This window comes from Eurosta solidaginis, chromosome X, assembly GCF_040869045.1.
Source record: "Eurosta solidaginis isolate ZX-2024a chromosome X, ASM4086904v1, whole genome shotgun sequence".
NCBI classification, from domain to species: domain Eukaryota; kingdom Metazoa; phylum Arthropoda; class Insecta; order Diptera; family Tephritidae; genus Eurosta; species Eurosta solidaginis.
Window position 1 is genome coordinate 28,581,804 of NC_090324.1, and position 72,089 is coordinate 28,653,892.

At 39.8% G+C, this 72,089-nt stretch overlaps 2 pseudogenes; one reads left to right on the plus strand and one right to left on the minus strand.

Annotated features, from left to right (window-relative positions):
* Positions 1–6,391: 6,391 nt before the first annotated feature.
* Positions 6,392–37,032, plus strand: LOC137234819 (transmembrane protein 192-like; annotated as a pseudogene).
* Positions 37,033–46,665: 9,633 nt separating this feature from the next.
* LOC137234820 (transmembrane protein 192-like) lies at positions 46,666–47,549 on the minus strand (annotated as a pseudogene).
* Positions 47,550–72,089: the final 24,540 nt, after the last annotated feature.

Genomic DNA, 72,089 nt, shown 5'->3' on the forward strand with positions numbered 1-72,089 from the left:
TAATAAACGGACCTTGATAAATATTTTCGTGTTTATGATGTGGTTCTTTTTGTAAAAGTACTTTATCTCCGATTTTTACAATTAAAGGTCGTGCCGTTTTATCGTACAGGTTTTTACTTTGTAATTTATTTTTATTAATTAGATTTTGTGCCATTTTGTGCGTTTTCAGCATCCTAAACTTGACTTCTTTGGCATAGTTTTCGACATTATAAATTGGGTCAATTTTTTCTTTTGTTAATTCATTAGACAAAGTTGCCTTTTTCCTAAACACTAACTCGAAACGAGAAAATTGATTGTCGAAAACTGTGCTACTCGTAGTGTTGTGTAGGAAAGTAAAATATTTTAAATAAACATCCCAATCAGAAAAATTAACTTTAAAATATGCATGTAAGTATTCATTAAAAATTCTATGGTTACGTTCAATCGTGCCAACAGTTTCGTGATGGTATGCAGTTGAAAAATTATGTTCAATATTTAGAAGTTTAGTTAATTCTTCAAATAATTCATTTTTAAATTCAGTACCTAAATCTGATTTAATGGCATTCATTGTGCCGTATGTTAAAATGAATCCTTCAAAAATTGCTGAAGCGATTGTTTTTGCCGATTTGTCTGGCACAGCGACTGTTACCAGGTATTTAGTTATGTCGCAAATCATGGTAAGTGCGAACTTGTTACCATATTTGGACTCAGGTAGGGGTCCTATTGTGTCAATTACTAGTATATCAAATGGTTTACAAGGAGTTGGTGTTAAAACAAGTTTTTCTTTTGTTTTAGGTTTCACATTGTTTGAAAGACAATCATTACAATTTTTGATATATTTCGATATATCACGAATCATGTTCTTCCAATAAAATTTTGTTCGCAGTTTTGCGCAAAGTCTTTTCATTCCGCAATGTACACCAGAAATGGGATCATTATGGTAAGTTTTCATAAGCTTTAATTTTGTATCTTCATCTGTTACTGTCTCCACTGGATCTGTTAGTAAAATTTCTAATGATTTTAAAATTTTATTTCCAATATTTTTGAAATTTGTAATAGTATAATGTTCGAACAAAATATCGATTTTAGGCCATTCAATCTGCTTAATTTTGTGTTTGCCGGCTTCTGATTCAAGCCTCGAAAGTAATTTCTCTAAAGTCATTATTTCGTTTTATCGCACGTAATAGCAGATCTTATCCGTGGAACTTTTTTCCAAAACTTAAATGAAAATTTGTCGTAGACATGTGAAGTAAGTTGTTTTTCGTCGTTTTTGTCTGTTTTAATATGAAGATTATTGTCGTTTTGCTGTTTTGTCATTGATCTTGTCTGAACTGCTAAAATTTGTTTGTTCGATTCCTTGATCTCATCGATTGTAACACGCGATAGTGCATCAGCACCAACATTTGATTTACCCTTTATGTAAACTATAGTAAAGTTATATTCTGCAAATTCTAATCTTATTCTTGAAAGTTTTGTAGATGGGTCTTTAATATTGAATAAGTATACTAGAGGTCTATGATCTGACTTTACAATAAAATGGGTGCCATAAACGTATGGTCGAAATTGCTCGATTGCAAAGTAAATAGCTAAAAGCTCTAATTCTATAATGGGTTTTTTCTGTTCGGCTTTATTAAATGCTTTAGAAGTGAAACAAATTGGTAAATCACTACCTAGCTGTTCTTGACTTAAATAGCGCCACATTCAGTTGTGGAAGCATCAACTGTAATAATGAATTGTTTAGTAAAATCTGGATATTGAAGTAATTTTGGTGAAAGTAACGCTGCTTTCAAAGATAAAAATGCTCTTTCGCACTCAACATCCCATACAAATTCAACTCTTTTTCTGCTTAATCGATTTAGAGGCGCTGCCAGAGACGCAAAATTAGGCATAAACCGTCTGTAATAGTTTGCAAACGTGACGAATCGTCGTACCGCGTCTTTGTCAGTCGATTTTGTATACTTTTTAATTGCGTTTATTTTAGAGTCGTCTGGCAACAAACCTTTGGCTGAACATTTGTGACCTAAAAATGTAACTTCTGGTCGTAAAAAGTTGCATTTATTTGGGCTAAGTTTGAGATTGAAAGACCTACAAGTATTGAAAACTTTTGAAAGATTTTTAATGTGGTGTGCTTCACTACAACCTATGACGATAACATCGTCGCTTCCCAAGGCAGTCGGTTCTATGTACCGGAGCGACTCGGGATTTTTCCCGACCAAGGACTGTCATTTCAGTGTGACCCCATTTAATTTGTTTCGTCCCTCCCACAAATTGTCATCCTCCCAGCAGCTCCTTGCAGCAGGACTGCTACATATTCTCTTACTCCGGGAAGGTATCGAACCCAATCAGGGTCAGGACGGTCATACTCTGTTCAGTGTGTCTCGTGCAAGGGATGGTTGCATCAGACAGGTTGTCCTGGGCTTGATCCCAAAACCCGACGTCGACGTAACTTTTATAAATCTTTTGTGGCTCCTTTCTGCTCACGCCCAAGGGCGTTCCGTAGTCTACGCCTAAGCGCCCCTCCACTACCTTCCAGCAGCCTCGCTGCTCAGCAAGCCACAACAAGTACCCGCTGCTGCTCGCGCCCCACGGCGCCAACAACTCAAACAGCTGATACCACTCATAACTACTACCTTCGTAGTAGAGCTGGTAGCAATGCTGAGCATCAGCCCCTGCCCCCGTCTTCTTCTCCCCCCCCCCCCCCCCCCCCCCCTCTTTTCTGGCAGCAATCGTGCAGGTCAGGGAAACAGACTCTTAGTCCCTACCTCCGTTTGCACCGTCTGCCAGCACAGAATATATAGGTTTGCGACATCCGCTCAATGCAGCTCCTGCCTTGGGTGGTGCCACTTTCCTAGATGTTCTGGTCTCCGCGACGGCAACCCCTCGACGGGTTTCATCGCGCCATGTTGCCAGGTCACAAACCCAAATCATCCGGATACCCCAATGCTTGCCCAAGGGCGCCCAGTCCCAAGGCCACAACAGCAATTGCGTCCTGACCTTCCACAACCTAGGCGTAGTCACCCGTCACTTACCCCGAGAGTGGCGGCGTCACCCCTCATGCACTTCAGAATTCTGCAGTTAAACTGTAATGGACTAACTGGGAGGATTACGGAGATAGTCGATTTCATGAAGCGGCACAACATCCGCATTGCTGCGATTCAAGAGACTAAACTCACAGCAAGATCTGCATTGCAGACCTGCTCTGGGTATAATGTCCACAGGAAGGACCGCGAGAGCGGAAATGGAGGCGGCCTCGCGTTTATTATACACCACTCTGTGCAATATCATATATTTGATCCTGGCATCGACCGCAGGGACAATGTCTGAGAACGTCAAGGCCTATCTGTCCGGTCAGGCGATGCAAATCTAGAAATCATCAACATCTACATCCCTCCTGTCACCTGTTGCCCCAGTGGATACCGCCCTAAAATCGAGGCCTTACTCACTGGCAACAATCGCATTATCTTAGGCGATTTCAATGCCCATCACGGACCTATGGCATTCAAACTTGCGGGCGGACAGTAGGGGTGAGATGTTGGCGGATAAAATAGAAGAAACGACGTTCTGCACAATAAACGGAGACGCCCCCACACGTATGGTAGGAAGCTGTCATAGCTCGCCAGATATCTCAATCGTGAGCGCAGAACTCGTAAACTGCGTCAACTGGCAGCCGATGGTAACATTGGCATCCGACCACCTGCCCATACTTATTTCGTTCGAGCGTACCGCAACTTCAAAAAAGGAAAGTGGGAAGAATATAAATCTGCAACAGACAGCAGCTTTGCTGCCCTCCCTATCCCGAATGATGCCCGCCAATGGGAGCGTGCCTTCCGTAAGGTCATTGAATCCGCCTCGGCACATTTCATTCCCGCCGGGAGAATTCCCGAAATCCGGCCCCACTTCCCGGCGGAGGCCGCGAGCTTAGCGAGGGAACGCGACCTTATAAAACAGCTTGATCCAGGCGACCCCAAATAAGGGATATAAACCAACGCATCAGATTGCTTGTGGACGAACACAAGCGGGCGAAATGGGAAGAGCACCTAAGAGGTTGTAACCTCTCTACCTTACTTACTTACTTACTTAATTGGCGCTTAACCGTCTAAACGGTTATGGCCAAAAATTAATGTAAGGCGCGATAACCTCCGAAGAGATCTAAGGCCGAGCTCTCTTCCAATTTGCGTCGTGCTCCTCTTGATTTTTCCCTACAAATTGGCCGGACGGGACCTACATGTTTTATGCCGACTCCGAACGGCATCTGCAAGGCAGATGAGTTTTCACTGAGAGCTTTTCATGGCAGAAATACAATCGGAGCGCTTGCCAGACACTGCCGAGGGGCGACCCCGCTTAGAAAAATTTTCTTCTAATTGAAAAATCTTATTTCTAAAATTTTGATGTTGCTTTGCCCGGGAGTTGAACCCAGGGCATACGGTGTGATAGGCGGAGCACGCTACCATCACACCACGGTGGCCGGTGTAGGTAAATTTTGGTCCACCGTAAAGTCCCTATCGAATCCGATTAAGCACAAAGACAAAGTTTCCATCGCCTTTGGCGATAAGGTGCTGTCGGATGCGGAAAAATGCGCGAGCGCTTTCTGCCGACAATATATAATGCATCCTACGGTCGACAAAGATAGACGGAGAGCCAATAGACACGCACATAAACACAAATTCAGCGCGTCACCAATCACCATCACCGCTAGAGAGGTTGAGGACGCCATTGGTCGCGCTAAACCATCCAAAGCAGTGGGCCCAGACGGCATAGCCATGCCGATGCTTAAAAACCTAGGGAAAGAGGGTTTCAATTATTTAGCGCATGTCTTCAACCTGTCTCTCTCCACCTAACGTAGGTGAGTCATATCGTCCGATATCTCTCCTATCGCCAGTGGCAAAGACGCTTGAAGCCATTTTGCTCCCTTATTTCCAAGCACATTTGCAGCTAGCCCCTCATCAGCATGGCTTCAGAAAACTCTATAGCACTACCTCCGCGCTAAATTTCATTAGCACCCAGATAAATTGCGGTTTGAATCAACACCCCCACCATAGAACAGTACTCGTAGCGCTAGACCTATCAAAAGCCTTTGATACGGTCAACCATGGCTCATTACTGCAAGACCTGGAAGGGTCTACCCTTCCCCCATGTCTTAAAAGGTGGACCGCAAATTATCTGGGTGGTCGGCAGGCATCGGTGCAATTCAGAAACGAAACATCAAAACCAAGGAGAATTAAACAGGAGGTGCCACAGGGTGGTGTCCTATCCCCACTTTTGTTTAATTTCTACATATCTAAGCTACCTTCACCACCGGAAGGAGTCACAATCGTTTCCTACGCCGATGACTGCACAATAATGGCCACAGGCCCAGGCCCAGAGATCGATGAGCTATGCAATAAAATAAACGGCTATCTCCCTGATTTCTCCAGTTTTTTCGCCTCGCGAAACCTGGCATTGTCACCGACTAAATCTTCCGCGACCTTATTTACAACATGGACGCCCCAAATGTCGACCATATTGAACATCCACGTCGATGGCACTACGCTACCGACTGTCCTACACCCCAAAATCTTGGGTGTGACGTTTGATCAGGATCTACATTTTGGTGCGCACGCAACCGCAATTGTTCCGAGAATTCAGAGCCGTAATAAAATCCTCAAATCCCTTGCTGGCAGTACCTGCGGAAAAGATAAAGAAACGCTCATGACCACATACAAAGCAATTAGCCAGCCGATTACGTGCTACGCGTCACCCATATGGTCGCCAAGCCTAAAAACTACCCACTTGAAGAAACTACAGGCCTGCTAAAATACTGCTCTCAGAATCGCCACGGGCTGTCTTCTTATGTCCCCAGAACACCATTTGCATAATGAGGCGAGAATACTCCACATCAGGGAGAGAAATGAGATGCTGACCAAACAGTTTCTGTTGAAAACCCAGAAACCTGGGCATCCCAACAGACATCTGATTGACGAACCAGCACCGCCTAGGGGCCTAAGGAGTCATCTCCGTAAGCATTTTGAGGAAATACGGCACCTGAGAACCCAGCCGTATGAAGCGAAAAAACACAAGCAGGTCCTTGGTGAACTCCATAGACAGGCGTCGGACCTTTATTTCGGGAATTGCCTGGTGAATCCAGTACTTGAAGAAAAATATCCAGAACTCGCGGAAGAGGAACGCATACTCCCCAGGGAAACGCGTGTCACTCTTGCTCAACTTCGTTCTGGATACTGTAACAGGTTAAACTCTTACCTATCCAGAATCAACCCCGACATACAAAATATATGCCCCGCTTGCAATATGTCCCCACATGACACCAACCATCTCTTTAATTGTAATGTGGAACCAACGCCTCTAACACCCCTTTCCTTATGGTCCACCCATGTTGAAACGGCAAGTTTCCTTGGACTCCCGTTAGAGGATATTGATGACAATTTGTGATCGGTCGCGGTTATTAGGTGGGGCGAGCATTGCTACAACAACAACAACAACAACGATAATATCGTCGGCGTATAAAAATGCGACGTTGGGTGGTATACCCGAAAAAGCTATTGTCATCATTCGTGAGAATGAATTAGGTGCTATGTTTAAACCGAATTGAAGCACTTTCCATCTAAATGTGCCGACCGAGTTGCTGAAAGAAGTAATGTAACGTGAGTTAGGATGCAAGGGGATTTGATGAAATCCGGAAAAAAGGTCTAATGTGGAAAAATACTTTGCTCTACCGAGATTGTCTAAAATATCGTCAACTCTAGCTAGTGGAAATTTATCAGCAATGAGTTTTTTGTTTACTGCGCGAAAATCTACGCACATACGATAAGCTTTTTGACCATTAGTATCTTTCTTTGGGACTACAATCAAGGGGCTATTGTAATTGGAATAACTGGGTTCAATCAAATCGTTGTCTAACAGTTTATTTACTTGGCGATTTATGTCTTCGCGTTTAGAGTATGGCAATCGATAGTTTTTAACATATACCGGCTTGTTGTCTGTCAGTCTTAATTTTTGCTCGTAGAAGTTGTTTAAAGTCATTTTGTCCGTGTCAAGAGCGAAAATGTCGGCATAATCTATGCAAAGGTCAATTAGTTTACTATGAGCATGTTGAGGTATTTGATTTTTTAAAATTGAAATAAGTTTTTTCGTTCGTTTCTCTTCTGATTTTGTCTTGTTAATTGTATAAACATTCTAATTCGAAAGTTTTTCTGTTCGAATACTATTTCTTTTCACATACTTTATATCATCCGTGGTGTTTATGACTTTAATTATAGGGTTATGGGAATTAACAATGCACCTAGCTGTGAAAACTTTTTCAACTTCCTGCGAGTCCACGAAAAGTGGCTCGGGTGAATCTCCTAAATCAAAAAGTCAGAATATTTCACATCTTGGAGGAATGATACAACTGTCGCTTTCTGTTCCGTGTAGGATTGGTATCACAACTTTTTCATTACCTACCCAAAAGGAAATTCTATTTCTTTCATAATTAATAATGCATTTGTTTATTTTCAGAAAATCTTTACCCAGTATGCCATCGGATGGAATATTAAAGTCTTCATTTACTACATGTAAAGTATGTTTAATAGAAAAGTTAGAAAAATTTAAATTTGCTGTAATTTTACCTAAAGTAGAAACTGGATTAGAAGTGACACCGGTAATGTTAATAATGTCGTTCGTATTTAAGGAAATATTTCTGTCTAAACATATCTTTATTAAAGAAATGTCCGCTTGAGTGTCTATTAGGAAAGAACAAAATTTTTGTTACTCGTTAAGTTGTAATTCAATGAAATCAGAGTAATTTAAATTTCAACAATAGATGCCTGTTGGTGAGGGATGTTCGCTTACTGGCTTAGTTCGTCCTCCTCCAGTGTTCGCTCCTGAGGGGCGCTGGCGTTTAAAGCGCGAACGTTTGCGTTTCTACCTCTACCATTGGCTGATCTCGAATTGTTACCTCTATTGTTACTGTTGTTTGAATTAGGATTTGTATTTGAACGCGTATTATTATTGTTATTATTCTGGTATCTATTTCCGTTATAATACCTTTATCTTTGATTATTGTTGCCGTTATAGTTGCTATTGTATGAAAATGAACTACTATTATTTCTATAACCAGTATAGCCGCGGTTTGGGTAAAAGCCTCGATAACAACCACGTGAATTGCTGAATGTGTTGTTACCACGTGATCGAAAAGCTAAAACCTGGCGCTCAGTTACTTCGTTATTTTGTTCTACAATTAATTTTGCTACCACGTCTTTCGGATCTGTAAATGCCGTTGAGGCTAAAATGGTTTTTACTAAATTTGATTTTGCATTTAAACGACACACGTTAACATTTTGTTCTACTGCCATTTCGTAAGCTTTTGCTTGAGTGATTCCTTCAATAATAAGAGACCGCTCAAGTGAGTCAGCTAAATCTTCAACTTTTTTGGCAAAATCTGTATAATTATTGTTATTAACGTGCAACGCTGCAATTTTTCCTGCTACAACTTTCGAGTTGTCCGGTTTGATCCTACTACGTAGAGCTGTTTTAATTTCATTAACTGAATTTACTTGTCTTGGTATTGCTTCACGGGCTTTACCCTCTAGTTTTGATTTTAAGAACGCTATAAAAGTATCAGTTAAATCTGCAGTAGCGAATTGTTCAAGTAATGCAATTTTGTCTATAAAAGAATCAAGTGCAAGAGGGTCACCACTGTAGTTTTCTCTAATAGAATTAGCACATGTGTTAATACAAATTCTCTTTTCCTCAGGTGTTGCCATGATTTGATCGTTAAGATCTGGAGCTGAATTAGCAGAAGGTGATGCCACGTTTGTACTATTTGGATCGTTAAGATCTGATTTTAAAGTAAAAGAAGTTGAAGTTAGTTTTGCACTATTTGAATCGTTAAGATTTGAATCTAAATTTGAAGTTGAATTTTTAATGGAAGGATTTTCGAGGCCTGGAAAATCTGTTGACAAAGAAAATCTATTTTCCTGGTTTGTGACTTCTTCTGTCGAGGATGAAGCTACACTTTCGTAGCTTGAGGGTGAATTATCGGGATCGGATTCTGAGTCTGAATTTTTTGCACTTGTTTACCACTTCTATGGTACATATGTATGTAGTTACCAGAATAGCAAAAATAATTCAGTTCAAACTATGAAATTAATGAAGTACTTATTTGAATGTCTGAATTTATATTTAAGCTGAAATGTTGAGGAAAAAGAAAAAAAAATTTTTGTATAAGAGAACTGATTTGCAGGTGAGTAGGCACTGAAGAAGTATTTAACAATTTATTGGAAGAATAAATGAAAACTGCATTATACTTGTATAGAAAAATCTTTAAGAAGTAATTGAATTTAAATCCTGCAAAGAAGTATATAGGTATTAATTGGGAAAAATTTCAAAATTGTTGTAACTTGTTCAAAAAATCCATTTATATTCACAGACTCACCGCTTTGTAAAAAAAAAATTCGTATATTTTCACGGACGCACCGCTTTATAAAAAAAATCTCACTTGGCTTTTCACGGAACCACCGTTTATATAAAAAAATGTTTATTGTATTTAACTGAACCGCCGCATGTATCAAAAAGAAATTTCATTGGTTTTTAACGAAATCACCGCATATGTATATCAAAAATTATCAATTTTATAGGGTACTAGCAGTCTGTACATCTAATTCACTCAGTATGATATTTTGCTGAAAAATTAATGTATTGAAGAAAATCTACCTGGGGTAACAGAAATCCTTAAATGGAAGATTTGTGAGAGGTTAAGTTTAGAATTTAGACGCACGCATCGTTTTATAAAAAAAAAAATCCAGGTGTTTTATTAATAGACGCACTGTTGTAACCGAAATCTAAAATATATTATGCGAACGCACCGCATTTAATGAAAATTTTAATATTTTGTACACATACATGTGTTTAGTAAAAGACGTAGGTAAAGGAATGTAATACATACATACATATTAAATACATATTTTCTGCTGCTGGTCTTTGCTGGTTCCTACTGGTGCTTGTGCCTTGAAAATATGCCACACGGTGGGTAGTCGCATGTACCAAAATCATCATCTCGAAAAAAGAATGTTTGCCGGAATAAATGTAGCATGAATTTGCGTTGAAGTTTGTAGAAATGTTGTATTCAGCGTATTGATATTGTTAAATTGCAAAGTGGTGTCACGACTGACTACCACATAAAACTTATTGGCAGAGTTGGATTAATCCTTTGCCAGGCCAATCTAATTTTGGTTACTCTTCATAACCAAGAAAATCATGTAATGCCACCATTTTGTATTTCCCGTGGCGTGGTTTCGATGTCACGGTCGCCATGTGAACTCTACTTACGATTTTGTAGTGTTCGTAATGTGGATCTTGGAGGGCTTCCAATAAGCACGTCCAATAATTAACAAATAATAAAACTTTATATTTAACAATTTAATATTAAGGTTTTATTCGGTTTCCAATATCTTTAATTTTCAGAACGTTTCACCAATATAGTTTTTTGTAAGTCACACTTAGGTTTTCAGCTGCCAAATTTTAATGGCCGAACCACTCACGCGCCGGGTTGCATTCGCCCGTGCGAGCGTGTTCGGTCAACTAGTACATACATCAGCTGATGTATGGTTGATGTGGTGAGTTGCTCTTAGGCTGTCGTTACAGCCCTATTTTCGAGTTTATTATTTTTAACTATTGTATAATCATTAAAATTTTCTGTACGTATATTAAAATCTTGCAGTGTTGAATTTTTATTTGTTGTACTTATAATTCTAACAAATGTTTGTTGTGAATTTGCTAGTGTGTTTGCTATAAAAAAACCTTCAGACAATTCTTGTTGTGGAATTAGTAAATCTGAATAGTTATTATACTCAGCTGAGAAGAGCTCACAGAGTATATTAACTTTGTTCGCATAACGGTAATCCGCAACGGCATAAACTAAACGAGATAGATATAGACTTCCATATATTAAAATGATCTGGGTGAAAAAAGAAATTTATTTAGCCATGTCCGTCCGTCCGTCCGTCTCTCCTTCCGCCTGTAAACACGATAACTTCAGTAAATTTTGAGGTATCATGATGAAATTGGTGTGAAGGTTCCTGGGCGCTCATCTCAGATCGCTATTTAAAATGAACGAAATCGGACTACAACCACGCCCACTTTTTCGATATCGAAAATTTCGAAAAACCGAAAAAGTGCGATAATTCATTACCAAAGACGGATAAAGCGATGAAACTTGGTAGGTGCGTTGATCTTATGACGCAAAATAGAAAATTAAAAAAATTTTGGACAATGGGCGTGGCACCGCCCACTTTTAAAAGGAGGTAATTTGAAAGTTTTGCAAGCTGTAATTTGGCAGTCTTTGAAGATATCATGACGAAGTTTGGTAGGCACTTTACTCCTATTACTATATGTGTGCTAAATAAAAATTTGCGAAATCAGATGACGAACACGCCCACTTAAAAAAAAAAATTTTAAGTCAAATTTTAACAAAAAATTTAATATCTTTACAGTATAAAAGTAAATTATGTCAACATTCGACTCCAGCAATGACATGGTGCAACAAAATACAAAGATAAAAGAAAATTTCAAAATGGGGGTAACTCCGCCCTTTTTCGTTTAATTCGTCTACAATACTTTTAATGCCATAAGTCGACCAAAAATTTATCTATCCTTGTGAAATTTGGTAGGGACATAGATTCTATGACGATAACTGTTTTCTGTGAATGGGCGAAATCGGTTGAAGTCACGCCCAGTTTTTATACACAGACGACCGTCTGTCCATCCGCTCGGCCGTTAACACGATACCTTGCGCAAAAAACGATATATTTTAACTAAACTTAGTTCACGTACTTATCTGAAGTCTCTTTATCTTGGTATAAAATATGGCCGAAATCCGACTATGACCACGCCCACTTTTCCGATATCGAAAATTACGAAAAATTAAAAAAATGCCATAATTCTGTACCAAATATGAAAAAAGAGATTAAACATGGTAATGGGATTTGTTTATTGACGCAAAATATAACTTAAGAAAAAACTTTGTAAATGGGTGTTACACCTGCCATATTAAGTAGAAGAAAAGGAAAAGGTTCTGCAGGGCGAAATCAAAAGCCCTTGGAATCTTGGCAAGAATACTGTTCGTGGTATGACATATATAAATAAATTAGCGGTACCCGACAGAAGATGTTCTAGGTCACCCTGGTCCACATTTTGGTCGATATCTCGAAAACGCCCTTACAGGGTTGGTGTCGAAATTCTGTATTAGAATATAATGTTAGCAATGTTAAAGAGGTCATGTAATTATTTTGAAAAAGTGCGCCATGCACAGTAATTCTGCGTAGAACACTTTTCTGCATAGGCGGCCTTCGGCCGCGCTTATAAAAAATAACCCTGTGCTACGCCATGCCAAGTACGGGTGTGTGGTATAACCGTGGTTACCGCTACGGTGATGTCCTTCTGCGTAGTATACCCTTCTGCGTAGGCGGCATTCGGCCGCACTTTAAAAAAAAAAATAACCCTTAGCCGATCCAACACCGGCTACGCCATGCCATGATTCCGTAATTTTGACTTCCAGATTTAAACAGAATTTTAAAAAGCAGAATTTTGTTCAAGCAGAATTTTTCTGCAATTTACAGAATTTTGTCACCCAGAATTTTGTAATACAGAATAATGACATGCTCCCGCCTTCACATATACAACTAAGGGCTACTCCTTTTTAACACCCTCATTAATACTTTTAATTGGATACCCATATCGTACAAACACATTCTACAGTCACCCCTGGTCCACCCTTATTGCGATATCTCGAAAAGGCGTCCACCTATAGAACTAAGGCCACTACGTTTTAAATAATCATTAACACCTTACATTTGATACACATGTCATATAAACACATTCCAGGGTTACCCTAGGTTCATTTTGCTAAATTGTGATTTTCCCTTATTTTGTCTCCAAAGCTCTCAGCTGAGTATGTAATGTTCAGTTACACCCGAACTTAGCCTTCCTTATTTGTTTTTAATTTGAATTTGTCTAACTACTTCTGATCGTGCGGGAATTGAAATACTATTGATTGTTGGTTTGTTAGTCATCTGGATTATTATGTTTTCTGGGTAGTCATGTGGTATCAATATTTGAGTGTCTCCTTCTGTTTGATAATCTAAAATACAATTATATTTTTTTAATGAAATCTAATATTAATGTTCCATCGCATTTGTTTGGGAAATTGTCTTCTACTACGTTAAATTTGTGTCTAATTAATAGATTATCATTTTTAACTCCGCTTTAACCGTGCCAATAGTGCTTGTTATACCTTGACCAATTCCTCTTACATCTGTTTTTTTGAGAATTATTTATCGTGACATTACTGTCAATTTGACCCTTATTTATTATCGATTAGGAGGGTTGATATGGAATCATTCAGAGTTGTTCTGGAAAATATTTAGCTATTAAGGTGTGAACTGAAAATATATAATTTTTTATTTATTGAGGTGGAGTTTGTTAATTTTCCTGTTGTGTAACATTTCGGACAATTCTGGTGTTATTGCGGGTATTTCCTCGCGATCCGAAATTTCGAGCAGATCTTTGGTTATTTTTTCTGTTATTATTATTGTTATAGGTATTGAAAGAACGTCTATAATTTCCTCTATAATTATTGTTTTGGTAACTCCTGCGGAAGTTACCTCGGAACTGATTTTGTTGGCGAATATGTAGTATTGAGCTAGGATTTCCAGTTACTTCTGTGCAACTGTTAGTAAATTTTGATATGCCTTCGTTCATTGCTGTGAACGTTCCAGCTTGCATAATTGTTTTTACCTTGTCGTTGGAGCAGTTTTTACATATAGCTTCCACAGCTGATTGTGTAGCATACTTGGTTGCCAATTCTCGTGTTAGTCCGCCAGATATGTAAGCGCCTTCCAACGATTTTGTCAGCCTTTCAATTTCAGCAGTGTATTGGTTTGCTGTTTTACTGCGTTGTTGGATATTCAGGAGCTTTGCTGTCAAAACTTTAACTGATTCACCTTTAATTGCTGTTTTTAATTTTTGTTTCATCGCTTCAATTGAGCTTTCAGTGCTTAACAGGTTTCTGGCTGTGCCTTTCAGCTTGGTTTTTATCACAGAAACCGCTACAGCTTCATGAGTATCCTTAATTTGTTCTAGGATATCCAAAGCATCCAAGAAGCTATTCAAGTTCTCAGCTTTACCATCGAATTGTGGCAGAACTGACGAAGCAGTCTTTAAAAATTGGACTATTGTTTGTGGCATTTTGTCGCTTTCTGTTTGCGAATCTTTATCAGTAATTTCAATTTTTAGGGCTTCACCTAAATTGGGTTGAGTCTCTGGCAATGGGACAGCAAAATTTATTTCTATTTCTTTTTCAAATGTCGTTGGGACCAATACCTCAACGTTTTATCTACTCAGTGAGGATACCAATTTATCCCTGACACTGGAAAAAATTTGTTGTGCTTCTAGCTGATGTTTAGCTGTTAAATTGCTATATACCCTTTGTATGATTTTTCCTATATTGTTCAACGACTGTAATGTTGTATGGTGTTTCAACACAGTAAATCATAGTGTGGGCTTATTTTTGTTGATACACTTATAAGATTTTTCCGCCAAGGTCTTCTCTTCCACAAGCGTGTTCAGAATGGTTTCCCATTTGGCCTTTGGAGTATATATTTGTCCCTTAGTATTAGACTTTGTCTAGACCATCTGCTCGGCTCATGTATTTTTTCTTTAAAAATTTATTGTGAGCTGAGTATAATTTGAGAAATAAATTGAGGAAAGTGCAAATTGTTAATATTATCAGCAAGATTTTGATAAATTCTAATGCCTCACTATGGTCAACGACCTGAATGGAATTAATTACATTTGCATTGGGCTCTTCTACTTTGGATTCTTTACCTCCCATTTCAAAATAATAATCGCAAAAATTTTCTTTTATTTATTGATTTATTTATTTATTTATGCTTTATTTTGATATGGGTCGCTTCGTCCCATAAATTTAACTCCGCACCTCCATATTTCTTCAATTGTGGTTAGTATTGGTACTAGTACATTTTCTAAGGTGGGTTCCCTAGGCATGTCAATCAGTTTCCATCATTTCTTGAGCGAAACTAATGACTTCTCTGCTTCTTGTAATTTCCTTAATGATACAATACTTTTCTTTCAAGTCCTACTCTCGGATTCTAAATTATCAACAGCGCTGTTGATAGCCACGTAATCAAGGTCATTAGCCAATGTACTCTCCATCGAAAAACTTACTTTATATGTCTTTGATTGTTTTCTTATTTCGGTTTCCAAACGAATTTTTTCCTCCGTGTTTGTAGATAAATAAATTTTCTGATACATAATTGCTACTGCTTTTCTAAGGTTGAATCTTTTACCTCCTCTCTTTCTTTTGATTTTGGTTGGTTTTGGAATCTTTGGTTCCCCTATTTTTTGTTGCTGATTTCTACGCCTATATTCTTCTTTGGTAATTGCCTTAGGGCCCTATTTAATTATTTCTACTGTTTTTACTTCTACTGTTTTTGCTACTACTTTTTCTAGTTTGTTTTCTTCTTCCTCAATTAATTTGCTACATATTGCGTCAAATTCTTCCTGACTACTTATATCATTCATTTAGAAAAATTAGAGGGGGAAAAATTCTTAAATTATTGGCAAAACTCTACTTTTTGCCCGTAAGCTGGCAGCCGTTAGGTTGCCAAATGCTTCTAAAAAGTATTAAAAATACTTAAATAAAAAATAACTTAACTAATGCCAATTTTTTTCTTAGCTGGTCCTCGTTCTCCTTGTTTCTTATGCCACGGTCTTTTTTTATTCCACTCCGTTTTTTGTGGTTTCTCAGTTTTCTGCGATGTTTTTAGCTCTATTCACAGTTTTCAATTCTTATTCATTCGCTTTGACTTCCTCCTTGTTCTCCTTGTTTGCAGGATCCTGTTTTTATTCCACTTCGCTATGCGTCGGTGGTGGTCGTTTTGGTGGCGGCAGTGGTCTTGCAGTATCCGAAAAAAATTATTTTTCCTTCTTTCCTTTGTGGTATTCAAGAATTTTTTAAGATTTGTCGTTTATTCCACTTCGTTTATTCCACTTTGCGTCGGTGGTGGTAATTTTGGTGGCGGTAGTGTTCTTGCAGTATCCAAAAAAAAATATTTTTCCTTCTTTCCTTTGTGGTATTCAAGAATTTTTAAAATTTGTCCTGCACCCTTGTTGCCACTGTCGCTGTGATCCATCCCTTTGCATTGACTATACCATTCACCGTTGCAAAGTTGATGCCTTGAACTCCTTTGCAGAAAGTATCCTGCTTGGTATAAAAATGAAGTCAGTCCTGCTAAATTAAACAGAGTTGGTAGGATGGCTGGTAGGATGCCAATTTAATTCAGGTAGAAGGATGCCAATTTAATTCAGGCAGTAGGATGCCAATTTAATTCAGGCTGTAGGATGCCAATTTAGGCAGCATGATGCCAATTTAATTCAGGCAGTAGAATGCCAATTTAGGCAGGATCGCCATGTAATATGGTAATTAAAGATTGAAAGCACCAAGATTGAATTGAATTTATTCAGTAAATTTCGGCTTATTTATACTAAAATATTCTAAACAAATATTTATGTATTAAAGTTCCTATATACTAATATACGTACATACATATTGCATGAGCGATGTAAACGTTTGTACATAGCAACCGTTCGCATGGTCGCTGTTGCATAAGCGTGGCTCATATATCGCACACAGAGTATATTAAATTTGATTAGATAACGGTTGGTTGTACAGGTATAAAGGAATCGAGATAGATATAGACTTCCATATATCAAAATCATCAGTGTCGAAAAAAAATTTGATTGAACAATGTCCGTCCGTACGTCCGTCTGTCCGTCCGTCTGCCCGTTGACACGATAACTTGTGTAAATATTGAGATATCTTCACCGAATTTGGTACACGAGCTTATCTGGATCTAGAACAGATTGGTATTGAAAATATGCGAAATCGGATGGTAACCACGCCCACTTTTTATATACAAGTTAACACGCGCCAGTTGCCCTTATTGCAACATTCCCATGTATGGCCAGTACACGTGCGCTGAGTCAGCAAATTATATTTCTCACAACATACGGCCGCGCATGGCAACCTAACAACTTAATTCAAAGCCATGGTTAGTGGCGGCAACTACCACTTGAAATTACGGTTCTCACAACATACGGCCGCGCATGGCAACCTAACACCTTAATTCAAGGCCATGGTTAGTGACGGCAACTAACACTTATGTGAAATGTTGGCTTTTTAACGCCAAACATTTTTGGGTATTGGATACTCACGCTAGTGTGTGTGCAGCCCTAACGCCCACCTGCACACACAAACCTTTTACCTTTTTTCTTAGTTCCAATTTATTAGAATTGGTTTAGTTTGTGTTCACAGTTTATTTAATTAACTTCTTTTTTCTGATTATTGAAATTTTTACACTTTCAGTTCTACTTATGTTAAACCCTAATTAAATTTATTATTTTGCTGTTCTTAGACTTTTATTCTTTATGTTCACAACTTGCCTTTCAATTTCATTTAAACATATCATAAATACACTTTTGGTTTTACCCTTTCTTTTGGTTTCAACTCTACTTTGGGTTTTTTCTTTAGTTTGGGTTTAGTCACGACCGGTCACTGCCAATGTCCAAAAACGAATTCACTCGGCTCAGCCACGCTCAGCGGCTATCATTTTACATCGCTGAATGCAATTGGCCCTGCTGAGTGCAATCGGCCATTTGCACTCAGGGGTATGTTTAGTGCGTAAAGGCTGGGTAACGCAGTGCGGTTATACCACCCTTCCTTAGAAAAAGAAGAATCTGACAAGTTGATCAGATTTGTCATATTCTTCTTGATCCCATGACTTAAATTGTTTTGATTGAATGAATGTTTGCTATTAGGGTTTTCCTCCCCTTTTTTCATTCGTTCAATCAGAAAAATTTTTATTCTTTTTACATATGAAATTTTGTTAATATTATAATATGAATTGTTGTTGTTGTTGTTGTAGCAATGCTCGCCCCACCTAATAGCCGCGACCGATCACAAATTGTCATTAATATCCTCTAACGGGAGTCCAAGGAAACTTGCCGTTTCAACAGGGGTGGACCATAAGGAAAGGGGTGTTAGAGGCGTTGGTTCCACATTACAATTAAAGAGATGGTTGGTGTCATGTGGGGACACATTGCAAGCGGGGCATACATTTTGTATGTCGGGGTTGATTCTGGATAGGTAAGAGTTTAGCCTGTTACAGTATCCAGAACGAAGTTGAGCAAGAGTGACACGCGTTTCCCTGGAGAGTATGCGTTCCTCTTCTGCGAGTTCTGGATATTTTTCTTCAAGTACTGGATTCACCGGGCAATTCCCGACATAAAGGTCCGACGCCTGTCTATGGAGTTCACCAAGGACCTGATTCTGTTTTTTCGCTTAATACGGCTGGGTTCTCAGGTGCCGTATTTCCTCAAAATGCTTACGGAGATGACTCCTTAGGCCCCTAAGCGGTGCTGGTTCGTCAATCAGATGTCTGTTGGGATGCCCAGGTTTCTGGGTATTCAACAGAAACTGTTTGGTCAGCATCTCATTTCTCTCCCTGATGGGGAGTATTCTCGCCTCATTATGCAGATGGTGTTCTGGGGACATAAGAAGACAGCCCGTGGCGATTCTGAGAGCAGTATTTTGGCAGGCCTGTAGTTTCTTCCAGTGGGTGGTTTTTAGGCTTGGCGACCATATGGGTGACGCGTAGCACGTAATCGGCTGGCTAATTGCTTTGTATGTGGTCAAGAGCGTTTCTTTATCTTTTCCCCAGGTACTGCCAGCAATGGATTTGAGGATTTTATTACGGCTCTGAATTCTTGGAACAATTGCGGTTGCGTGTGCACCAAAATGTAGATCCTGATCAAACGTCACACCCAAGATTTTGGGGTGTAGGACAGTCGGTAGCGTAGTGCCATCGACGTGGATGTTCAATATTGTCGACATTTCGGGCGTCCATGTTGTAAATAAGGTCGCGGAAGATTTAGTCGGTGACAATGCCAGGTTTCGCGAGGCGAAAAAATGGAGAGATCAGGGAGATAGCCGTTTATTTTATTGCATAGCTCATCGATCTCTGGGCCTGGGCCTATGGCCATTATTGTGCAGTCATCGGCGTAGGAAACGATTGTGACTCCTTCCGGTGGTGAAGGTAGCATAGATATGCAGAAATTAAACAAAAGCGGGGATAGGACACCACCCTGTGGCAACCCTTGTTTAATTCTCCTTTGTTTTGATGTTTCGTTTCTGAATTGCACCGATGCCTGCCGACCACCCAGATAATTTTCGGTCCACCTTTTAAGACATGGGGGAAGGGTAGACCCTTCCAGGTCTTGTAGTAACGAGCCATGGTTGACCGTATCAAAAGCCTTTGATAGGTCTAGCGCTACGAGTACTGTTCTATGGTGGGGGTATTGATTCAAACCGCAATTTATCTGGGTGCTAATGACATTTAGCGCGGAGGTAGTGCTATGGAGTTTTCTGAAGCCATGCTGATGAGTGGCTAGCTGCAAATGTGCTTGGAAATAAGGGAGCAAAATGGCTTCAAGCGTCTTTGCCACTGGCGATAGGAGAGATATCGGACGATATGACTCACCTACGTTAGCTGGTTTCCCAGGCTTTAGTAGCGGGACCACCTTGGCCATTTTCCATTTCTCGAGTATGACATAGGTGGAAAGAGACAGGTTGAAGACATGCGCTAAATATTTGAAACCCTCTTTCCCTAGGTTTTTAAGCATCGGCATGGCTATGCCGTCTGGGCCCACTGCTTTGGATGGTTTAGCGCGACCAATGGCGTCCTGAACCTCTCTAGCGGTGATGGTAATTGGTGACGTGCTGAATTTGTGTTTATGTGCGTGTCTATTGGCTCTCCGTCTATCTTTGTCGACCGTAGGATGCATTATATATTGTCGGCAGAAAGCGCTCGCGCATTTTTTCGTATCCGACAGCACCTTATCGCCAAAGGCGATGGAAACTTTGTCTTTGTGCTTAGTCGGATTCGATAGGGACTTTACGGTGGACCAAAGTTTACCTACACCGGTAGAGAGGTTACAACGTCTTAGGTGCTCTTCCCATTTCACCCGCTTGTGTTCGTCCACAAGCAATCTGATGCGTTGGTTTATATCCCTTATTTGGGGTCGCCTGGATCAAGCTGTCTTATAAGGTCGCGTTCCCTCGCTAAGCTCGCAGCCTCCGCCGGGAAGTGGGGCCGGATTTCGGGAATTCTCCCGGCGGGAATGAAATGTGCCGAGGCGGATTCAATGACCTTACGGAAGGCACGCTCCCCTTGGCGGGCATCAGTCGGGATAGGGAGGGCAGCAAAGCTGCTGTCTATTGCAGATTTATATTCTTCCCACTTTCCTTTTTTGAAGTTTATGAAAGTGCATTTTTCGGTGACGATGAAGTCGGCGGTACGCTCGAACGAAATAAGTATGGGCAGGTGGTCGGATGCCAATGTTACCATCGGCTGCCAGTTGACGCAGTTTACGAGTTCTGCGCTCACGATTGAGATATCTGGCGAGCTATGACAGCTTCCTACCATACGTGTGGGGGCGTCTCCGTTTATTGTGCAGAACGTCGTTTCGTCTATTTGATCCGCCAACATCTCACCCCTACTGTCCGCCCGCAAGTTTGAATGCCATAGGTCGTGATGGGCATTGAAACCGCCCAAGATAATGCGATTGTTGCCAGTGAGTAAGGCCTCGATATTAGGGCGGTATCCACTGGGGCAACAGGTGACAGGAGGGATGTAGATGTTGACAGATAGGCCTTGACGTTCTAAGACATTGTCCCTGCGGTCGATGCCAGGATCAAATATATAATATTGCACAGAGTGGTGTATAACAAACGCGAGGCCGCCTCCATTTCCGCTCTCGCGGTCTTTCCTGTGGACATTATAACCAGAGCAGGTCTGCAATGCAGATCTTGCTGTGATTTTAGTCTCTTGAATCGCAGCAATGCGGATGTTGTGCCGCTTCATGAAATCGACTATCTCCGTAATCTTCCCAGTTAGTCCATTACAGTTTAACTGCAGAATTCTGAAGTGCATGAGGGGTGACGCCGCCACTCTAGGGGTAAGTGACGGGTGACTACGCCTAGGTTGTGGAAGGCCAGGACGCAATTGCTGTTGTGGCCTTGGGACTGGGCGCCCTTGGGCAAGCATTGGGGTACCCGGATGATTTGGGTTTGCGACCTGGCAACATGGCGCGATGAAACCCGTCGAGGAGACCAGAACATCTAGGAAAGTGGCACCACCCAAGGCAGGAGCTGCATTGAGCGGATGTCGCAAACCTATATATTCTGTGCTGGCAGACGGTGCAAATGGAGGCAGGGACTAAGAGTATGTTTCCCTGACCTGCACGATTACTGCCAGAAAAGAGGGGGGGGGGGGGGGGGAGAAGAAGACGGGGGCAGGGGCTGATGCTCAGCATTGCTACCAGCTCTACTACGAAGGTAGTAGTTATGAGTGGTATCAGCTGTTTGAGTTGTTGGCGCCGTGGGGCGCGAGCAGCAGCGGGTACTTGTTGTGGCTTGCTGAGCAGCGAAGCTGCTGGAAGGTAGTGGGGATACGCTTAGGCGTAGACTACGGGACGCCCTTGGACGTGAGCTGCAAGGAGCCACAAAAGATTTATAAAAGTTACGTGGACGTCGGGTTTTGGGATCAAGCCCAGAACAACCTGTCCGATGCAACCATCCCTTGCACGAGACACACTGAACAGAGTATTACCGTCCCAAAAAAGATTCTTTTCTGGCAAATGCAGCAAAACCATTTCTCAGGACCGGGGTCAGGAGACGGACCCGGATTGGGTTCGATACCTTCCCGGAGTAAGAGAATATGTAGCAGTCCTGCTGCAAGGAGCTGCTGGGAGGATGACAATTTGTGGGAGGGACGAAACAAATTAAATGGGGTCACACTGAAATGACAGTCCTTGGTCGGGAAAAATCCCGAGTCGCTCCGGTACATAGAACCGACTGCCTTGGGAAGCGTATAATATGAATTCAATTACTTATGTGTAAATTGTTTTCTAATATCTATTGCATTAAATTAATGTATTATATATATTTACTAGCAGACCCGGCAGGCGTTGTTCTGCCCTAAATTTGGCCTATCTGCATACATTTTAATAAATTTTTCCGTCTAACTCTGCCCTACCCCTCTACACTTTTTCCTTATCTTTTTGTTCACTCCTCTCTCCGTCTTTTTCGCTTCATCTCCATCTTCATCTCATTCTATCTCTTTCTCAGTCTCCTTCTCTATTTGCTCTTCTCTCAAGTTTTTCTCCTTCTTCTTCATCTCTTATTGCCAGTCCCAGAGGGTGGCATGTATTTGGTTCCAGTCCCATTCCGAGTCTCAGTCCCAGTCCCACTCCGGGTCTCAGTCTCAGTCCCAGTCCTAGTCCTAATCCCAGTCCCAATCCGTCTCTGGTATACTTCCCGGAAAAAGGCATCGTAAATACTAATATAGGCAAATTTATATAAGAAATTTCAGGCAAATCGAATAGGACGTATGTAAATAGGAATGTGGGTATTATTAATTCTTTTCTTTATTTCGGCTTCGCATGCATATTTATCAGTTTTGCCAGGTTGATGCGACTAAATCAAATATCACAATGAACTTTAGAGCTCTCGGCAACAGCTTTCATTTGATATCCATAATACACACACATTTTAGGGGTATCCGGGTCCATGTTTTGGCCTATATCTCGAGACCGTAGTCACCCAGCGGCGTAAAACTTACTCTGTACTAAAGCATACATCAACAGCTTCAAATTGATACCCATAATGTAAAAACACTTTCTACGTGTATCCGGGTCTACGTTTTGAGCTATATCTCGAGTCCTTAGCCTCCCAGTTGTATGAAAATTATCCTGTACTATAGCACTCATCAACAGCTTTCATTTGATATACATATTGTATAAACACATTCTAGTGGTACCCGGGTCCACGCTTTGGGCTATATGTCGAGACCCTAGCCTCCCAATTGTATGAAAATTATCATGTACTATAGCACTCATCAACAGCTTTTATTTGATATCCATATTGTATAAACACATTCTAGGGGTACCCGGGTCCACGTTTTGGGCTATATCTCGAGACCCTAGCCTCCCAGTTGTATGAAAATTATCCTGTACTATAGCACTCATCAACAGCTTTCAGTTGATATCCATATTGTATAAACACATTCTAGGGGTACCCGGGTCCACGTTTTGATCTCAAGACCCTAGACACGTAACGAAAAAAGAGGTAGACGTTGGCCGATTCTCAGACCTACCTAATATGCTCACAAAATTTCATGAGAATCGGTTCAGCCATTTCGGAGGAGTTCAGCCTCTAAAACCGTGACAGAAGAATTTTATATATTAGATTACAAATAGTGCGTGCATATTAATATTTGGTTTTATTTACATGCCAATTGAAATTTTTTTTTTCGTGTATTAATATAAATTTTAATATGAGATTTCATGCTTCAATAAAAGAGTAATGAAAATTTAAAATTAGTTACAAGTTAGATTGTAAATTTGTATTAAAATATTTTAGTTTACCTTATTGATTCGGTTTTTGTGAACGGTTTTTCCTTTTGATTGATTTCATCTAAAACCGTAACAATAACTCCATCAATTTTTGTGACTATATGTGGTCCTTGATAATTACTTTCGTGTTTATTTCTAGGTTCTTTTTGTAATACTAACTTATCGTTTATATTAATAGCTAACGGACGCGCCCTCTTATCATATAGATCCTTATTTTTAACTTTATGTTTGTTAATTAAATCTTTTGCTATTTTATGTGTTTTTTGTAGTCTATATTTTAGTTCTTTTGCATAATTTTCAACATTGTAAATTGGATCGATTTGTTCCTTTTGAACTTCATTTGGTAAGGTAACATATCTACCGAATACTAATTCGTATGGAGTAAATCCATTATCAGAAACTGTACTAGGAGTTGTGTTATGCAAAAATGTAAAATATTTCAAATAAACGTCCCATTCGGGGAAGTTATAATTTAGAAAATCTCGTAAATATTCATTAAACACCCGATGATTTCTTTCAATTGTACCTAGGGTTTCATGATGTTTCAAGCTGTAGAAAAATTATGTTCGATTTTTAGGAGTTTAGTTAATTCAGAGAAAATTTCATTTTTATATTCGGTTCCTAAATCGGTTTTAATTTAATTCTTCATGCCATAAATGAGGATGAAGCCTTCAAAAATGGCTGTTGCAATTGTTTTTGTTGTCTTATCAGGGATTGATATTGTAACTAGGTATTTGCTTAAGTCGCACATAATGGTAACCGCGAACCTATTTCCATTATTCGACTCAGGCAAAGGTCCTATTGTATCTATAACTACGACATCGAAAGGTTTGCAGGGTGTTGGCGTAAGCACCAAATTTTCTTTGGTTTTTGGCTTGACTTTATTCAAAAGGCACTTTTTGTGTATGTGGCAATATCACGGGTCATACCTTTCCAATAATATTTTGTACGTATTTTTGCGTAAAGCTTTTTATTTCCGCAGTGACCACCTGATATCGGGTCATTGTGGTAAATTTCCATTAGTTTAAGTTTTTTGTCGTTGTTCGTAACTGTTTCGACAGGTTCTATTAATAGTGTTTGTAAATTTTTTAAAATTGAATTCCCTGTACTTTTAAAATTTGAAATAGAAAAATATTTAAATATTTACAAGTTAGATTGTAAATTTGTATTAAAATATTTTAGTTTACCTTATTGATTCGGTTTTAAAGCTTTTTATTTCCGCAGTGACCACTTGATATCGGGTCATTGTGGTAAATTTCCATTAGTTTAAGTTTTTTGTCGTTGTTCGTAACTGTTTCGACAGGTTCTATTAATAGTGTTTGTAAATTTTTTAAAATTGAATTCCTGTACTTTTAAAATTTGAAATAGAAAAATATTTAAATATTTGATCATCTCTTTGCCATTCTGCTTGCTTAATATTGTGTTTACCAGCTTCTTTTTCAAGCTTCAAAAGTAATTAATCTAATTGCATCATTTTGTTAGTATACACAATATTAAGTAACTCAAGTTTTTTATGTTTTAAATGCGCATATATTTATACTCAGTTGAGCAGAGCTCACAGAGTATATTAAGTTTGATTGGATAACGGTTGGTTGCACATATATACATACATATATAAAGGAATCGAGATAGATATAGACTTCCATATATCAAAATAATCAGGATCGAAAAAAAATTTGATTGAGCCATGTCCGTCCGTCCGTCCGTCCGTCCGTCCGTTAACACGATAACTTGAGTAAATTTTGAGGTATCTTGATGAAATTTGGTATGTAGGTTCCTGAGCACTCATCTCAGATCGCTATTTAAAATGAACGATATCGAAGTATAACCACGCCCACTTTTTCGATATCGAAAATTTCGAAAAACCGAAAAAGTGCGATAATTCATTACAAAATACAGATAAAGCGACGAAACTTGGTGGATGGGTTGACGTTATGACGCAGAGTAGAAAACTAGTAAGATTTTGGACAATGGGCGTGGCACCGCCCACTTTTACAAGAAGGTAATTTAAAAGTTTTGCAAGCTGTAATTTGGCAGTCGTTGAAGACATCATGATGGAATTTAGCAGGAACGTTACTACTATTACTATATATGTGCTAAATAAAAATTAGCAAAATTGGATTAAGAACACGCCCACTTTTTAAAAAAAAATTTTTTTTAATTCAAATTTTAACAAAAAATTTAATATCTTTACTGTATATAAGTAAATTAAGTCAAAATTCAACTCCAGTAATGATATGATGCAACAAAATACAAAAATAAAAGAAAATTTCAAAATGGGTGTGGCTCCGCCCATTTTCATTTAGTTTGTCTAGAATACTTTTATTGCCATAATTCGAACAAAAATTTACCAATCCTTCTCAAATTTGGTAGGAGCATAGATTCTATGACGGTAACTGTTCTCTATGAAAATGGGCGAAATCGGTGGAAGCCACGCCCAGTTTTTATACACAGTCCACCGTCTGTCCTTCCGCTCGGCCGTTAACACAATAACTTGAGCAAAATCCGATATATCTTTACTAAACTAAGCCCACTTACTTATATGAACTCCCTTTATCTTGGTATAAAAAATTGCCGAAATCCGACCATAACCACGCCCACTTTATCGATATCGAAAATTACGAAAAATGAAAAAAATGCCATAATTCTATACCAAATACGAAAAAAGGGATGAAACATGGTAACTGGATTGGTTTATTGACGCAAAATATAACTTTGGAAAAAACTTTGTAAAATGGGTGTGACACCTACCATATTAAGTAGAAGAAAATGAAAAGATTCTACAGGGCGAAATCAACAGCCCTTGGAATCTTGGCAGGATACTGTTAGTGGTATTGCATATATAAATAAATTTGCAGTACCCGACAGATGATTTTCTGGATCACCTGGTCCACATTTTGGTCGATACCGCGAGAACGCCTTCACATATACATCTAAGGGCCACTCGCTTTTAAAACCCTCATTAATACCTTTAATTTGATATCCATATCGTACAAACACATACTAAAGTCACCCCTGTCCCACCCTAATGGCGATATCTCGAAAAGGCGTCCACCTATAGACCTAATGCCCACTCCCTCTTAAAATGCTCAGTAACACCTTTCGTTTGATACCCATATCGTACAAACATTCTAGAGTCACCCCGGGCCCACCCTAATGGCGATATCTCGAAAAGGCGTCCACCTATAGACCTAATGCCTACTCCCTCTTAAAATGCTCAGTAACACCTTTCGTTTGATACCCATATCGTACAAACATTCTAGAGTCACACCTGGCCCACCCTAATGGCGATATCGCGAAAAGGCGTCCACCTATAGACCTAATTCGCACTCCCTCTTAAAATGCTCAGTAACACCTTTCGTTTGATACCCATATCGTACAAACATTATAGAGTCACCCTTGGTCCACCTTTATGGCGATATCTCCCTTTTAAAACACTCATTACCACCTTTCATTTGATACCCATATCGTACAAACACATTCTAGAGTCACCCTGTCCCACCCTAATGGCGATATCTCGAAAAGGCGTCCACCTATAGACCTAATGCCTACTCCCTCTTAAAATGCTCAGTAACACCTTTCGTTTGATACCCATATCGTACAAACATTCTAGAGTCACACCTGGCCCACCCTAATGGCGATATCTCGAAAAGGCGTCCACCTATAGACCTAATGCCTACTCCCTCTTAAAATGCTCAGTAACACCTTTCGTTTGATACCCATATCGTACAAACATTATAGAGTCACCCTTGGTCCACCTTTATGGCGATATCTCCCTTTTAAAACACTCATTACCACCTTTCATTTGATACCCATATCGTACAAACACATTCTAGAGTCACCCTGGCCCACCCTAATGGCGATATCTCGAAAAGGCGTCCACCTATAGACCTAATGCCCACTCCCTCTTAAAATGCTCAGTAACACCTTTCGTTTGATACCCATATCGTACAAACATTCTAGAGTCACCCCTGGCCCACCCTAATGGCGATATCTCGAAAGGGCGTCCACCTATAGACCTAATGACCACTCCCTCTTAAAATGCTCAGTAACACCTTTCATTTGATACCCATATCGTACAAACTCATTCTAGAGTCACCCTTGGGCCACCCTAATGGCGATATCTCGAAAAGGCGTCCACCTATAGACCTAATGCCCACTCCCGTTTAAAATGCTCAGTAACACCTTTCGTTTGATACCCATATCGTACAAACATTCTAGAGTCACCCCTGGCCCACCCTAATGGCGATATCTCGAAAGGGCGTCCACCTATAGACCTAGTGCCCACTCCCTCTTAAAATGCTCAGTAATACCTTTCGTTTGATGCCCATATCGTACAAACACATTCTAGAGTCACCCCTGGCCCACCCTAATGACGATATCTCGAAACGGCGTCCATCTATAGACCTCATGCCCACTCCCTCTTAAAATGCTCAGTAACACCTTTCGTTTGATACCCATATCGTACAAACATTCTAGAGTCACCCTTGGTCCACCTTTATGGCGATATCTCGAAAAGGCGTCCACCTATAGAACTAAGGATTACTCCCTTTTAAAATACTTATTGCCATCTTTCATTTGATACCCATATCATACAAACACATTCTAGAGTCACCCCTGGCCCACCCTAATGGCGACATTTCGAAAAGGCGTCCATCTATAGACCTAATGCCCACTCCCTCTTAAAATGCTCAGTAACACTTCGTTTGATACCCATATCGTACAAACATTCTAGAGTCACCCCAGGCCCACCCTAATGGCGATATCTCGAAAAGGCGTCCACCTACATTCCTAATTCCCACTCCCTCTTAAAATGCTCAGTAACACCTTTCGTTTGATACCCATATCGTACAAACATTCTAGAGTCACCCTTGGTCCACCTTTATGGCGATATCTCGAAAAGGCGTCCACCTATAGACCTAATGCCCACTCCCTCTTAAAATGCTCAGTAACACCTTTCGTTTGATACCCATATCGTACAAACATTCTAGAGTCACCCCTGGCCCACCCTAATGGCGATATCTCGAAAGGGCGTCCTCCTATAGACCTAGTGCCCACTCCCTCTTAAAATGCTCAGTAACACCTTTCGTTTGATGCCCATATCGTACAAACACATTCTAGAGTCACCCCTGGCCCACCCTAATGACGATATCTCGAAAAGGCGTCCACTTATAGACCTCATGCCCACTCCCTCTTAAAATGCTCAGTAACACCTTTCGATTGATACCCATATCGTACAAACATTCTAGAGTCACCCTTGGTCCACCTTTATGGCGATATCTCGAAAAGGCGTCCACCTATAGAACTAAGGATTACTCCCTTTTAAAAAAGGCGTTCACCTATAGAACTAAAGCCCATTCCCTTTTAAAATACTCATTATCACCTTTCATTTGATACCCATATCGTACAAACACATTCTAGAGTCACCCCTGGTCCACCTTAATGGGGACATCTCGAAAAGGCGTCCACCGATAGACCTAAGGCCCACTCCCTCTTAAAATGCTCAGTAACACCTTTCATTTGATACCCATATCGTACAAACAAATTCTAGAGTCAGCCCTGGTCCACCTTTATGGCGATATCCCTAAATGGCGTCCATCCATAGAACTATGGCCTACTCTCTCTTAAAATACTCTTTAATACCTTTCATTTGATACACATGTCATACAACCACATTCCAGGGTTACCCCAGGTTCATTTTCCTTATTTGGTCTCCATAGCTCTCAACTGAGTATGTAATGTTCGGTTGCACCCGAACTTAGTCTTCCTTACTTGTTTTAAATTGATTTTATCATTATCGTTGTCATGACAAATTTGGCTTTTTATCCTATGGATTTTCTTGGAAAAATTATATGTAAATTTGTCGAATACTGTAATTTGACATATTCTTCGTTTATGTCTTCAGCCGATTGTTGTAGTTGTTCGTGACGTTTCGTCATTGACCTCGTCTGTACCGCTAAAATTTGATTATTCGAATATTTAAGTTCTTGAATTGAAATTCGCGATAATGCGTCTGCACCTACGTTAGATTTTCCTTTAATATATTCTATGGTAAAATTATATTCGGACAATTCCAAACGGATTCTGGAAAGTTTCGACGACGGATCTGTCATATTAAAAAGTTAAACTAGTGGACGATGATCTGATTTAACTTTGAAGTGAGTGCCATAAATATATGCACGAAATTGCTTTATTGCAAAATATATTGCCAAAAGTTCTAATTAAATTATTGCTTTATTTTGTGTTTGCTAAAGGATTTTGAAGCAAACCAAATTGGCAAGTCGTTACCATTATGATTTTGGCTCGGTATCGCACCACAACCTAACTTTGAAGCATCTAGCGTAATTATAAATTCTTTGGTGAAATCTGGATATTGTTATAGTTTTGGAGAAATCAGACTTTTTCTTAGCTTTTCGAAAGCTAACTCACATGCCGTATCCCAATTAAATTCAACTTTTTTCTAATCAAACGATTCAATGGAGCTGCTAAAGAAGCGAAATGTGGAATGAATCTCCCATAATAATTTGCAAATGCCACGAATCTTCGGACAGCGTCTTTATCGCGTGGCTTAGGATACCTTCTAATTGCTTCAATTTTCGAATCGTCTGGTAGCAACCCATTTGCTGAGCATTTATGCCCTAAGAAAGTTACTTCAGGTCGAAGAAAATTACATTTTTTTGGGTAAAGTCGCAAGTTGAACTTCCTACAGGTCTCGAAAACTTTTTTTAGATTATTGAGATGATGTGCTTCGCTAAATCCAATTATAATAGTAACATACATAAAGGCTTGGTTGGGTGAAATACCAGAAAATGCAATTGACATCATTCTTGAAAATGAATTTGGAGCCACGTTTAGACCAAATTGTAACACCTTCCATCGAAAAGCTCCGCGGTCAGTATTAAAAGATGTTATGTCTCTTGAATCTTTGTGAAGTGGAATTTGGTGAAAACCCGAAAAAGATCTAAAGTAGAAAAGAATTTCTTTCTTTTTTTCTAAACACCCAAAGGCGATGATACGAAATACAGCAATGGGCTGTATTCGAAAGGTGTTACAAAGATCAGATGAGATGTACCACAACCAAATAGAAAAAGAAATATTTGTATTACTAAGGAATAACGATTTCCCCGATAAAACTATTAAAAGCTCATTAAATAAATCAAAACATCAAAACCAAAAGCAAAAATCCGAAAACCCAGTAATTTTCAAATCAGTTATTTAGGTGCCTCAACTCTCTGAACGACTCGCGACGTCAGATTGTTACAATAAAGAAAATATTAAAATAGCACACAAGCCCATAAATACCTTGAAAACCTTTTTCAACAAAACAAAATCTAAAATACCCGAAATGGAAAAAAGTAACGTAGTTTATGAAATTCCATGCAAAGGTGGTAAAAACAATGAGCCTTGTTTATGTAGGAACAAGCAAACAAAAATTGAAAAGTAGACTTGCCCAGCACAAGTCGGATTTAAAACATTGCCATAATGTAATGAATTAAAAAACAGCACTCATGATGCACTGTAAAATGAGAGCACATACACCAAATTTTGAAGAAACAAAGATTCTCCAGCAAGAACAACATTATAGCAAACGTTTCACTCTAGAAATGTTACATATCGTCGACAAAGATACAAACATTAGGCTCAATTATAAGACAGATATAGCGAACTGCGCGCACAGCTACAAATATTTACTTTCCAACAAGACAGTACACAGCTCCACGTCAGACAGAGCAGACGTGTAAATAAAAACAATGTATGTACATATATTTTGATCAATTTTACAATTTTTAATATGTGCAATTGACAATGTTTTATTTTATTTTGTTTTGATTTTGTCAATAGTTACGCCCTGAAGACGGTTACCGGAAGAGTGGCCGAAATATATTGGTAGTAAAACTTAAGCATATTGTGTTTTACTCAATTTGACCTGAAGGCAGCTTTAAACAAAATAAGAAAAGAATTTCGCACGGCCAAGGTTATCCAAAATATCGTCTACACGTGCCAAAGGAAATTTATCGGCAATTAACTTTTTATTTACAGCCCTAAAGTCGACGCACATTCTATATGATTTTTGGCCATTTAGGTCTTTTTTCGGTACCAAAATCAAGGGACTGTTGTAATTTGAACAACTATTTTCGATCAGATCGTTTTCCAATAATTTATTAACCTGTTTATTTATTTCTTCGCGTTGAGAATACGGTAGGCGGTAATTTTTAATGTATACTGGCGTCGTATCGTTTAGTCTTAGTTTTTGTTCATAAAAATTGTTTATTGTCATTTTATCATTGTCTAGCGCAAAAATATCGGAATATTGTAAACATAAGTTAATAAGCTTATTTTCAGCATAATTAGGTATTTGTTTTTCTAAAATGCTTTTAAGTTCTTTGATACGACTATCTTGTTTTACTGGGTTATTGATTTTATAAACGTGATAATTAGAAAGTTTTTTTGTTTGGATGTTGCAGTTATTTACGTATTTTACGCTATTTGTGGTGTTTATTATTTTAATGATCGGATTACTAGTATCAACTATACATTTCGCTGTGAAAACACCGTCAGAAATCTCTTGAGAATCCACGTGTTGCGGGGGAATGTGGCACCCGGGTCGTAGGGCGCGATCGCACGCAAATAAAGAAAATAAAAAAGAAGAATTAATACCGAGTAATCACCATGTATTATTATTTATTTATAAAATATAAAGTGAGATATTAGCGACGAGCTATGTTATGTGTTTACAAAAATGAAACTCTCACAAACTAGTTGTTTCACAATATAAATAGTTATTCCGACTTTATATGCAGTAGGAAGATGCAGAACGAACTTAATGGAAATACAAAATCCAAATTTATCAAAGTGCAAGCTTCCCGCAAGTGCGAGTAGTTAGGATATAAGAAATTTCCACTTGGCAATTCAAAGCGGGCAATTATAATTTTGTCAATTCAAATGCGCACGGATGAGCGCAATTATAATGCGGAAAACTAGATATATCAATTAAAATCGACAACTCACTGTGCACTTGGAAAATTCACTTTATAGTAATTTGCAAATATTAATGACGATGAAAGTCGCACTTAGTAGAAAAAAATGGAAAAAGGTGGGAAATGGTTGATTTATATAACTCACTTTTTACTACTCACCTGGGGCTAGCTGCTGGCTCTTTGACGTTCCAAATAGAAAAGAAAAATTTAAAAACGAAAAAGGTCCGCACCACCTGCCGATAGCTAACTTTCGTCGAGTTTTTCCCCTTTGAAGTTAGCGCTCGGCAGGGGTGGGCCGTTACCGGTAAATAATAATATTGCCAAAAAATGTGCATTAGGGTGGTAGCGAATATTTAGGCTGGTGGCATAAACATGCCGGCCCCCTTGCGGCGAGCAACTCGAAAGAGCAAAAGAAAAAACTGGTGAGTACGCCAGCAACCTTCCCAAGGCAGGACAAAATAAATAAATTAAAACTATGATGTGTATGTATCGTTGGATCGTAAGTACGATCTCCGGCGGACATCCGTGCTCGCCGTAATGCAGCCTCGCTGAACTTGTAGTATAGTTTAAGGTTTTATAGTGGGTGGGCTCCGGACACGACGAGGCCGAATATTGTGGTTTGGGTGAGGAGCCCGCCGACAGTCGACGCGGGTGTGCCGCCGACCATAATACTGGCGTAGACGTCGGCGCCCAAAGTCAGCAACACTGGCGACGATCGGTAAAACGTCGGATCGGCCAGCTTCATGAACTGGAATGGGGCCGCTACCGACGGGTCCAGATTTGCCGTGGGGTTTAACCTGGCATAGTTTGCTATTACGGTGGCTTGGGTCGTGATCTTTCCCGCTACCCCATACTTCCCTCGAAGAACGATGGTGCACCTCGAAAGACGTGCGGTATTGTTACGCTCCAGGTGTAGATCTTTGCACAAATTGGCTTCGATAATGCTGTTGGGAACGCAGGCATCTAACAGGGCGCGGACCAGGTGTAAACGGCCTCCTGCCTCAATTCGGACTATGGCTGTCGGCGCGATGGCGATCAATGCTCGAGTTATAGTCGGTGCCGCTAAATTGTCCCGGAGTCGACCACTTCTGAAGCCGGCTGGGGTTGTTGTTTGGCGCGCGAGGGTGGTTGTGGTACCCTCCTTGCATGGTTGATACGGGGCCGCTCTGCCAGTGGAGCGTCGGGTCGAGCGGAACGGACGCGGCTCCGCGCCGCCCCGGCGCCTACTGGCATTGCGGTGCGATGGGCGGAAAGGACGGGTCTACGCGCCATCCTCGTGTTCTATGTGTCTCTGATTGCTTTTCTGCTTCTCATGCTGAAGCAGTGGTCGGAAGGATCGTGCTTCTCCACTGGCAGTTGGGGCGATGGCTAAGGCGGCTGCACTTCTCATGAACTCTTCCATCTCCTTCTCCTCCTCTTCTACCTGTTGGGCCCACGATCGTGTGTCCCCGGTGATGTTGATCGATAGCACCACGTCGCTTTCGTCGTCGTCGCGCTCTTCGCAAGGGATCGGGCGTGGCCGTGCTTGCTCGTCCTCCATGTGCAGCGTAGTGTGGTGTGGTTCACGGCAGCGGCGGCAACGGTCGTTGCTAGGGCATATCTCTAACCGATGGAACGGCGATAGGCAATTGGGGCAGTGCCGGTGTATATGGACGGCCCGGAGGCGTTCTTCTGCCGACATTCCCCTGTACCGCGGGCATAGTCGTATGCCGTGGTTCTTCTGGCACAATCGGCAGGAGACGGTGAAGGAGTCAACGCGTTGCTCCGTCTTGTAGCGTTTGACCGAGGAAACCGGTCATTCTGGAACGGGAACTTGTTATTATTTGTTTTGCATTTTAAGTGAGTTGGGTGGCGTTTGGGCGGAGAGTAGAAGCTTAATTGGTCGAGCTTGTGGTTGGCGTACCCGGGTTAAGGGTTTATTGGGATGAATAATCTGGTTAAGTTATTCTGCCGATGTAGTGACGTGTAGTGTTTGAACCCACTGTTAGGTTTAGTAAACTTTGATTGACATACGCCTAAAATGACCTTTCGTTTTGAAATTAGTTTCATCAGAATGAAAATGCTGATATTGAAAGCCACCAATAGTAATATTAAGAATTATAAAATATAGACTTAGGGCAAACTATATTTTATGGTGTTTGCCTAAGGCAGGCAATACGCGACAATATACGGTATATCATGGTAAACCCGTCTGTTGTCACGGCTCCTTGTAATTGCCTTACACAAATTTTGTCACAAAACTTACCCACGCCCATGCAAATGTGACTATGAATATAACTTATGAGTGACTGTAAAATGACTAGTCAAATGACGTCGTGCAGATAAAATGTGCGGCAGATGTAAAGAGGCCCTTATTCGCTGTCTGGGAACACTCTTTGTGTTGATTTGGGCCATGTTGTGTGAGAATCACAAATTGTGGTGTGTTTGTTGATTTCAACACAACCCTGGCAGGGATGGCCTACACTATCGAGTGTGGTAACTTGTAGAGCTGTCAGCTGATAACTCTTCCACTCACTGGAATGAGGCAGTTGTGCGGTGCTGCCAATTTGGCAGTGTAATGAGACATAATGGTCATGTCATGCAATCATTTAGGGACAGCTCGCGTCTGAGTCTTGACGCGACATCAACGCTTATAATTATTTCTGGAAATTTTAATTTTTTTTTGTTTTGGGTTTTCCCATAACGTTGATTTTGTTGAATTACTATTTCGTAAAAACATTCTGACCCTTCCTTAAATTATTTTATCAATCTTAAAGATTGTATTGAAATCTCCCATTAGCTCTTCCACCGTTAAGTGTACGCTACTAAACAACGTTGAAAGGCTTGGAAATTTTACGGTCTTAAAATTCGAAGTTATTTCTTTATAGCTCACGAAACAGTCTAAACTAAGTTGGAGTTTAGAAGAAAACTTAACTTTAAAAATAATAATGGCAACTGATTTAAGGAAAATAATTATTTTGCTCATATCTTTTAATGTTTTTTTGTTTTTGATAAAAGGAAGCCCGTGATAAATAAACCAGAGCGCGCCTTCTTATCTAGGTCTATATTTCCGCGATTATATATATGTATTCTGATTTTGTTCACGTACTAACACTCGGGTGTGTTGGATCTCATGGATCCGAGTTGTGATACCCTTTGGATCGCGCGCAATGTGCTTACTGCGTAAGAAAAAGTCATCGAGTGGCACCCTTGTTTCGTTCATTCAAAATGACATTCATTCATGGAAATGAGTATAGATACTTTTTGAATGAATTTTCATTACGAAGGAAAACGTATGATGGGTAAATATACTAGTATACTAGTATCGTTCCTTTTTTTATAATTTTATAAATTTTCTAATTTCTTATTCCTCTTTCTTTTCATTTCAGCAAATTTTGGTTTCACATTTATTTCATCAGCAGTTTTATAATATTTGAGAAAAGCCCAGAATTTTTCGAGACCCTACAGTTGGCCAGTTTCATAGTCCTCATACACATTTGGTCGGAATTTCTTCTCGTCATCATACGAATATAATCTAAATAGGCATTCCAATCTATAACGAAACCCTTTGCTTGCATCTTCAAGAGCCAGCATACGAAATTCATTGTACCTTGTGTTATTGATGGCGAGTGATAGCATATTTACATACTTATCGTGAATCACTGTGCGTTTGATTCACTAATTAGTAAATGCGCATTTAACTATTTACGTAGCCATTGTGTGTGCTTCGTATTGTTAGTTTGGGCCAAATCTTCCACGCGAATAGGCAAGGTGCTCAATATATGAATATGGGTGACAATCGTCCATAAACGGTGCCAAATGTTGTAGCTGCTGCAGGAGCTGATAACATGGGAAATGATACATAGGAGCTCCTAAATCGAGCTTTGAGTTCGAATACAGATGGGTCGTTTAGGCCACTTAGAACAATACCGGTTTTTAGCATACATTTGTTTATATCAACAGTTATCTCTCTCGTTGGCATTCTACTTGCTTGTACATGGTCAGTTGACAAACATTGCGAAGCGTATTTTATAATGCTATATTTACGTGCTGCTTTTTGGGTGATAACATTTTGTTTGATCATCTAATCAAAAAACATAATGATCTACGCATAAATGGCTATCATGAATTTCATCGCGCTACATCTATGCAAAAAGGTATACCATTGAATGTGGTATCACTTTGGAATTCTATGCTATTGGCTGTACAGGCGGGTATACATCATTATTATGGCGTTGATTTCTGGCCGCATTGTGCACTTAATTTTTTCTCGCCAGCTTCTCATGTTGCGGGTTTCAACACGTTAAATACGTTGGTATTAAGCCTAACGCATGTAGTTTGTATTTCGAAAGTGCATATATAAATTTAATAAATCAACACCACCACCTGATGCGCTACGTGGCGGCCATAGTGCATCCGGATCATTGGGTCTCATGCAGCCCGGTGGTAATACCAGTGATTTACTAGAGAAACAGGCCGACCTCATTGCCTATTTGAAAGATCATAATCAAAAGTCAATCAGAAATTGCACCCACTGCAATTAAACGCGCGTACAGTGAATTTGACACATTAATACAAATGAATAGACGGTCCGATTGGTGAATCCTATCAGTGCCGTATGACGAGATTAAATAAAAGTTTTAGTTATGTGTTGACGAGGATACATTTATTTTCGTACCTGTCGCTTAGATTTTCGCCCCCGGCCGAATCCCGGAACAAGCACACCCTTGCACTACTGCAAGAGGAGCTAAAGGCACTATGGAAGAAGACCAAGTCCACATATGAAGGTCTTCTCAGCAATCCTGAGCTGTCCAAAGAGGAACTCAGCTCGCTAAGAAGAAAGAACAAAAGTTGCTTCGCATGCTACCTACAATGCATGTCTGCTGTGGCGGATGAAGCCGAAGCTATCACCCCACAGCCGGCGAAAGATGAAGCAAAGGATGACGACTCATCGCGCCGTGGACATAAAATGCGGCTGCCGCCTTGTGACACTGATGTATTTAAAGGCGACTACCTTTCCTGGCCAGCCTTTAGAGATATGTTCACGGCGATATACATCCACAATACTGATATGAAAGATGTCGAGAAATTATACTATTTAAAACAAAAAACGCAAGGGGAGGCAAAAGAAATAGTGGGCAGGTGCTCGTTAACAAACGAGGGTTTTGCAACCGCCTGGAAAAACTTAAGCGACAGATATGAAAATAAACGTATCCTAGAAAACACACAACTTAAACTCTTATTTAATCTGACGGCAGTCGAACAAGAGTGTGGAACCTCAATCAAAAAATTCCAACGGGAGATAAACAATTGCATCTCCGCGCTACAATGTCATAATATTGACATCACAAATTGGGACGCAATCATAACCTACTTATGCTCCACAAAACTCCCTGAATCTACATTGGCTCTTTGGGAACAGACCGTAGAACAGAAGACAGATATTCTGAAATGGGAGGATATGGACAAATTCCTGTCTAATCGCTTCCAGACATTAGAGACGGTTTCTGATCTTAGGGGTAACAAAACTACAAAAGCACCCAAAAGTCAAAATTCGAATTCTAGGGAAAATTCTACAAAACTTGGGGTTTACCAAGCCAGCGTACCCAAATCAGCCTGTAAGATGTGCAACAGTACGGAGCACAAATTACGAAATTGCCAAAAATTCCGTAGGTTGTCTACATCAGGGAAAATCGAGTTTGTAAAAAGCAATAGTTATTGTCTGAACTGTCTGTCGGGTGGACACACCGTGACACGATGCACCAGCCCGTTCAACTGCAGCACGTGCCACGCAAGGCACAACACCTTGCTCCATCTCCCGACAGCACAACAAAAGACAACGCCTCAAATGTGGACTCAAAACGCCACCCACAACACACCTTCAACCTCACAACAGGCTAGGGCAAGGATGGAGTCTGATAAAAGACAAGATAGATACTCATCAACGTTCACATAACACCCCTTTGTATACACATTAAATCCTCGTCAGGATTTCTATTTGTGTTTCACTTTCACTTGCATACACATTAAATCCTCGTCGGGATTTCTATCTGTGGTTCAAACATTACACATTATATCCACATTGGGATTACCATCTGTGTTTTTTAAATTTTTTTTTAAAAACACGCCAAATTTTTTGGAGAATATTTCTATCTGTGTCCAATACACCCGTTTAGACACATTAAATATTTGCAGACGAATTCTCTTCTCTGCATTGCAAATCACTGTAGACACATTAAATCCTCGTCAGGATTTCTATCTGTGCTGCAGATCACTATATTTATATCACTTTATACACACTAAATCCTCGTCAAGATTTCTATCTGTGTTTATTTCCATATCACTGTATACACATTAAATCCTCGTCAGGATTTCTATCTGTGGCTTACACAATCCTCGTGAGGATCTCTATAAGTGGTTCATATCACTGGCCACATTACATTCACGGCAAAATTTACATTTGATAAAATTTTTTGCTTATCACCATTCACATAAGATTGCTATCTGTGTTAACACATTCAATCAGACCAGAATTCATGTGTTCTTAAAGCTTTTACTTATACAGCACAATCACAGCAGGATTGATAGCTGGACTACGTTAAAAAAAAAAAAAAAAACGAAAACACTCTTAAAATTTTTGTTGTGGTTGCATTTACACCAAAGCCACTAAGTCGTTTACCTCCGAGCTCGACACCTTCAAAGAAACAAAATATTCAAATTAATAAAATCAATGGAGACTTATATTAGATTGGCTGATTCCATAGTGGAGTTTGAACAAGATTTCAACTCTGCCCCGGCCGAATCCCGGAACAAGCACACCCTTGCACTACTGCAAGAGGAGCTAAAGGCACTATGGAAGAAGACCAAGTCCACATATGAAGGTCTTCTCAGCAATCCTGAGCTGTCCAAAGAGAAACTCAGCTCGCTAAGAAGAAAGAACAAAAGTTGCTTCGCATGCTACCTACAATGCATGTCTGCTGTGGCGGATGAAGCCGAAGCTATCACCCCACAGCCGGCGAAAAATGAAGCAAAGGATGACGACTCATCGCGCCGTGGACATAAAATGCGGCTGCCGCCTTGTGACACTGATGTATTTAAAGGCGACTACCTTTCCTGGCCAGCCTTTAGAGATATGTTCACGGCGATATACATCCACAATACTGATATGAAAGATGTCGAGAAATTATACTATTTAAAACAAAAAACGCAAGGGGAGGCAAAAGAAATAGTGGGCAGGTGCTCGTTAACAAACGAGGGTTTTGCAACCGCCTGGAAAAACTTAAGCGACAGATATGAAAATAAACGTATCCTAGTAAACACACAACTTAAACTCTTATTTAATCTGACGGCAGTCGAACAAGAGTGTGGAACCTCAATCAAAAAATTGCAACGGGAGATAAACAATTGCATCTCCGCGCTACAATGTCATAATATTGACATCACAAATTGGGACGCAATCATAACCTACTTATGCTCCACAAAACTCCCTGAATCTACATTGGCTCTTTGGGAACAGACCGTAGAACAGAAGACAGATATCCCGAAATGGGAGGATATGGACAAATTCCTGTCCAATCGCTTCCAGACATTAGAGACGGTTTCTGATCTTAGGGGTAACAAAACTACAAAAGCACCCAAAAGTCAAAATTCGAATTCTATGGAAAATTCTACAAAACTTGGGGTTTACCAAGCCAGCGTACCCAAATCAGCCTGCAAGATGTGCAACAGTACGGAGCACAAATTACGAAATTGCCAAAAATTCCGTAGGTTGTCTACATCAGGGAAAATCTAGTTTGTAAAAAGCAATAGTTATTGTCTGAACTGTCTGTCGGGTGGACACACCGTGACACGATGCACCAGCCCGTTCATCTGCAGCACGTGCCACGCAAGGTACAACACCTTGCTCCATCTCCCGACAGCACATCAAAAGACAACGCCTCAAAGGTGGACTCAAAACGCCACCCACAACATACCTTCAACCTCACAACAGGCTAGGGCAAGGATGGAGTCTGATAAAAGACAAGATAGTACTAACAACGTGACGTCGTGTCATGCTAACACAACAGAGGGGGTGTTATTAGGAACAGCGCGGGTTAATATAATCCACAACGGAGTTAAATTTTCCGCCAGAGCGCTGATAGACTCTGGGTCCGAATGCTCTTTCATAACTGAAAGACTAAAGAAGCGAATAAACCTTCCGTCCAAACATCTGCATGTGCAAGTGTCAGGAATAAACAATACACCATCTGCACAGGTAAAGGAATCATGTTCGATTAACTTAGGTTCGCTTACAGACCCCTTAGTAAGCATCAATACAGTGGCCCTAGTCCTGCCTCAATTAACAGGGGACCTTCCGACTTGCCAAGTGAGCGCAACGACTCGGCAAGCGTTCCCTGATTTGATTCTGGCGGATAAAAGGTTCTTCATTAATGAACCAGTCGATCTCATACTTGGAGGCGACATTTACCCCCAGATAATACTGAACGGTTTACGGAAGAACGTTCTAAATACGCTTCTCGCCCAAGAAGCCGTCTTCGGTTGGATTTTAACCGGTCGTGCAGATGCACCTCACCCAACCAATACACGAGTATCCTTTTTCAATTAAATTAGCCTAGACAAGCGGCTAGCCGCTTTCTGGGAACTTGAAAACGTACCTACAAAAAAGGCCCTGACCGAAGATAATGCCTATTGCGAGGCACTATATAAAAACACAACGGAAAGGAATTCAGATGGAATATACACCGTCGCCCTTCCATTCAAACAAAGCTTCCCAAAAACCGTCTGTTTGGGCCCATCTCTCAAGAGCGTCTGCTCTCAGTTCTATCGGAACGAGACACGCCTAGCCAATACACCGGCCCTACAGACGGAATACAATAGGGTACTGACAGAATATGTCACGCTAGGGCACATGTCTAAGGTGCACACCGTAGTACCACCACAATCAACTGATTGCTACTTATTACCGCATCATGCGGTGATCAAAGAAGAAAGCACAACGACTAAAGTAAGGGTCGTATTCAATGCGTCGTGCCCGACATCCAATGGCACAAGTCTGAACGATGTGCTACACACCGGCCCAGTACTTCAATCTGACTTAACAATACTACTCCTCCGATGGAGATTCTACAAGTACGTCTTCAACAGCGACATTGAGAAGATGCACAGGCAAATTTGGGTAAAGGAAAATCAAACCCAATACCAAAGAATAGTTTTTCGACTCAAAGCAGAGGACCCTGTCAGCGTGTTTGAGCTCAACACGGTAACCTTTGGGGTAAACTGTGCCCCCTATCTAGCGATCAGAACCCTACATCAACTTGCTGATGACGTCGAAGCATCTTTGCCAACCGCAGCGCACATCTTGCGAAACAGTATTTACGTCGATGACGTCCTTGCAGGGGGGCATAGCATCGAGGCAGCAATCGCGGCTCGCGATGAAATCACAGCTGCACTAAAGTCAGCAGGATTCCCTCTGCGAAAGTGGACCTCTAATTGCAGTAGGATACTACAGGGCATACCCAAACCTCACAGGCTTACGGAAGACTTTCTGGAGTTCGAGGACGCGAGCATGGTAAAAACCCTAGGAATCCGTTGGAACGCGCATTCCGACTATTTTTATTTCACAGCGAAACCAATCGAAAACCAGGATATCTTAACAAAGAGGGCGATCCTATCGGCCATCGCCAAACTCTTCGACCCGTTAGGCTGGCTTGCTCCAGTTATCAGCGTAGCCAATATATTAATGCAGAACATTTGGCTGGAGGGGACGGATTGGGATGAACCGGTATCCACAATCACTCTAGATCGGTGGCAAACCTTTATGCAGGAGTACCCCGCCATTAACCGGATTCGTATACCTCGGTGGGTGCACTTCACCCCAACCAACGATATAGAAATTCACGGCTTCTGTGACGCGTCCGAAAAAGCCTACGCAGCTATGGTTTACGTGCGAGCTAAGATCAACGATAGGACATACGTTAGTATACTCATGGCAAAAACGAGGGTGGCACCAGTAAAAACAATTTCACTACCAAGATTGGAGTTATGCGGTGCCGTCTTGCTGGCTGAGACTTTGGAAACCGTGATGGAGAACCTGAACTTAAGCAAATTTAACATTCACCTATGGACAGATTCAGCCATCGTCCTAGCATGGATTCGAAAACCCCCGTATTCCTGGTCAACATTTGTAGCTCACAGGGTGACAAAAATCGTGGAGAAGGTAGGAACGGAAGCATGGCATCATGTCGAGTCCGCATCAAATCCAGCGGACTTATCCAGCAGAGGACTTCCAGCCACGGACCTAGTCGACAACTCTTTGTGGTGGCAGGGACCTTCTTGGCTGAAAGAAGGCAAAGTGGAATGGCCATCTCAAGGCGAACAGGAGTACCACACAAACATCGAAGAAAAACGAGTACAAGTGCATGCAGCAACAAATATCAACAATAGCGAGGATATTCTTGATCGGTTTTCCGATTTATCAAGGGCGTTGCGGGTAATCTCCTACATTATAAGATTCGCCAATAGAACCCATCCAAAAACTAAACCGTCTTTTAAAGCAGAGTCGCACCGGATTTCGCCTGACGAAATCAAGGCTACGACTAGCCGCCTCATCAGGATATCCCAAACCAACCACTATGCCGAAGAAATAAGCTCTCTGAGAACTAGGAAACCCATCGCGACCAAAAGCGAGATCCTCTCCCTAGACCCCTTTATCGACGAAGATAGTGTCCTTCGGGTGGAGGGTCGTCTCAACGCATCCAGGGACGTTGCCGTCGACGAGCGTCACCCGATAATCCTTCCTTACGCCTGCCGACTCACACGTCTGCTAGTCCAGTTTGTCCACACCATTTCCGTACATGGCGGAAACCAACTGATGCTGCGGCTCCTACGCACGCAATACTGGATACCTCGGGTCAAAAACATGATCCGATCCATCATACACAACTGCAAGGCCTGTACGCTATTCCGCAAACGTTCCCCGACGCAACTCATGGGAACCCTCCCTGCGGAACGCACCACATTTAACAGGGCATTTACCAACACCGGGGTAGAATTCGCAGGACCGTTTGACATCAAGTCTTATAGCGGACGAGGATGCCGCATGTCTAAGGGTTACGTCTGCCTAGTCGTCTGCTTTGCGACTAAGGCGATCCACTTAGAGGCTACTAGCGACCTCAGCACCGCCGCGTTTCTAGCAGCGTTTGGTCGGTTTGTCGCCAGACGAGGATGCCCGAAAAACTTCTACTCCGACAACGGGACGAACTTTGTCGGTGCGTCGAGGGCTCTCCGCTCGGAGTTCAAGGCATTCCTCGTTGATGCGCGCGACCAAAACTCTCTCGAAATACGCCCACCAAACCCTGACATGGCATTTCATACCAGCCGCTGCTCCTCATATGGGCGGGCTGTGGGAAGCGGGAGTCAAGAGTTTCAAAACTCATTTCAAAAAGATCGCATCGGATCATAAATTTACTCTAGAGGAGCTTAGCACCCTTCTGTGTAGGATTGAAAACCTGTCTCAACTCCCGACCCCTAAGCCCATCGTCAAATGACACGTCCAACCTGGAGCCACTTACCCCCGGACACTTCCTAGTCGGAGGCCACCTACTAGCGCCACCCGTGATTGACGTCAGCGAGAATCGCGCTTCACTCGTCAATCGATGGGAAAAACTTAAGGCGCTGCATCAAACCTTCTGCAAACGGTGGAAAAGGGGGTATCTCACCGAATTGCTGAAGCGCGTAAAGTGGAAGCATCCACAATCAAACCTTAAACAGGGAGACCTAGTCGTCATTAAGGAGGATAATCTGCCCCCCAATGAATGGAGACTAGGGCGGATAGCCAACCTTCATTATGGCCCCGATAACCGAGTTCGAGTCGTCGAACTGGATACAGCAAGGGGACAAACCACCAGACCAATCACGAAATTGGTCCTACTACCACCCTCCAGTGAGGGTGTGGAAGATCTGTAACTTCCATTCGTCCAACAACCCGCTTAACCCAGCTCTCGTTCACCCCGAACGAGGCCAACAACCTGCTTAACTCAGCTCTCGTTCACCCCGAACGAGGCCGTTATAACAATCCGCTTAACCCAACTCTGGTTCACCCAGATCGAGGCCAACCAATCCCCCAACCCAGCTCTCGTTCAACCCGAACGAGGCCAACACAATCCTAACACAGATCCACTATCTGCCACAGAATACAAATACCCCCCCCCCCCCCCCCCCCCCCCCCCATGACATCAACCCCTCGAAACGAATGGAGATTGTCTTCATTATTATAAAAAATCATAACCACCCGAAGAAAAATCGTGTCGACTATTTGGCACGTTACGGCTACACCGATTGTGCTTCATCGGATTTTTCTTTCTTCGACCAAACGAATTTGGAAGTTGGTTTGTTATTCCAGAGCTTGGATACACCTGCTCCCAAGCGCAGGTATCCCGTATAAGGGGACATCCTGCACCCCGCACCCATACGCCAAAGGTCAGACGACAAGAAGGACCCGATGGCGAAGTCATTTGACTCAGTCACACAAAGCACAGAATACATCGGTTGTCTGCAACACCGTTGAATCAATAATTACAACCCCCCCCCCCCCCCCTTCCCCTTGAAGGAAGTAAATATTTTACTTCCCATTGAAGATTTTATGTTGTCTGATAGCCTTTGCTATTTGGATAACGGACAAAAATAAGTAATGGTCTTACATTAAACGATTTGTTACTGCCCATACTGAAGTATTACATAGATGGTATACGTAGTACAAAGGTAAAATAATATTGCAATATATAAAAGTCATTCACATACCAACCATTAATGGGTTTTGCGTCGTGGTGCCGTAGGAAAGTCCCAAACGTCCGTCCAAGGTTTTGCCGAAATTCACTCTTAACACCAATTTGTAACATTTCACTCTCAAAAGTACGCCATTGTGCTTGAAGAAAAACTTCTATATATTATAGGTCGCTGCATGATTACTGCCACAAATACCGCCCAATACAACAAATAATGTACCACTACCACCAGTATACGTTAAACCAGCTGGTGGTGGCATTACTCTTTACCCTGCCAGAAGAATATACAAATGATAAATTGAACAAATATTAACATTACAGATTCTCGCTATTCAAAAAACACTATGGCACGTGAGCCTCGAGGAGCCTGAAAATGATCGAGTAGAAATTTTTACGTTTCCTCAAGCTTCGCGCGCCCAAAATCCAAATTTGAAGGTACCTTAGCCTTTGTCCATTCGGCATTGGGTGCGTTGAATTTCGAATGGATTTTGGACCCATTTTATCACGTAAACGATCTACCAACCGACGCAATTTTGGTACCCTCTTCTTCTTTCTCGCGTAAACCGTTGGAATCTAAGAATTCCACGATATCTATCATACGGCACTGATAGGATTCACCAATCGGACGGATTCTTACATCTAAACGCTCGGATATAGCCTGGAACTCTGCACGCGATACCTCGCAAATTTGTGTCCATGCTTTAGTTGAATTTTGATCGCCACTCTGCAGTAAAACAACACAATTGTAGGCGCGTGTCTTGAATTCGTCATCTACGTCGAATATCTTTTTCGATTCTTTGTAGAAAGCTTGCAAGTCACCAATAGGTGGACCTTCGTTGATGTAATTTAGAAAGCTCTCTTCCAATTGTGCAATCAACATACCGAATTGTGTACCCCCATCACCCAGGTGGTTGATCCGCAACACATCGTGTCCCAAAAATTCCGTTAAACGGCAAATTGGATTCCCAATATTAGTTGAAAGCAAATGGCCAACCTGTTGCTTGGCTATATTGGGTGAAGGAAAGTCTACAAGTATCAGCTGCTGGCGACACAACGGTGGAGTCACGCCAAAAGGCAACATACTCGATATAACATTCAATGCATATCCCTTTTTCAGGAATACATTTATAACCAGCAACTTCAGTTTTAGCAACCAGGGGCGATGGTGCAACATTTTTAACATTTTCATTAGCTATATCTCTCGGTGATTTATTTATACCAGATAACTTTAGAGCTTTGCTAGTGATATAGCACTATTATATTGACAATCACCAAATTTAGCTGCAGGCGCATCAACGGGTGATATTATGGCTACTGTGCCGGCAAATTGTGGAAATGCCAAAGCAATACCACTAAATAAAGTGGTTGCATTATGTTTGCCATATTTCTTTGCAACATTGCTGTTATGTTCACAAATATCCGATAATTTTTTTCCATTTAATAAAGGTTCCTTCGCGCAACCAATAAAACACGCATGGTCTTTTAAATGTGTAACTTCCTGCTCTGTTAGGTACCCTGTGTACGATGGCTGTAATCCACAATCGCTACCCGTCTGCCAACATCCATTACATTCGCTATTGAAAGATAATAATTTCACAAAATATTTGTTGTTATTCATTTGTATTAATGTGTCAAATTCACTGTACGCGCGTTTAATTGCAGTGGGTGCAATTTCTGATTGAGCCTTTGATTATGATCTTTCAAATAGGCAATGAGGTCGGCCTGTTTCTCTAGTAAATCACTGGTATTACCACCGGGCTGCATGAGACCCAATGATCCGGATGCATTATGGCCGCCACGTAGCGCATGAGGTGGTGGTGTTGATTTATTAAATTTATATATGTACTTTCGAAATACAAACTACATGCGTTAGGCTTAATACCAACGTATCTAACATGTTGAAACCCGCAACATGAGAAGCTGGCGAGAAAAAATTAAGTGCACAATGCGGCCAGAAATCAACGCCATAATAATGATGTATGCCCGCCTGTATAGCCAATAGCATGGAATTCCAAAGTGATACCACATTCAATGGTATACCTTTTTGCATAGATGTAGCGCGATGAAATTCATGATAGCCATTTATGCGTAGATCGTTATGTTTTTTTGATTAGATGATCAAACAAAATGTTATCACCCAAAAAGCAGCACGTAAATATAGCATTATAAAATACGCTTCGCAATGTTTGTCAACTAACCATGTACAAGCAAGTAGAATGCCAACGAGAGAGATAACTGTTGATATAAACAAATGTATGCTAAAAACCGGTATTGTTCTAAGTGGCCTAAACGACCCATCTGCATCCATTGAGCACCTTGCCTATTCGCGTGGAAGATTTGGCCCAAACTAACCATACGAAACACACACAATGGCTACGTAAATAGTTAAATGCGCATTTACTAATTAGTGAATAAAACGCACAGTGATTCACGATAAGTATGTAAATATGCTATCACTCGCCATCAATAACACAAGGTACAATGAATTTCGTATGCTGGCTCTTGAAGATGCAAGCAACGGGTTTCGTTATAGATTGGAGTGCCTATTCAGATTATATTCGTATGATGACGAGAAGAAATTCCGACCAAATGTGTATGAGGACTATGAAACTGGCCAACTGTAGGGTCTCGAAAAATTCTGGGCTTTTCTCAAATATTATAAAACTGCTGATGAAATAAATGTGAAACCAAAATTTGCTGAAATGAAAGGAAAGAGGAATAAGAAATTAGAAAATTTTTAAAATTATAAAAAAAGGAACGATTCTAGTATACTTACCCATCATACGTTTTCCTTCGTAATGAAAATTCATTCAAAATGTATCTATACTCATTTCCATGAATGAATGTCATTTTGAATGAACGAAACAAGGGTGCCACTCGATGACTTTTTCTTACGCAGTAAGCACATTGCGCGCGATCCAAAGGGTATCACAACTCGGATCCATGAGATCCAACACACCCGAGTGTTAGTACGTGAACAAAATCAGAATACATATATATATAATCGCGGAAATATAGACCTAGATAAGAAGGCGCGCTCTGGTTTGTTTATCACGGGCTTCCTTTTATCAAAAACGGGGGGAATGTGGCACCCGGGTCGTAGGGCGCGATCGCACGCAAATAAAGAAAATAAAAAGAAGAATTAATACCGAGTAATCACCATGTATTATTATTTATTTATAAAATATAAAGTGAATTATTAGCGACGAGCTATGTTATGTGTTTACAAAAATGAAACTCTCACAAACTAGTTGTTTCACAATATAAATAGTTATTCCGACTTTATATGCAGTAGTGCAGAACGAACTTAATGGAAATACAAAATCCAAATTTATCAAAGTGCAATCTTCCCGCAAGTGCAAGTAGTTAGGATATAAGAAATTTCCACTTGGCAATTCAAAGCGGGCAATTATAATTTTGTCAATTCAAATGCGCACGGATGAGCGCAATTATAATGCGGAAAACTAGATATATCAATTAAAATCGACAACTCACTGTGCACTTGGAAAATTCACTTTATAGTAATTTGCAAATATTAATGACGATGAAAGTCGCACTTAGTGCAAAAAAATGGAAAAAGGTGGGAAATGGTTGATTTATATAACTCAATTTTTACTACTCACCTGGGGCTAGCTGCTGGCTCTTTGACGTTCCAAATAGAAAAGAAAAATTTTAAAACGAAAAAGGTCCGCACCACCTGCCGATAGCTAACTTTCGTCGAGTTTTTCCCCTTTGAAGTTAGCGCTCGGCAGGGGTGGGCCGTTACCGGTAAATAATAATATTGCCAAAAAATGTGCATTAGGGTGGTAGCGAATATTTAGGCTGGTGGCCTAAACACCACGAAAAGTGGTTCTGAGTCTTTTTCCAAGGCCAAAATTCTATTAACTTCGCAATGAGGTGGTATAACAAATGTATCGCTTACCATTCCGTGAAGGATGGGAAGTGCGATCTTTTTGTTGCCTATCCAGAAGGAAATGCAATTTGTTGCATAGCTGATATCGCATTTATTTGTTTTTAGGAAATTCTTACCAAGTATTCCATCTGATGGAATGTTGAACTCATTGTCTACCACGTGCAACGTATGTTTGATATAAAAATTTCAAAAGTGTAAGTTAGTTGTAAAAGTACCTAATGTAGGAACTGTATCTGTAGTTACTCCAGTAATATTAATTGTATCATTGTTATTAATTGACAAATTTTTATTAAGAGAATAAATTTTAATTAACGAAATGTCGGCTTGTGTATCGACTAGAAATATACAAAATTTGTTAGAACCAGTAATATTTATTTGTATAAAATCGGAATAATTTAAGTTAAGACAATAAACGTTTTTATAAGAAATTCTGTGAGCTGAATTAGTTAGTAATTTGTCTCGTCCTCCCTCAATGCTCGCTCCTGAGGGGCTTCCCTGTTTAAAGTCCGGACACTTGAATTTCTACCTCTATTATTGGAAGTGTTAAAACCGTTATTATTGCTAGTACGACTATTGTTGCTATTATTATTATTAGACTGATGCCGATTTCCGCCGCTGGAACGGAAATTTTGCCTTTGATTGCCGCGATTGAAGTTGTTGCCATAGTTACTGTTATTAAAAGAGGGTCTATTTTGTCTATAATTGTTAAAGGTACGACTTTGGTTTTGGAAGTTTCGACCTCGGTTATTACTTTGAAAATTTCTGAAATTGTTATTGTTCCGCGCCCTAAATGCGTTCTATTATTTCATTTGATTGTTCTACAATCAGTTTAGCTACTACGTCTTTGGAATCAGGAAAATTGGTTGAAGCGAGGATTGATTTGACTAAACTGGTTTTTGCGTTCAATCGGCAAACGTTAACTGTTTGCTCGATGGCCATTTCATGGGCTTTGGCCTGAGTAATCCCTTCGATAATGAGCGAACGCTCTAAAGAATCAGACAATTCCTCGACGCGTTTTGCAAAATCGGTGTAATTATTATTATTAACTTGCAAAGCCGCAATTTTTCCGGCAACAACTTTGGAGTTGTCGGATTTTATACGGTTACGTAGTGCTACTTTTATATCATTAACTGAAAGTATTTGAGTTGGTATCGCTTCTCGAGCTTTACCATCGAGTTTGGATTTAATATATGAAATACAAGTGCCAGTTAAATTTTCGTCGACAAATTCTTCGATCAACTCAATTTTATTAATGAAAGATTCAAGACCCAGGGACCCGCTATAATTTTCACGCATAATACAAGCACTCATGCTGATAAACATTTCTTTTTTCTTCAGGAGATGCCATATTTGTATCGGAATTAGGAGGATTTGAAATATCTGTTTCGGGCAATTCCCCAAATCCGTGAAATTCTCCGGACAAAGAAAGTCTAACAACAAGGTTTTTGATTGTACTGGGCGGATATGTGGTTGAGCCTTCGGAAACTGGGCTTTTAAAATCAAGATTTTCGGAATCGGAACTTTCGGAAATAAAATTTTTGGAATTGGAATCTGAATTTTCGGAATCTGAGTCTTGCTCTGAAATTCTGGGAACTACTTTCCTCTTTCTAAGAAACATATGTAGTAGGAAGCAAAGAAGAAATATTTAAACTGATTAAAGTCGAATTTATAGAAATTGCTTACGAAAATTTAATTGAAATTGAATTGAATTTCGATGTGAAATTGAAAGAATTATCCGGCAATTTAATGAAAGACTGAATACTTAATGATGAAGTGAATGTGTATTGAAGTAATTTAATTTGATTTCAAAGGAAAAATTGTATTTTGATAAAAAGGACTTGGTTGTTGATAACGGACGCACCGTTTTTATTAAGATTGTATGGTTTTATTTTTATAGATACGGGCGCACCGCATCTTTTCAAACTTGTAATATGAATGTCCTAGCACGAACCGGGATTAAAAAAAAATTTTCATTGGTTTTGCGCGGAACCACCGTTTACGCAAAAAAAATCTCTTTGGTTAATTACGGAACCACCGCTTTATGCAAAAAAAATATTAATTATGTTGCCCAATGTAGGGTAGAGTGGGATTACAACCGGAAAATATATATAATTTATTTAATTTGTTTTTGAAGACGGTAACTGTTTTAAACAATTTTTTTTTCAGAAAATTTGTCAGCTGAACTGGTTTAAGAAACTTAAAAATGTTCCCGAATTTTTCCAACTCTGACCCACCGTGCATTCCCGTAAGTTCACACATGTATATATGTATATGTAATTGGGTTCATTTGACGCTTTAGGTAAAGTGATAAAAAAACAGTTTTATATATATAATGTAAAGTATTTAGATTTAGAATTATTTATTAAGTCTATGGTTTAGAAACCTTACAGACTAAGACGTACATAGGTTATTAATTATATTGAAAATAGTACATACAAAGTTTTTCTTTAAATTAATTGTGAAAGTAGAAAAGTGAGAAAATATATGTAATATGTAATATAACTATGTTTTAATTTTAATATTTATGAAACGTATGAAAAATGCAATTTTAGATAAATCTTTATGTATATGAATATAAAAAATGATTTTCGCACACTTTGCGTCATACCGACTTCTGCTTTGCTTGGTTGCTGCGCTTTGAGTTCTGCTACTGCATTTGATGTTCTGCTGCCGCAGTTTCTGTTGTCGATGGCGTCACTTGTCTTCCGCTATTCGGTTTTTTCCTTTGGTGTACGGTAGTTTTCCGTTATTGTGGTGGCGTGGCTAGTGCCGTTTTTTCCCACTAGTTATTTTGGTACAGTTTCAGTTTTGAATTTTACCGTTCAAAATTACAGTTTTTGTATTAAATCTGCTGCCGATTAGTTTGATATTTTATTACAGTTTACCCTTTTCTAATTCTTCTAATTTCTTCTTCTTTCTTCTTCTAATTTCTTTTTATTATATTTTTCTGTTAAATGCTTTTATTTCTTCTAATTTTTCTGCACTAGCTACGGACAAAGAAACCACCACTGCCATATTTATGATGGATCCTTGAAAATTTTAATTTTTAATGTAGTTTGTTTTTTTTTTTTTGTTGATAATGTTTAGATATTTATACGTTTTAATATGTTTTATAATTCATAGTTTTGTATTTTTTTTTGATTTTGTACTTTTTTTTGTCGAGATTTTTTTTTTTTTTTAATATTTTGTAATTTTTTTGTAATAATTTTTCAAATTTTTGTAATTTTTATAGTTTTTGAAAGAACATTTTTCTTTGTGTAGTTTTTGTATTTAAAGATTTTTTTTTTGTAGAATTTTTGAATTTTTATATTTTTTTGTAATGGTTTTTGGATTTTTTAATTTTTTTTTGTAGATTTTTGAATGTTATTAAGGTTTTTTTTATAGCCTTTTAAATTTTTTTGTTAATTAAATTTTAATTCTTAATGAAAAATAAATTGTATTTGTTTAATTCAATTTTAATTAAATTTTTTGGAATTTTTATATATATTCCGATTGGTTCTTCTTTAATATTAAATATATGTGTAAATAGGCTTTCCAATCTATATTTTATGTGCGAATAAAACTAAATTATTCCACTGTTTTCCCAGCGTTTCGCTAATATTTTTATTTTTAGCATCATCAGGGGAATATTTATTAATTTATCTGCTACAAACAATATATAAAAATTATGAAAATTATCAATTAGTTTTCAAAACAGACATGAAAATCAACAAAGAAAAACAATTTGGTGAATAGTTTAACAAGATAAACTTACGTTATTTTGTCATTAAATCAGAACTGTTGTAAAAAACATTAAAAACATAAATCATCACAATATAATCATTACCATCTGACTATCATGGTAGCTTTGTCAATACTAAAAATTATTGTTTTGTAAACAAACAATGTAAGCGGCCGCTATGTTTTCCGTATCTTCGCGTTTATTGATCGTCTTTTCTCGTCTTTCCATAATTCTTAGGCTCTCAAGTGTATATCTTGTTGCTTCTCTCTTTTCCTTATCAATAATTTTCGTGTTGGTAAACTCAGCTGAGTGTTTTCTGATGTCCGCTTCATGCTCGCCTAGTCTAACCGAAAGAGGTCGTTTTGTAGTACCAATATATATTCTTCTACATTCGTCGTTTTCATCGCCTTTGCATGTTACCTCGTATATAACATCATTTTGTTGTTGGTGTTCTAAGGGATGCTTTGTTCTTGTATATATTGTGGACATGGTTTGGTTTGACCTGTAAGCTAGTACTGTGTTAGGTGTTTTTGCTATGCTGTGGTAAACATTTTCGGTGAGTCGTGGTATGTATGTTGCGCTGAAGAATTTCTTTTGTGTTTGTGGTTCCGAATTTGTTATTATTTGGTTGTGGCAGTTTCTTTTCATGAGCTCCTGGTCTATTAATTCGCGTATTAAAATTTTTGCTTAGAAAGTTGTTTAGTTTTTCTAAGTTTGTTTCGTGAAATTTATTGTGGCTTATAGCCAACACTTTACTTATAATGTCCGTGTTAATTTTGTACTTTTTTGGTTGCGATGAAAGGTAGCTTATCAGCCGCCCGGATGAAGTGGGCTTCGCATACCAGTCAAGTAAAAGATTATGATTTTCCCTGTGTATGCAAACGTCCAGGAACGGAATTTTGGAATTCACTTCCATTTCCATCGTAAATTGTAATTTATTGTAGTACTTATTTAAAATTGTGTTCGCATCATTTCGTTTGATTACCGCGAAAATGTCATCCACGTATTTGCATATTAATTTGATGTTTCCGTTGAATTGTTGTTTAAGCTCAGAAATTGTATTGTCCATGATGATGTCCGCAATCGTGGGAGAAATGAGGTTGCCCATGGGCATTCCAAAGGTTTGTGTGTATAAATCACCGTCAAATATAAAATAATTGTTTTCTTCCAAACAAAAATCTAAAATTTCGTGAAACTTCTTTTTTCGAATATTTGTATTATCTTTTATTTTGTCCCATTTATTTGTGATTATTTTTGAAACTAACATTGTTGGTATATTTGTAAACAAAGAGATGACATCGAAAGACACTAGAACTTCTTCTTCACACACTTGTATGTTTGATAGCCTGTCTTTTAGAATAAATGAGTTTCTAACATTATATTAGTCTGAAATCAACGATTTTAAAATTTCGCCAATGTGTTTGGTTAGTTTATAGCAGGGGACCATAACTGAAGAAGTAATTGGACGTAAAGGAATTTGTGGTTTGTGAATTTTCGGTAATCCGTAAATTCTTGGCGCAGCGGCTGCAGAACATACAAGCTGTTGTTTTTTCCTAAAGGTGATGTGTTTACTTTTGTACAGATCATCGACTATTTTGTTGTTTTTCTTTTGGAGAAAGTTTGTTGGGTCAATCCTTGTTTTTTTGTATGTGCATTTGTCTGAAAGGAGTTGGTTCATTTTTTCTTTGTACTCACTTTTATACATTGCCACCGTTTTGTTGCCTTTGTCTGCATCGGTTATAATGAGCTCGTTTTTGTGTATTTGTATAAACCTTTTTGCCTTGTGGAAAGCTGCTAATATAAATTTTTCTGATGTGTTATGCTTTATGCTGCGTTTGAATTGCATGATTCTATTGCTTACTCTGCTTCTCGCTATTTCTTTTTCTTTTTCATTGGTTAGTGATTGGATCAGTTGTTCGAGTTCGGCTATCAGGTGTATTGGTGAGAAATTTGATCTTGTTGTTGGTAAAGCAAATTTTCTTCCAAGTGAGAGTATCCACTTTACTTCTTCAGGAAATTTTAGAGTAGTTTTATTAACGAACCAATCATCGTTAGTTGTAACTCTCAGTTTTTTCATTAGTTCGTATTTTAGCTTTTTGATTTTGCCTTTTAGCGATGATCTCTTCTGTTCTGCGATCCTTTGACTAAGTAAATTTTGTTTAGTTACGAACGAGTTGAGTTCTTCTTCACTTAACGTATATTTTAATTGTTGTTGCGCCCGAGTTAGTGTATCTTTTGTAATTTTTAAGTTTATGTTCGTTTGCGTTATTTCCAAGTTTAATATTTTTAGAAGGAAGATTTCTTTGAATTTATACATTTGTTGTATTATTCGTTCAGAGCTGGTTTTTATTTGCAAATGCTTGATCGAATTTGTCAAGTGATAGGGAATAAAGCCATACCGCTTACATTCTAGAAGGAATTTCAGTTCTTCTCTTTGTTTTGCTAAGTTCTGATTTTGTTTTTATTTGTTGTTTTTCATGTCTGTTTTGAAAACTAATTGATAATTTTCATAATTTTTATATATTGTTTGTAACAGATAAATTAATAAATATTCCCCTGATGATACTAAAAATAAAAATATTAGCGAAACGTTGGGAAAACAGTGGAATAATTTAGTTTTATTCGCACATAAAATATAGATTGGAAAGCCTACTTACACATATATTTAATATTAAAGAAGAACCAATCGTAATATATATAAAATTTCAAATAACGGAAGGCCCGCCGCAACAATTTATTTATTATATCTTATCTGTCCCCAACACCTATACAAACAACAACATGAAAGGTTTTTATAAGGACATGAAATACAAACGTGGAGACGCCACTTGTCTTAATTTAAAACAATACAGCAAACAAAAGCATACCTTAGCAAAACAAAGAGAAGAACTAAAATTCCTTCTAGAATGTAAGCGGTATGGCTTTATTCCCTATCACTTGACAAACTCGATCAAGCATTTGCAAATAAAAACCAGCTCTGAACGAATAATACAACAAAAGTATAAATTCAAAGAAATCTTCCTTCTAAAAATATTTAAGTTGGAAATAACGCAAACGAACATAAACTTAAAAATTACAAAAGATACACTAACTCGGGCGCAACAACAATTAAAATATACGTTAAGTGAAGAAGAACTCAACTCGTTCGTAACTAAACAAAATTTACTTAGTCAAAGGATCGCAGAACAGAAGAGATCAACGCTAAAAGGCAAAATCAAAAAGCTAAAATAGAACTAATGAAAAAACTGAGAGTTACAACTAACGATGATTGGTTCGTTAATAAAACTACTTTAGAATTCCCTGAAGAAGTAAAGTGGATACTCTCACTAGGAAGAAAATTTGCTTTACCAAAAACAAGATCAAATTTCTCACCAATACACCTGATAGCCGAACTCGAACAACTGATCCAATCACTAGCCAATGCAAAAGAAAAAGAAATAGCGAGAAGCAGAGTAAGCAATAGAATCATGCAATTCAAACGCAGCATAAAGCATAACACATCGGAAAAATTTATATTAGCAGCTTTCCACCAGGCAAAAAGGTTTATACAAATACACAAAACCGAGCTCATTATAACCGATGCAGACAAAGGCAACAAAACGGTGGCAATGTATAAAAGTGAGTACAAAGAAAAAATAAACCAACTCCTTTCAGACAAATACACATACAAAAAAACAAGGATTGACCCAACAAACTTTCTCCAAAAGAAAAACAACAAAATAGTCGATGATCTGTACAAAAGTAAACACATAACCTTTAGGGAAAAACAACAGCTTGTATGTTCTGCAACCGTTGCGCCAAGAATTTACGGATTACCGACAATTCACAAACCACATATTCCTTTACGTCCGATTACCTCCGAACCTTGAATGGTCCGATTACTTCTTCAGTTATGGTCCCGTGCTATAAACTATCCAAACACATTGGCGAAATTTTAAAATCGTTGATTTCAGACAAATATAATATTAGAAACTCATTTATCCTAAAAGACAGGCTATCAAACATACAAGTGTGTGAAGAAGAAGTTCTTGTGTCTTTCGCTGTCATCTCTTTGTTTACAAATATACCAACAATGTTAGCTTCAAAAATAATCACAAATAAATGGGACAAAATAAAAGATAAAACAAATATTCCAAAAAAGAAGTTTCACGAAATTTTAGATTTTTGTTTGAAAGAAAACAATTATTTTATGTTTGACGGTGATTTATACACACAAAGCTTTGGAATGCCCATGGGCAATCTCATTTCTCCCACGATTGCGGACATCATCATGGACGACATACAGGACAATACAAGTTCTGAGCTGAAACAACAATTCAACGTAAACATCAAATTTATATGTAAATACGTGGATGACATTTTCGCGGTAATCAAACGAAATGATGCGAACACAACTTTAAAAATTTTAAATAAGTACCACAATAAATTACAATTTACGATGGAAATGGAAGTGAATTCCAAAATTCCGTTCCTGGACGTTTGCATACACAGGGAAAATCATAATCTTTACTTGACTGGTATGCGAAGCCCACTTCATCCGGGCGGCTGATAAACTACCTTTCATCGCATCCAAAAAAGTACAAAATTAACACGGCTAAGAACCTTATAAGTAAAGTGTTGGCCATAAGCCACAATAAATTTCACGAAACAAACTTAGAAAAACTAAACAACATTCTAAGCAAAAATAATTATCCAAAAAGTTTAATACGCGAATTAATAGACCAGGAGCTCATGAAAAGAAACTGCCACAACCAAATAATAACAAATTCGGAACCACAAACACAAAAGAAATTCTTCAGCGCAACATACATACATACCACGACTCACCGAAAATGTTTACCACAGCTTAGCAAAAACACCTAACACAGTACTAGCTTACAGGTCAAATCAAACCATGTCCACAATATATACAAGAACAAAGCATCCCTTAGAACACCAACAACAAAACAATGTTCTATACGAAGTAACATACAAAGGCGATGAAAACGACGAATGTAGAAGAATATATATTGTACTACAAAACGACCTCTTTCGGTTAGACTAGGCGAGCATGAAGCGGACATCAGAAAAAAAAAAAGAAGTACAGCACTAGCGCAACATATATTAACAAGTAGACACTCAGGAAAAGTCATAATTTTTATATATTGTTTGTAACAGATAAATTAATAAATATTCCCCTGATGATGTTAAAAATAAAAATATTAGCGAAACGTTGGGAAAACAGTGGAATAATTTAGTTTTATTCGCACATAAAATATAGGTTGGAAAGCCTACTTACACATATATTAATTTTTTTGGATTTTAAGTTGTTACGATTTTAAATTTTTAAGATTTTAAGTTTTTTTTTCTTTTTGATTTTTAGATTTTAAGAGGCGTGCCTCTTCGCCACTATTTTTGGGTGTTTGAGCGACTGTCGTAGTCGCCAACAGCCAACCCTTCTATTTAATAGAACTTAGGCTTAAGAAAACCTAAACATGAATTTAAATGAATTTAGCTGAATTTTATATTGAAGTTTTTTACATATGTACCTTTTACGTATAAGTACGCATTCTGAATTATTTGCACGTACAAATACGTAATATCATATATTACGTACATATTTATTAAATTTAAGAATTTGAAATGTTTGTATTTTACGCTAACACGCGAGCGTATTTCACCTCTCTGGCAACCCCAACAATGGGTTGACAGATGTGACTATGTACGTACATACATACATTTATATTATTGTTTTGACATTTCTTTTTATTTTTACTTATTCGAAATTTTTCATCCCGTGTGTGACACAAAATTTGTAAAGTCTCTTTAAAAGATATAATATATTAAATGAAATAGTAATTTTCGCTAAAGTTTAAACCCCTAGTTTGCTTTATAAAGTTATAAAGTGTTTTTCCTTTTCGGTTCGAGAAATATTCTCCGTTGTTTTTGTGTGTGCCGCAAGTACCTATCCTAAAATTTAGGAACGCACTCTGCTAACATCGAGGTCGTAGAAAGCCGAATCCACGGAGCGTTAGATTTCCATCCATTCGCTACCATCAACAAAGCTCCGCCACTAGCACAACCATCATAATATCACGACAGCACCGCCGCAGCCATATCCATCAGCTACATCCCACTGCAGAAAAAGCAGGTAAATTGTGCATTATCCACACCCCCTTAAACAGTGGTCCTTCGACGCCACTAAGGAAACCAGCGCAATAAAAACGCAAGTACCTTCGCCCTTTTTGTAAACCGTGAGTATTAAATGAGATAAAATACAACCCAATCACGGAAAAAATACATATAAACAAAGAAAATTAAGGCAAATTTCATTTTCGAGGATTATTATTTCCCGCCAATAATCCTCATTTCCCGCCAAATTTTCTCAAGTTCCCACCAAATTGGCACATACCATTTCGTATATATATATATATATATATACATATAGCAATAACCCCATATTGCAAAACTCAGTACGGTATATGTGCAAAGCAAAGTAAGAAAAACTCAGTAGTTAGCTACGGTGGGCACACTTGCTAAAAGCACCCCTTATATTTTAATGCGACAAATCTCTTAATAATTTTAAATTTCCTCATTCTAAATTAAAATATCTCTTGTAGTTAATTAAATATATTGCACAACCTCTGCTAACTTCTGATTTTTCCCAATTTAAATTAATACAAAACGCAAACAATATTTTCAAATCTCCATACTTGCGTATACATACATACGGATATACAAAAGAAAGAAAACGACATAAGCGGTGAAATAAAATATCGTGCACAGTGGTACAAGACTGGTGCAGTGCGTATTATAGCACTTTTCTCGCATTAAATTTGCACGCTATAAATTCTCAGTCCCCATTAAGAATTTCGATAAGCTACTAATTTCTACTAATTCTCCTTTTAAACCACCCTCATATACATATATTAAATATAGTGCAAACGCAGCACAGTGGTAAAATTTTCTCAGTCTCACCCTCAAATAAATTTAGCCTAAAAACTTTTTTTTTTGGTTTTGAAAAGTACTCTCTCTTGCTATTTAACGTGAATATTTTAACGTAACTCCCTCACGCAGTTAAAAGCAAATACTCTCTCTTCAAAAAAAAAAGTTTTCTCTCTGAAGTTAAATTTGTTGTTGATTCTCAACTCTAAGCGACATAAAACAAAGCTCAAAAATGAGTGACGATGAAACCAAAAAAGGTGGCTCCAAAACTCAAGGAGTTAAAAAATTTAAAATCTCGTCTGCCCCCAAAAAATTTACATCCGAAACGGACAATTTTTTGGAATATTGTGCTCGGTTTAGGTCGACGTCGCTCCAAGACAACACGGAGTCCTCACTCAAAATAAAAAACGCCAATATAGACAAATTTTGGAATAGAGTCCAAACAGTCTTCGATAAGATTGTCGAAACCCCAGATCAGGACCTGCCCGAAGATTTTCCAACATCTGCTAATAGCATATACAGGTCCTGTCTCATAGCATACGAAGACACAAAAGCCCAGATCGAAGACCAGCTTCAGTTGCTTAAACAAGCAAATGCCCCCGCTCCCTCCACCGTCACAACAGGTCCACCCGATAACTCCGGTATTTCGCTAAAAATCCCTCCCTGCGATACCGAAATATTTTATGGTGGTTATGAAAAATGGCCCTCATTTCGTGACATGTTCACAGCCGTTTATATTAACCATCCCAAACTCTCCCAAGCGCAAAAATTGTATCACCTCAGATACAAAACCCAAGGAAAGGCAGCTCAAATGGTCAACCAATTTCCCTTGACTGACGACAACTTTGCCTTAGCGTGGGAAGCCCTAAAGGCCCGATACGAGAACAGACGAGTTCTCGTAGATAACCAAATACGGTCCCTGATGAACTTAAAAACTATCACTACCGAAAACAGTGAAGACATTCAAAGGTTGCAATCGTCGGTAAATAATTGCCTTCAAATTCTCGCCACGCAACAAGTCTCCACAGATAACTGGGACCCCATACTTATTTATCTCGTGACCTCTAAACTCCCAGAAAATACAGTCACGTTGTGGGAGCAATCTCTAACCTCAAGAAGAGAACTTCCCAACTGGTCCCAAATGGACCAGTTCCTCACAACGCGATACGAAGTGGTAGAAAGAGTTGATCAATGGCGCCCAAGTAAAAGTAAATTCACTCCTCCTCAAACTAGGCCGCCATTTAAACCCCAACAGTCACATGCGTTTCCAAATAAACCGACCTCCCACACCCAGTCCCATGTGACAGAGCAGCGGACAATGTACAAGTGCGCTATGTGTAAAACCTCATCTCACCCCCTTATAAGTTGCTTCAAATTTAAGAAGCTGTCGACCTCTAATCGCAGAAGGTTTGTGAGAGAAAACAATATGTGTTTCAATTGTCTCTCTCAGTCACACATATTGAAAGACCGTTCCAGTACTCAAACTTGCAATCAATGTCAAGATCGGCACAACTCAGTTCTTCACGAAGACTCATCTCAAGTGCCGAAAAGACAACCCTCACGATTGCAAAGGACAGCCTCACAAGCCACCACCACGAATTCCACAGTCTCACCCGGCAATACTCCCGATCAAGCCAATGCTCTGGATGAAAGCCCTTCATGCTCGCAGAAAAGCCAAGTGCAATCGTTTTATTCCGAAAACGATTGTGAAATAATTTTACCCACGGCTATCGTTCCCGTAGAGCATAAAGGAGAAATTTTTAAACTACGAGCTCTTGTGGATCAGGGATCTGAACGAACCTTTATCTCTACCAGAGCCCAAGATAGACTCAAACTCCCATTCAAACCCTCTAGATTTGAAATATCAGGAATGGGCGGCAAGGTAGTTCAGACCTCAAACAAATTGTGCTCTCTGACTTTGGTATCCCCCGATTTCAAAACCAGAATAAGTGCAGAGGCAATAGTATTACCCCGGCTAACAAAAATGCTCCCCTCGCTTAAGCTCACTAGCGAGCTTCAAGCAAAATGGGCACACCTCAACCTCGCAGACTCGAACTGTCACTCCCCCTCGCAAATAGATCTCGTCCTAGGCAGTGATGTAATACCGCAAATCATCCAAAATGGCGTTGAGAAACTTTCCCCCCATCTTCTAGCGCAGAAAACCATTTTTGGATGGATTCTGAGCGGTAGAGCCCCTGCGATGGTAAACGCTTTCTGCATGCAAGTGTCAGAAGTGTCGAACGAAGATCTTAACTCTCTATTGCGTAAATTCTGGGAATTGGAGGAAGTTCCCACCAAACCCCAAATAATCCCAGAAGACGAGTTTTGCGAAAATGTCTATGCAGCCACAACCTCACGCGATGATAACGGTCGTTATATCGTAAGGCTGCCGTTTAAACCCAGCTTCCCAGAGTCAATATCATTATCCCACTCTCGGTCTTCAGCTCTAAGCCAGTTTCTTGGAATGGAGAGAAGTCTGCAGAAGAAAGGGGATTTAAAGACTCAATATGATAGTGTTCTAGAAGAATACCTCACCCTCGATCATATGGAGGAAACCGGCTTCTATGAAAAATTTGACGGAGGAAAATGCCTCTCATTTTATCTTCCTCATCACGCAGTTGTCAAACCCGAGAAAAAGACATCAAAGGTGCGGGTCGTGTTTAACGCCTCAAAGAAGTCGGCATCTGGACATGCGCTCAACGACGTTCTTTATACCGGCCCTACCCTCCAGCCCGATCTGATGCTTCTGATTCTCAAGTGGCGTACCTACCAATTTGTTTTTAACGGAGACGTAGAAAAAATGTATCGTCAAATCATAATGCATGAAGACGACAGAGACTATCAGAGGATCGTCTTTCGCTCATCTCCGAGCGACTCCATAAAAGACTATCGTCTGAAAACAGTCACATTTGGTGTGAACTGTGCCCCCTACCTCGCCATACGTACTCTTCACCAACTGGCCAAAGATGTAAAGGAAACTTTCCCCAAAGCCGTCTCTGTTTTGACGAAAGAAACTCGCTTAAGCGAGTAGATGACATTCTCTCTGGCAGCCATGAAATTCTCTCTGCTGAAACATCTCTCTCCCAAGTCATCCAAGTGTTAGCGTCAGCAGGATTTCCATTACGGAAAATAACGGCCAATCACCCCAGTATAATAAAAACAAGTAAGGAAGGCTAAGTTCGGGTGTAACCGAACCTTACATACTCAGTTGAGAGCTATGGAGACAAAATAAGGGAAATCACCATGTAGGAAAATGGACCTAGGGTAACCCTGGAATGTGGTTGTATGACATGTGTACCAAATGGAAGGTATTAAAGAGTATTTTAAGAGAGAGTAGGCCATAGTTCTATTGATGGACGCCATTTAGGGATATAGCCATAAAGGTGGACCAGGGCTGACTCTAGAATTTGTTTGTACGATACGGGTATCAAATGAAAGGTGTTACTGAGCATTTTAAGAGGGAGTGGGCCTTAGGTCTATCGGTGGACGCCTTTTCGAGATATCGCCATTAAGGTGGACTAGGGGTGACTCTAGAATGTGTTTGTACGATATGGGTATTAAATGAAAGGTGGTAATGAGTATTTTAAAAGGGAATGGGCTTTAGTTCTATAGGTGAACGCCTTTTCGAGAAATCGCCATAATGGTGGACCAGGGGTGACTCTAGAATATGTTTGTACGATATGGGTATCAAATGAAAGCTGTTAATGAGTATTTTGAAAACGAGTGATCCTTAGTTCCATAGGTCGACGCCGTTTCGAGATATCGCCATAAAGGTGGACCAGTGGTGTCTCTAGAATGTGTTTGTACGATATGGGAATCAAATGAAAGGTGTTACTGAGCATTTTAAGAGGGAGTGGGCATTAGGTCTATAGGTGGACGCCTTTTCGAGATATCGCCATTAGGGTGGGCCAGGGGTGACTCTAGAATGTTTGTACGATATGGGTATCAAACGAAAAGTGTTACTGAGCATTTTAAGAGGGAGTGGGCATTAGGTCTATAGGTGGACGCCTTTTCGAAATGTCGCCATTAGGGTGGGCAGGGGTGACTCTAGAATGTGTTTGTATGATATGGGTATCAAATGAAAAATGGTAATGAGTATTTTAAAAGGGAGTAATCCTTAGTTCTATAGGTGGACGCCTTTTCGAGATATCGCCATAAAGGTGGACCAAGGGTGACTCTAGAATGTGTGTACGATATGGGTATCAAACGAAAGGTGTTACTGAGCATTTTAAGAGGGAGTGGGCATTAGGTCTATCGGTGGACGCCTTTTCGAGATATCGCCATTAGGGTGGGCCAGAGGTGACTCTAGAATGTGTTTGTACGATATGGGTATCAAATGAAAGGTGGTATTGAGTATTTTAAAAGGGAGTAATCCTTAGTTCAATAGGTGGACGCCTTTTCGAGATATCGCCATAAAGGTGGACCAAGGGTGACTCTAGAATGTTTGTACGATATGGGTATCAAACGAAAGGTGTTACTGATCATTTCAAGAGAGAGTGGGCATTAGGTCTATAGGTGGACGCCTTTTCGAGATATCGCCATTAGGGTGGGCCAGGGGTGACTCTAGAATGTTTGTACGATATGGGTATGAAACGAAAGGTGTTACTGAGCATTTTAAGAGGGAGTGGACATTAGGTCTATAGGTGGACGCCTTTTCGAGATATCGCCATTAGGGTGGGCCAGGGGTGACTCTAGAATGTTTGTACGATATGGGTATCAAACGAAAGGTGTTTCTGAGCATTTTAAGAGGGAGTGAACATTAGGTCTATAGGTGGACGCCTTTTCGAGACACCGCCATTAGGGTGGGCCAGGGGTGACTCTAGAATGTTTGTACGATATGGGTATCAAACGAAAGATGTTACTGAGCATTTTAATAGGGAGTGGGCATTAGGTCGATAGGTGGACGCCTTTTCGAGATATCGCTATTAGGGTGGGCCAGGGGTGACTCTAGAATGTTTGTACGATATGGGTATCAAACGAAAGGTGTTACTGAGCATTTTAATAGGGAGTGGGCATTAGGTCTATAGGTGGACGCCTTTTCGAGATATCGCCATTAGGGTGGACCAGGGGTGACTCTAGAATGTATTTGTACGATATGGATATCAAATTAAAGGTATTAATGAGGGTTTTAAAAGCGAGTGGCCCTTAGATGTATATGTGAAGGCGTTCTCGGGATATCGACCAAAATGTGGACCAGGTGATCCAGAAAATCATCTGTCGGGTACTGCTAATTTATTTATATAAGGAATACCACTAACAGTATTCCTGCCAAGATTCCAAGGGCTGTTGATTTCGCCTTGTAGAACTTTTTCATTTTCTTCTACTTAATATGGTAGGTGTCACACCCATTTTACAAAGTTTTTTCCAAAGTTATATTTTGCGTCAATAAACCAATCCAGTTACAATGTTTCATCCCTTTTTTCGTATTTGGTATAGAATTATGGCATTTTTTTATTTTTCGTAATTTTCGATATCGATAAAGTGGGCGTGGTTATGGTCGGATTTCGGCCATTTTTTATATCGAGATAAAGCGAGTTCAGATAAGTACGTGTGCTAAGTTTAGTAAAGATATATCGATTTTTGCTCAAGTTATTGTGTTAACGGCCGAGCGGAAGGACAGACGGTGGACTGTGTATAAAAACTGGGCGTGGCTTCAACCGATTTCGCCCTTTTTCACAGAAAACAGTTATCGTCCTAGGAGCCAAGCCTCTACTAAATTTCACAAGGATTGGTGTTTTGTTCGACTTATGGCATTAAAAGCATCCTAGACAAATTAAATGAAAAAGGGCGGAGCCACGCCCATTTTGAAATTTTCTTTTATTTTTGTAATTTGTTGCACCACATCATTACTGGAGTTGAATGTTGGCATAATTTACTTATATGCTGTAAAGATATTAACTTTTCTTTTAAAATTTGAATTTAAAAAAATTTTTTTTTAAAAAGTGGGCGTGGTCGTTCTCCGATTTTGCTAATTTTTATTAAGCAGACATAAAGTAATAAGTGTAATGTTCCTGCCAAATTTCATCATGATATCTTTAACGACTGCCAAATTACAGCTTGCAAAACTTCTAAATTACCTTCATTTAAAAGTGGGCGGTGTCACGCCCAATGGCCAAAATTTTAATAGTTTTCTATTCTGCGTCATAAGCTCAACTCACCTACCAAGTTTCATCGCTTAATGCGTATTTGGTAATGAATTATCGCACTTTTTTGATTTTTCGAAATTTTCGATATCGAAAAATTGGGCGTGGTTATTGTCCGATATCGTTCATTTTAAAAGGCGATCTGAGATGGGCGCCCAGGAACATATATACCAAATTTCATGAAGATACCTCAAAATTTACTCAAGTTATCGTGTTAACGGACAGACGGACGGACGGACGGACGACTGTGTATAAAAACTGGGCGTGGCATTAACCGATTTCGCCCATTTTCACAGAAAATAGTTAACGTCGTAAAATCTACTCCCCTACCAAATTTCAAAAGGATTGGTTAATTTTTGTTCGACTTATGGCGTTAAAAGTATCCTAGACAAATTAAATGAAAAAGGGCGGAGCCACGCCCATTTTGAAATTGTCTTTTATTTTTGTATTTTGTTGCACCATATCATTACTGGAGTTGAATGTTGACATAATTTACTTATATACTGTAAAGATATTAAATTTTTTGTAAAAATTTTACTTTAAAAAAAAATTTTTTTTAAAAGTGGGCGTGGTCCTTCCCCGATTATGCTAATTTTTATTAAGCGTACATATAGTAATAGTAGTAACGTTCCTGACAATGTTCATCATGATATCTTCAACGACTGCCAAATTACATCTTGCAAAAATTTTAAATTACCTTCTTTTAAAAGTGGGCGGTGCCACGCCCATTGTCAAAAATTTTACTAATTTTCTATTCTGCGTCATAAGTTCAACTCATCTACCAAGTTTCGTCGCTTTATCGGTCTTTTGTAATGAATTATCGCACTTTTTCGGTTTTTCGAAATTTTCGATATCGAAAAAGTGGGCGTGTTTATAGTCCGATATCGTTCATTTTAAATAGCGATCTGAGATGAGTGCTCAGGAACCTACATACCAAATTTCATCAAGATACCTCAAAATTTACTCAAGTTATCGTGTTAACGGACGGAAGGACGGACGGACGGACGGACGGACATGGCTCAATCAAATTTTTTTTCGATCCTGATTATTTTGATATATGGAAGTCTATATCTATCTCGATTCCTTTATATATGTACAACCAACCGTTATCCAATCAAACTTAATATACTCTGTGAGCTCTGCTCAACTGAGTATAAACATCAAAGAAGAGGACTTGCTAGATACCAATCTTTTGGAATTCGAGAAAGCAAGCAACACCAAAACTCTCGGCATACAGTGGAACGCTCTGACCGACACGTTTTCGTATACAGTGGACTCAATACCCCTCTTGTCCGCTAATACAAAACGACAAATTCTCTCCTCGGTCGCAAAACTTTTTGACCCCGCAGGGTGGCTTACGCCGATTATGATTCAGGCCAAGATTTTACTCCAAGAGCTATGGATAGACGGAACTGGCTGGGACGAACCAGTGAAGCCCCTCCGCTTCATTAAATGGACGCAGTTCGCAAAAAATTTACCCAACATCTCAGAGATAAAGATACCTCGATGGGTTGACTACATGCCGAACAAGCAGGTTGAACTGCATGGTTTCTGCGATGCGTCAGAAAAGGCATATTGCGCCACTATATATCTGCGAACAACCCACGGTGCCACCACTTCGTCCCACCTTCTGGTCGCTAAAGGCAAGGTTGCCCCTCTTCGCACTACCAGTCTTCCAAGACTAGAACTATGTGCAGCGCTACTCCTTGCCCGACTAATCGCCGTCGTACAATCCCATCTCGAGCTCTCTCTTAAAAATCTTTACATGTGGTCTGACTCGGAAATTGTGTTAGCATGGCTCGAAAAGCCTCCCCACGCTTGGAAAACTTTCGTATCCAATCGAACAGCTGAAATTATGGATCTCGTCGGAAGCGCCTCCTGGAAGCATGTAGGCAGTCGCGACAATCCAGCAGACATGGGCACTAGAGGATGCAAACCCATGGACTTGGCAAATTCTTCGCTGTGGTGGAATGGCCCTGCGTGGCTGACCCAGCCCCCCGAAGCTTGGCCAAACCCATCTACCCGCAGCATCAACCCGCCTGAAATGCGCCGAGTCGAAGCACTATACTCAGCTGAAGATGACCCCGATGTATTGGATCGATTTTCCTCATTTCCTCGCGCCCTCAGGGTCATGGCATATGCCTTCAGGTTCATTAATAATCTCAAGGACCGAATTCGAGGCAGTAAACCCGCTTACACTCCCTCTCTGTCTCATGAAGATCTCCGCAAAGCGAAAAATAAACTTGTGACGTTAACGCAAACCCGATATTTTCCTCGCGAAAGAGAATGCTTAGGAAATGCAAAACCCATTGATAAAAGAAGCTCTCTACTAACCCTCAACCCATACCTCGATGAAAACGGGCTCCTCAGGGTTCATGGTAGACTAGTTCATTCGACGCTGACTTACAATGAAAAACATCCCGTTATTATCCAAGAAAAATCAAGATTCGCTGTCCTCTATATACAGTACCTCCATGAACTTCTTCTCCATGCCGAAATACGTCTCATGCAGCAATGCCTCAGACAGGATCTCTATATTCCACGACTTAAACCCCTCATAAAGAGATGCATACATCAGTGCAAAACTTGTACCCTCCACAAGCAGCAAATGCGATCGCAAATCATGGCGGCTTTGCCCCCGGAACGATGCACATATGCTCCGCCTTTCACCACTACCGGTGTCGACTTTGCGGGGCCTTTTCAAATAAAAGCCTCCTTGCTAAGGTCTCACACCTTACTGAAAGGCTGCGTGGCCGTTTTTGTCTGTTTCGTGACAAAAGCTGTCCACCTTGAGCTGTGCTCGGACCTAACAACAAATGCCTTTCTCGCAGCATTCGCTCGCTTCGTCGGACGTCGTGGATATCCTGCCACAATGATGAGTGACAACGGCAAAACGTTTATTGGAGCTAAAAGAGCGACGGAAAAAGAGTTCGTTGACTTCATGAAAACTGCCTCTCAAGAAGTAATCGCAAAATACTCTCCCCAGGGCATTAATTGGAAATTCATTCCACCCGGAGCTCCCCACATGGGCGGCTTGTGGGAGTCTGCAGTGAAGAGTTTCAAACTGCACTTCAAGAGGACTGCAGGAGCTCACAAGTTCACATTTGAAGAATTTACCACCCTTTTGGTAAGAATTGAAGCCGTATTAAACTCTCGTCCTATCTCACCTTTATCCCAAGATCCCACAGAGTTTACCGCGCTGACCCCCGGCCACTTTCTCCGAGGTAGCCCCCTCCTCGCTATCCCTGAAATGGATCACGCGGATTTATCTCTTATAAACCGATGGGACAGGGTAAAAAGTTTACATCATCAGTTCAGCAAAAGGTGGAAGGAAGACTACCTAAAGGATCTCCAAAAAGGCAGAAGTGGAAAAATCCACAACCCGAACCCAAGGTCGGTGAGTGTGTCTGCATTCACGACGACTCACTTCCGCCGACTGAATGGCGCCTTGGACGTATTGAAAAAATACATCCAGGTCCTGACGGCCATATACGTGTTGTTGACGTTCGTACTCAAACCGGCACCCTCACACGACCACTTGTCAAGCTCTGTTTCCTCCCTCAGATTGGAAGCCCACCCTCTCGGGCAACCCCGGAGAATTCGTAGCTACTCTCAAACCACCTCTGTCCACTCTTACCACATCGCCGTCACTAATAGTCGTATTTCGCAACATAATGCCAACTGAAACTCCCTGCCTTAACATTTCTCTCACCTAAAAGGCATTTACAACTATACTTTCAGATTGTCATGAATCGCGAGCAGCAACGGGCACCCCGAAACTCCTTGCGGTCAGCAGTGGTCGCGCGCAGCCCGCCGCTGCAAATCGACTACCGACGATGCCGCGTATGTATGCAAACCCACGCTCTTCGCAATTGCAGAGTCTTCAAGCAACTGAAGCCGCCACAACGATGGATTCTCGCGAGGGCGCATAAATTTTGCCTAAATTGCTTAGCGCTATCGCACGCCACAGATGAATGCAGCTCACATGATCGCTGCCGAACTTGCGGCTTACGACATCACTCTCTGCTACATCGACGGGATGCAACCCCGAGCATCCCACGTCATACCCAGGCACCCCGGCCTGGTCGCCAAGTAGTACCACCTCAGGTACCCTCGGCCCCCACCGTGCGACCCCGTTCTCGCCCAGCTATCTCTCGGTCTCGTCCAGCTACCGAAGCACAACCGCCAGCATCTACTGCCGCTCGACGCACCGTTCGGTGCACCGCTCAAGGGCTGCAAACTGCCACTTTCAGGGGAAAGGTGTCTGACCTCCTCGTAGGAGATGCGCTACGGACTCTTCAAGAGCTGCAAGAGGCTCTAGCCGCTGAACGCGCCTAGGGCGGGGACGATGTTTGAGCGACTATCGTAGTCGCCAACAGCCAACCCTTCTATTTAATAGAACTTAGGCTTAAGAAAACCTAAACATGAATTTAAATGAATTTAGCTGAATTTTATATTGAAGTTTTTTACATATGTACCTTTTACGTATAAGTACGCATTCTGAATTATTTGCACGTACAAATACGTAATATCATATATTACGTACATATTTATTAAATTTAAGAATTTGAAATGTTTGTATTTTACGCTAACACGCGAGCGTATTTCACCTCTCTGGCAACCCCAACAATGGGTTGACAGATGTGACTATGTACGTACATACATACATTTATATTATTGTTTTGACATTTCTTTTTATTTTTAATTATTCGAAATTTTTCATCCCGTGTGTGACACAAAATTTGTAAAGTCTCTTTAAAAGATATAATATATTAAATGAAATAGTAATTTTCGCTAAAGTTTAAACCCCTAGTTTGCTTTATAAAGTTATAAAGTGTTTTTCCTTTTCGGTTCGAGAAATATTCTCCGTTGTTTTTGTGTGTGCCGCAAGTACCTATCCTAAAATTTAGGAACGCACTCTGCTATCATCGAGGTCGTAGAAAGCCGAATCCACGGAGCGTTAGATTTCCATCCATTCGCTACCATGAACAAAGCTCCGCCACTAGCACAACCATCATAATATCACGACAGCACCGCCGCAGCCATATCCATCAGCTACATCCCACTGCAGAAAAAGCAGGTAAATTGTGCATTATCCACACCCCCTTAAACATTGGGTATTGGATATTTACGCTAGTGGGTGTGCAGCCCTAACTCCCACCTGCACACACAAACCTTTTAGACTTTTTAGACTTGGTTTAGTTTTTGTTCACAGTCTATTTAACTAATTTCTCTTTTCTGATTATTGAAATTTTTACACTTTCAGGTCTACTTATGCTAAACCCTAATTAAATTTATTCTTTTGCTGTTCTTAGACTTTTATTCTTTATGTTCCCAACTTGTCTTTCAATTTCATTTAAACATATCATAAATACACTTTTGGTTTTAACCTTTCTTTTGGTTTCAACTTTACTTTGGGTTTAGTCACGACCGGTCACTGCCAATGTCCAAAAGCGAATTTACTCGGGTTGGTTTTTCACCAACGCTCAGCGGCCATCATTTTACATCGCTGAATGCAATTGGCCCTGCTGAGTGCAATTGGCATTGCTGTTAATATTTTTATAACCAAGGACTATAGTCCTTTAACTGGCGCCAGAGCAGGGACCCGGAAAGTGAAAGAACTGTGCATATAAAATTCAAAAAAGAATTTGCTTGAAAAAAAGGAAACTGTGAAAAAAGTTTTAAAAAGAAAAAACTGTCTGTCTGAAATAAAAAAGGAACTTTGCAAAAAGAAAGAACTGTCTAAAGAATTTGTTTGAAAGAAGAAAACCGTGGAAAAAACTGAAAGAAAATTTCTCGCAAGATCATCAGTATTACCTACTGCCGGCATTACCTACTAGTGGAAGCTCCTAAAGTGCCTGGACGCACTGCAACGTAATCGTGGTTACTATTGAAAATTCCTGAGAGCGCCTTGACGCACTGCAGTGTAATTCTGATATAATACGGATGATTTATATCATCACGTGAGTATAAAAAACACGAAGGTGAAGTAAAATAATAATATTCAAACAAAAAATGGAAGATATAAGAGCCACAGTGATAAATTTGACTGGGGCCGTCAACGCCCTTTTTGAAAAAATAAATTTGCTAGAAAGGCGGGTGGCTCGCGTCGATTCAGCTAGCTCTTCATCTACAGCGGCCACTACT